The sequence below is a fragment of the Callospermophilus lateralis genome, chromosome 8 (genome assembly GCF_048772815.1).
Source record: "Callospermophilus lateralis isolate mCalLat2 chromosome 8, mCalLat2.hap1, whole genome shotgun sequence".
NCBI classification, from domain to species: Eukaryota; Metazoa; Chordata; class Mammalia; order Rodentia; family Sciuridae; genus Callospermophilus; species Callospermophilus lateralis.
The window spans coordinates 32365382-32431208 of NC_135312.1; the positions used below are offsets into that span (position 1 = coordinate 32365382).

Genomic DNA, 65827 nt, shown 5'->3' on the forward strand with positions numbered 1-65827 from the left:
ATATCATGAAATTCTTTTCCATTCTCCAGGAGATGCTCTCTTTTTTCCATGGATGTAGCACTAATTCAGGATTGGCAGGGAAGATACTTCCAAATACATAACTGCGTAGCAAGTGCTCTACTACTTTAGTTGGAAATTTGCTTCATTCAACTATTTGACTCTACATTTGCTACATAGAAGAGGAAAGTACTCAGTACTCCACTGTGCATACAAATTGTAGAAATAACGTTGACTTGACTATATGATATGTATGCCAATAGTTTTCACCAAATGTCGATTTAAAAACAGCAAGCAGAGGACCAGATTCTCTGTGAATTCTAAGGGTATTTACATGAATCCAAATATTCCTGCAGAATCTAGGTTTTTAAAAAAAAATTAAAAATCAGAATATTTTAGGACAAGTTCAGGATTGGGGGAGTCCGTCATTCAACACTCTCATCAGTTCATTGCATTTTGAGCTCATCAGATGATACCCAGTTTTATCAGAGATCTCAAAGTTTCCTTGAATTTTAACTTGCATAAGAATCAGGCACAGTAGTGCAGGCTATAATTCTAGTGACTCCAGAGGCTGAAGTAGGAGGATTGCAAGTTTCAAAGTCCAGTCTGAGCAATTTAGTGAGGCCATAAGTAACTTAAGAAGACCCTGTCTCAAAATAAAAAATTGAATGGACTGGGCTGGGTGGTGGCTCAGTGGTCGAGTGCTTGCCTGGCAAGCACTGGGTTCCATTCTCAGCACTGCATATAAATAAATAAAAGAAATGTCCATTGACAACTAAAAACAATTTAAAAATAAAGGACTGGGAATATAGTTCAGTGGTGAAGCACCTCTGGGTTCAATCCCCAGTACCAGTGATATCATGAAATTCTTTTCCGTTGAGGACGGAAGTGTAGCTGAGTGATAGAGCAGTTGCCTAGCCAGGCTAGGTTCAATTCCTAGAGCTGACAAGGGAAGAGAAAAGGGTGGGGAAAGAAGAATTGCCCGAATAGATGTTTCCTTATTAAAGATTCCCTCCCCTCAGAGGTTGTGTCCATTTTATCTGGGTTGGGGCCCAGGAGCCAGCATTTGGACATATATACTGGATGATTCTGCTGCAGGGGTCTGTGATAAACTCTTACAGAAATGTAATTTACAACTTTTTTTGAAACTTCAGATTGTCCTCATCTGCTAAAGTGCTTTAACTCATGTTGAGATCAATTCATCTTAAGGCTTTGATAAATGTTTATTTTTCTTTCACATATAACAACATAGTCATAAACAGTCCCTCCTTTGTCACATGGCTAGAAATGGTAAAGGAGATGCATTGTGGCAAAACCCTTCCTCAGTGATACATATCTTGAAACAACTCAAGTTCGAATTAACTTTCCCAGGTCTGGACATCTCTTTATCTTGCAATGATGAGAAAAATTACATGTGTTATTTCCCTCTTTACCCATGTTGTATATCGTTGCTACTCTAAGTATAGTCTATAGTCCAGTAACATATCAGCATCACCTGGGAATTCATTAGAAATGAATATAATGCCAGGTATAGTGGCACATACTTATAATCCCAGCTTCTTGGGAAGCTGAGGGAGGAGGACCAAAAGTTCAAGGCCACCCGGGCAACTTAATGAGACACCTCTCTCCACCTTTCACCACCAAAATAAAAAGAAAAAATGAAAATGGCATAGAATTTCAGTCTCAGGCCTCACTCTGACCTACTGAATCAGAATCTGCAGTTTGAACAAGACCTTGGGCATCCAGTGCATATGAAAGATGCCATTTTTTAAAAGGCTTAAATAAGTTGGTATGGGGTTCCTTGCAGAAAAATTAGGTACATTCTAAGTCATCACACTGAGCAAGTAAGTTCTCTGGACTCAGGTGGACACTTTCTTTTCCTTCCTAGATCAATTATTTGTCATTACTACCAAGAGTCTGGGCTCCATCACCAGCTTTTGCCCCAGAAGGGAAAGTCCTACAATTTGGATTGCCTCAGGATGCTTAGTGCTGTGATAGGATTTCACCACAATGTACCACTCTGCCTCTCCCAGTCTCCCCTTACCTGGGTCCTTCCAGATGCAAGATCGCACTTCAATAAACTTGAGAAGTCTCCAAGCAAGGCCCTGGGAGAGGGGCTGGCAGAGGCCAATGCTGATGAGAACTGAGAAGGACGTTGCCCTCCAGAGGATAATAACTATTACTATTGTCGGGTTGAGGAAGCACCAGGCCCCCTTATTAGCCCCTTACAAATATCAACGCAGCAGTCTTCACAGCAACCCTGTGGAGTTTGTAAAGTTGCTTGCTGGGCATCATGCAACTAGGAAGTCCATACAACTGGAAGGTTGGCTGCAGGGCCTGTACTCTGAACCCCCATTTCAAAAGGTAGCCAACCTGAAAGGGGACTCCTAGGGGGGAGGGGAGCACATTTTACTCTCACAAAATTTGCATCTCTATAAGGAAACTGACAATGTCTTATCTTTATGTCAATTGTGAGGCAAATAGCTCCAACTTCCAAGCTCCAGCCTACCTGACTCCTGCACTAACTCCTCCTCAGGGGGACCTGGAGTGTCCACCAAACATCAGATGTGTTTCCAGTCCACAACATTGCAAGGCAGAGAAGGGCTGTGGGAGGTGAAAGAAAAGAGCTCTGGATACACCGAGAGCCCAGAGGGAATTAGACTGGAATGACATTTATAGGATCAAGTATCAAATTATTTGTGAAATACAAATTAAAATTAAATTTTCATTCTCAACCCCAATATCGAAGAACATTAATATTGTGGATGATATTAATTATGCAAAGTAGGTAGAGGATGGAAGATCACAAACAAATTGACAATTTAGATAGAAACTTACTCACTCTGGAGCTGGGCGGGTAGCTCAGAGGCAGAGCGCTTGTTTGCCTAGTGTGTGTGAGGTCCTGGGTTACATCCTTAGCACAACCAGGAAAAAAAAAAAAACAACTATGGATGTCTGGCATGAAACCTCACTATGCTAAGTTATGTCTGAAGGAGTTGCTTGGAGGGAGAGCAGTAGAAAAGCACCCTCTCCTCAGAGCTGGTTTGTTTTACCGTGTTTTATAATTAAGAGAGCAAAAGGCTCAAGTCCATTCCAGCTCACATACTAGATCATCAAGGCACAGTGACCCAACTTCCAGTTTATTGAGGGAGGTAATTTTGCCATTTTATCTAAATCCCCTTCCTTGAGGGAGGCCCTTCCTACCCTGGAGCCTGCCCTGGTATCTGAAGATGTCACAGTCTCAGCCCTTTCTGCAGCCATTGCTGCACAGTGCTACACAGGCATCAGCGTAGGATCTGAGGAAAACCTGGGCAACAGAGAGTGGCAGATATGGCAGATACATGGGATTCAAAGAGCTGTCAGTGTCAGTGCTGGGGATCACACCGAGGGCCTCAAGCATGCCAGGCAAGGGCTGCTACCACTAAGCCACATCCCAGCTGGTCTGGTTTTAGCTCAAGAGTCCAGTAACATGTGGGTGGTAATGGTGATTCAAGTTGAGGTATCTGGGCCTAACCTGGTCACAATTGTGGCTTCATGGAATCAGTCCCAGAACATGATTCTGGCTGTGGAATCTCTAAGCCTTGTTGTCTGGGGGAGTTGTTCAATATTCTTTAATAAAATTCTTTTCTCCTTAGATCAGCCATATGTGGGTGGGAACCATGTCTCATACCTGTAATCCCAGTGACTCGGGTGGATGAGGCAGGAAGGTCCCAAATTCCAGGCCAGCCTGGGCTACTTAGGGATACCTTCTCTCCAAGTTTTAAAATGAGGGCTAGAGATGTAGCTCAGGGGTGGGGTACAGCTGGATTCAATCCCACCAGTACCTCAAACAAAACAAAGCAAAATCAGACTTGCAACTAAGATTCTGATATCTCTAGTATGTTGGAGAAATGAAAAAGAAAAAGTCCACAAGAATTCCACCACTGAGCCCTTTTCTTTATATAAAGATCACCACTGAGCCACATCCCCAGCCCTATTTTGTATTTTATTTAGAGACAGGGTGTCACTGAGTTGCTTAGCACCTCACTGTTGCTGAGGCTGGCTTTGAACTCACGATCCTCCTGTCTCAGCCTTCCGAGCTGCTGGGATTACAGACATGCGCCATCATGCCCAGCTTGTCTTGATTTCTTAAGTCATTTGGCAGTGGTGTTTGAACTGGTGGACAGTTTGGACTGAAAGTTTGGAAGCCTGCAGAACAACTGTAACAAGAAACATAAGGAAAATGAGGTGACCTGAGAAATGACCAAAATCTGATGTGTTTTCTCTAGTAGCTTTTTGTGGGACCCTAAAAGGGAGCAGAAGGATCCAAACTCTTCTATCATGTCTTAAAAAAACATTGATTTGGGGTGGGAGTACTCGGGATCAAACCCAGGGGTGCTTGACTACTGAACCATATCCGAAACTCTTTTTGTTTTTTGAGCCAGGGTCTTCCTAAATTGCTGAGGCTGGCCTTGAACCTGTAATCCTCCTGCCTCAGCCTCCTGAGTTTCTGGGATTCCAGGCATAGTCCCTGCGCCCAGAAAACATTGGTTGTTGAACTGTATTCATGTAATACATTTATGGACTCCAAAACTTATCTATGCAACATTAACAGAATAGTATACAGTGGTGTGAAGAGGGAGGCCCCTCAAAAAGCATATGTTTACATTTGCTATAGATGGAAAGGACTGAATGCAACTGAATTCTCAAGAACATCCATGGTTTTCTTTCTTTCTTTCTTTTTTGAGAGAGAGAATTTTTTTATTATTTTATTTTTTGCAGACACAACATCTTTATTTGTATGTGGTGCTGAGGATCGAACCCAGGCCGAACACACACCAGGCGAGTACGCTACCACTTGAGCCACATCTCCAGCCCCATGGTTTTCTTTCAAATTAAGCTGCCAAATAAAGCCCATTAACAGTATACACACTTTATTGATCTCAGAAGTGATCCCTCATAATGATCTCAGAAGAGTTAGACATTAAAATATAGTCCTAAGTTTACAAATTTGAGAAATGATCCATTTCACTTCTCCATATGATATAATCTATCAATTCAATCATGAAGGTTAAATCTTTAGGTAAGTTCTTAGAACATATCATAAAACAATACATATTTATTTCTGTTTCATTTGCCATAATGCAAGCTCCACAAAAGTTGGGCCTTTGGCCATTTTAATACTGCGTCCCAGTGGCTAAAAGGTGCCAGATCAAGCTTGCATGACAGGAGGAGATGACCATGCTTCCTCAGAATTATAAAGAAGAAAGAAAAAGAAAAAAAAAAAAAATATATATATATATATATATATAATTTTTTTTCTGTAAACTTCTTTTTTAATGTACTTAAAATGTTTTTCCAACAACTCTAAAGACTTTACACTTTCCTAAATAATTTTCAAGATTTAAACATGTACATATATATACATATGTAAATGACATAGTGTATATTTATATTTATATTTATTTATTTATACACACTGTTTACTATCCTGATCATACCTTTCCAGTATACTTTTTATCAGTGAACATTTTTAGGGGCAAAATAGATGACTGTCTAGTTCTATTACTTTTCATTACCAGATAAATGAATGCTAACCGTAAGTCTGATCTCAATTTAATCTTGCTTATTCTGCACATATCTTCTCCCTTGAGGACTTCCTGTTTTCAGAGAAGTTATTTATACACAAAGGATTTTGACTTGGGTATTCTTGGATTTTTCTATGAAAGTCATTGGAAGGTATGTTTTGTTTAATGATGTGACAGGGTGTAAAGACATGTTTAAATCTTGAAAACTATTTAGGAAAGTGTCAAGTCTTTAGAAACCTCTGTGATTCTTCAATAGCCTTCCTGTATCTGAAGCAGTGCTTCAGAGTGAGTATTTTCTATCTAAATTGTCAATTTATTTGTGAGTCTGTCATCCTCCACCTACTTTGCATAATTAATATTGCAAACAATATTAATAATGTTCTTTGATATTGGGGATAGAGAAGGAAATTTAATTTTAAATGTATTCCACAAATAATTTGATAGTTGATTCTGTAAATGTCATTTTTAACATACTTAAAATTGTTTTTCCAACAACTCCTCTGGCAATAAGCCATGCTATGCAGCAAACGCTTTCTTTATCTCCTTGGATTAAATAAAACAACATATTTGTCTTGTCGTTGTGTCTTACTTGCTATGTGACTCATTTTGCCAGCAAAGTGAATTTTAAAAACAAATAATAAATTTTGATGACCTTTTGATTTCTCACCATACATGAGAAAGGAGGAGGGAAAGGATAAATATAAACTGAAAATAAGAATTTGGAGTGCTCCTAATTATTTCCCTACCATCCCATTCCAGAAGATGAACAACGTATTAGTTTCCTAAGGCTGCTGTAATAAGGTACCACAAACTGGCTGGTTTAACACAACAGAAATTTGTTTTCTCAAAGTTCTGGAAGCAAGAAAACTGAAATCAAGGTAACAGATGGGTCATTCTCCCTCTGAAACCTGTAGTAAAATCCTTCTTGACCTCTTCCTGACTTCTGGTAGCTTGTCAGCAGTCTTTGGCATCAGGTTTGTAGAGGAATCACTTTAATCTTCTGTCTTCACATGGGACACTAGTCAAGTTGGATTAGGGGCCCAGACTACTCCACTATCACTTTGTGTGTGTGTGTGTGTGTGTGGTGGGTGGCGGGTATCAGAGATGGAACCCAGGAGTGTTCAGCCACTGAGCCACATATCCAACCCTTTTTAAAATATATATATTTTTAATTTGACACAGGATCTCACTATGTTGCCAAGGCTGGCCTTGAGCTTGCAATCCTCCACCTTAGCTAAGGAGCTGGGATTACAGGTGTGTGCCACCCAAGTCACCCTGCTCCCAGCTGACCTCAATTTAACATTTACATTGGCAAAGACCCAATTTACAAATAAAGACGCATTCTGAAATACCGGGATTTGGGACATATCTCTTTTGAGAGGACATGATTCAATTATTTTGCTACTGAAAATGAACAAAAATGTATGTAGTACAGTTAACTCCAATGATATTATTGAAAGTATTTCTTCTATCTAGTAATTTGAGAGGAAAGCTTGAATGTGGTTCAGTAAACTCCACAAAAGAGGCATGTTAATCAAGACATCGAGAAGAGCAGAAGAGCAGGGAGCAGTGACGCAGGCCTGTAATCCTAGCTATTCGAGAGGCTGAGGCAGGAGGATTGCAAGTTCAAAGTCAAACTCAGTCATTTAGCAAGGCCCTAAGCAACTTACTGAAACCCTGTCTCAAATTTTAAATTTTTTAAAATATGGGAACTGGAACAATAGCTCAATGGTAGATAACCTGGGTTCAATCCCCAGTACTGAAAAAAAGAAAACAGAAGAAAGAAGAGCAGAGGTGTAGAAGACACTTCTCTCCTTTTCTTTTTGTGACCCTGTCGTCGTCTACAAACATTTGGAAGAAAGAAACATCTGGTCATGTGGGTTTCATGATCACCATGGACTGAATTGTGTTCTCCAAAAACTCAAACGTTGAAATCCTAACCCTCAATGTAATGGCATTTGGGCTTTTGTAAGGTCCTCACGTTTAGATGGGACCCTGAGAGTGGGGTGCCCATGATGGGATTAATGCCCTAATAAGCAGGGACACTAAAGAGCTGCTTCTCTCTCTCCACCGTGTAAAGACACAACAATATGTGACCACCTGCACTACAGAAGAGAGGCCTTACCAGACCTTAACCATGCTGATACCCTAGTCTTGGACACCCAGTCTCTAGAATGGTGAGAAAATAAACTTCTCCTGTTTAAGTCACTCAGCTTCTAGTATTTTGTTATTGCATCCCAAAGTAAACAAGATGCTGATACAAAACCAGATTCACACAATAAAATCTTTTATCAAAATATTGTTTTCAGCCAGGTGCGATGCTGCACACCTGTATCCCAATGTCTCCGGAGGCTGAGGCAGGAGGATGCAAGTTCAAAACCAGTCTCTGCAACTTAGCAAGGCCCTCAGCAACTCAGTGAGACCCTGTCTAAATAAAATAGAAAAAAGGTCTGGGGCTGTGACTCAGTGGGTTGAGTGCCGCTGAGTTCAATCCCCAGTACAAAAAAAAAATGCTATTTTCAAATAACACAAGCAATGCAAATATCAGAGTCCAAGATCATCTCTATGTGAATGATAGTAAAGGAGAGAGATCTGTGGACTTGTTAGAGTTAGGGAGAACAGAGGACTTTGCTCAATGATCATGAATACAATGACTTGACAATACCTTTTCCCACCACCCAAAAGATTTGGAGCCAATCATTGGCAATCAATCCTTCTAGAGGATAACCTTGTAATGATAATGACAAATTTGTACTTAGCACTTACAGAAAACCAAGCACCGTTCTAAGGACTTCATAAATCTTAGCAACTCTAGGAAGTAGATGCTCTGATTCTTTCCATTTTGTAGATGAGGACACTGAGGCACCAAGACGTCAACTAATTTTCCCTGGTGGCAGTTAGGAAGTAACAATGCAAGTCCCTGCTTTTAATCACTTGGTTATGCTACCACAGAGTTTCATAATCAAGAATCGAACCATGATCACTAAGTGCCGCAGTCTCTGGCTGGGCACAAATCACGAGTCTCCACACAGCTTGTAGATTCAAACAGCAATTCTTTATTCCCGAACTCACACAGGCCGTCTACAAACACGCTCTGGGGGAATCCACGTTCTCTGCCCAAATCCACGTTCTCTGCCCAAATCCACCTCTGCCCAAATCCACCTCTGCCCAAATCCTCTACACTGGGCTTCTGTCTCCCGAAATATACTGTCTGACCCTAAGAACTCAAGAGGAACTCAGCAGCAGGATACGCCCTATTCTAAAGGGGGAACACCCTAATCTCCTATTATGCTAAACTGCCCTATTCTAAAGGGGGAACACCCTAATCTCCTATTATGCTAAACCGCTCTGGTCCTTGAGCAAGGTCACCTTTCAGAAGTCCTTCCACTAGACAGCATGGGAGTAAGCTGGCAAGGAGATTGTCATACCTACTTGGCTGATGGCTCCCAGCAACTAAGCAATGTTTTTCATTAGTAATATGATTCTCTTTTGGTAATAATGCTGATATTCCAGTGTGTTTTAGCTATAGCATTGTGTATCTATATCTGTGTATGTTTGTCAGAAGCACAAAGACCAAAAACACATATCATTAGAAATCATCATAATTTGAGGCTGGGGATATAGCTCAGTAGGTAGAGCACTTGCCTCTTGTGTACGAGGCCCTGGGTTCAATCCCCAGCACCACTGAGAAAGAAAAGAAATCATTGTAATTCAAATACTCTAAAACAGAACCAATTCATGTGGAATTGATTTTCTGAACTCTACCTCACATTATTGTTTGGACATCAATGTGATGTACATACACAGTTATGAACACACCCTCTTTCCCTTGTTGAAAAATTGTTAAGCTGGGCTGGAGTTGTGGCCCAGTGGTAGAGTGCTTGCCTAGCATATGTGAGGCACTGGGTTCAATCCTCAGCACCATATAAAAATAAAAAATATAGGGCTGGGGTTGTGGCTCAGCAGTAGAGCGCTCACCTAGGCGTGTGAGGCCCTGGGTTCGATCCTCAAGCATCACATAAAAATAAATAAATAAAGGTATTTAAAAAAAACTGTGAGAAATAATTTTAATAAATAAATAAGTATAGATAGATAGATAGATGATATAAAGGTAATGTGTCCATCTACAATTAAGAAAATATTTAAGTTGCTGGGTGTAGTTGTGCACACTTATAATCCCAGTGATTCCACAGGTTGAGGATCACAAGTTTGAGGCCAGCCTGAGCAACTTAGTGAGACCCTGTCTCCATACAAAAAATAAATAAAAAGCACTGGGGATATAGCTCAGTGATAAAGGGCTGGCCCTGTTGTTCAAGCCCCAATACCAAAAAAATTAAATTAAAAAAAATATATATATATATACATATACATATATATATCACTAACATTTGGCAGAAGATGATTCTGTAAATGTCTTTCAGTAAAAGTTCATGTTTTAAAAATATTTGTTTAATTTGTTTTTACTTGTTGATGGACCTTTATTTTAATTATTTATTTACATGCTGTGCTAAGAATCAAAACCAATGCCTCACATATTGCTAAGCAAGTGCTCTCCCACTGACCTACAACAGCCCTAAAAATATGTTTTGATTTTTCACATTAAACAAACATTTCAGGGCATATTGTTTTTTCCGTTATGTAACAGACTTAATGCTTATTATCACACAGTATAAAGTCTAAGAACTGACAACTGAACGTATCAGAAGCAAAGGGTGATAAATTTTTCACACTGAAATGTTGATAAGTAGAAAATTTGCCTTTATTTCTCTTTTCTGAATACATTTATGGTTGGTTATATTGTATGTAGGTATGTTATTATGTTATGTAGCTACTGATGATATCACTTTGTGAGACGATATATGTGTAAAGGTGTGTATATTTATAAATATGTATATATACAAATATGTATGTAAACACACATATATTTATGACAATTTATGTCCATTTTTGAAGAGCCCAAGTTGTACACACAGTTCCTGAACTCTTTGGATTATATTTAATTCAGTTCTTTGTAGTCTATTAATAACTGGTGACTCAAGAACAAGTGTGGGAAAAGAGTATTTGGTAATATCTTAATATGTCAGTTGTGTTTTAAGGATGTGTCCCATCATAGATCTAGGGTGTCCAGAGGGTGGAAGGGTTTTCTTGACAGTGAGCTAAAATGTCACCATCAGGTGGAAACATGAGACTGAAGGGACTCATCTTCCCTCATCCTTAATTTAGCCATTCATTAAAGGAAAGTGGTTGAGCTGGGATGTAGCTCAGTGGCAGACTTGCCTAACATACATGCAGCCCTGGGTTCAATCTCTAGCCTCACGAAAAGGGGGTTATTGAGCTAGATTACATTTGAGGACTTATTTCTAACATTCTGTGAGGTTTTTTATTTTGTTTTGTTGTTCGTTTGGTATTGGGAATTAAACCCAGGGGCACTTAACCACTGACTCACATCTTAGTCCTTTTTTGTATTTTATTTAAAGGCAGGGTCTCACTGAGTTGCTTAGGGCCTCACTAAGTTGCTGAGCTGGCTTTGAACTCACCATCCTCCTGCCTCAGCCTCTCAAGCACTGGGTTATAGGAATGTGCCACCAAGCCTGTCTCCTATGAGTTTTAAACATTTAACTCTTGTTACTGTTAATGAGTTAAATGTTCATGAGAGCAGGTAGTTGAAACTGAATTGCATTCTCTTCTGCATAATGTGTTTCAGCCTTCTGAGGTTTGGTATGAGACAAAAAATACAATACATACAGTGGTGGGGTAATTTGCATTTCTTTTGGAGGTTTACTAAAACATTTCACATCATTGGGCTGCTTCTGAAGGCATAGGTGTCTGCAAGGGATAGTGTTACAGTCACTTCTAAGTAAAGACCAGGCCAAGAGAAATGTCCTTTGAATCTATAAAATAATGCACATGGTATTTTAATATAAATATTTTTCAAACCTACTATGTTGACTATGAGTGGTTTCCTTATTACTACATAGTATCTGTTTTCAAATTTAGGATTCCTGAGATTCCTTTCAAGTCATCTCAGCGTTTGATATGAATGTTTGGGATTTTTGCTATTTGTGTTGAGAATCAGTCCCTTTGCCCAATCCAACTCCCCTTCTTTGTCCAGTGTCTGTTCTCCCTCTAACAGTTCTACATATCACAGATTTCCAGATGGTCAACTTTAATTCAACTTAGCAAGTATTTATGGACTACATAGTATGTATCCAGCTTTGTGGTTAGTATTAAAGATGTAAACATAAATAAAATAGGAACTTAGCATGAATTACTTACAAAGCTCTGCTATAAGTTACGTCAACAAACTGATCTGCTGTGAAGCTTCATTTAACATTGAACACTTAAAAATGAAAAAAAAGTCTTAGATCTTTGTTTTGTTCTTTTTGTTTTGTTTTTCATGAAAAAAACAAATCCAACAGTGTCTACAAGGAAAATCACTCCTATTTATTACATCAAGAAAGAAGGTAAAGCAGTCAGTTTCTGTTTCTGAAACAGAGCATTTGAGGCTAGATAATTTGTAAAGTAAGAGGTTTATGTAGCTCACAGTTTTGAGACAAACCATCCAAGCAGTATGGCACTGGCTTGGCAAAGGCCCCCCTGGCTACATTACATCATGGCAGATGTCCTCATGGAGGGAGTACATATGAAAGAGGATGATCACAGGGTAGGAGAGGAAGTCAGAGAGACATTGGGGAGAGTTTAGGTTTGTTCTTTTATAATAACACTCTCAGGAGAACTAAGCAGGGTCCAGAGATAACTCAATCCCTTCTGAAGGCAGTGTGTCCAGTGATATAACCACCCCTACTTGGCTCACCTCTTAAAGCTTCCACTGCCTCCTAACATCACCATACTGACGACGATGGTCAAGTTCCCAATGAATCAATCCTTTAGGGACAAACCACAGCAGAAAGTAAATACTTCCTGGCTTTCATCCAAAAGTGATACTGAAGCTTTAACATATACCTTAAGGAAAGTCATGCACATTGTTTATAGGCTCTGGCAGGATGCTGGTAAACTTCCTTGCTCTCTACCTTCAATTTGGATTTGGTTAATGTGGTTCCCTCATAAGAGATCCGGAAAAAGAATGTTGAGTTTTTCCCTATTTTCCTGGCTTCCTCCTTAAAGGGTTGTTGCAGAATGGCTGCCCTCCTGTGGAAGCCTACAACTGCTGCCAAGATAGTCTTTATAAGACTTCCTTTTCCTGAGTTTCCTTAAAACGTCCTCCTTTTAGAACATCAGACTTAGGGGTACTCATGTTCACATTAATTAGTTACCATGTGAGGACTAGTGCTCAGAAAGGAGCAGTACCTTCTCAATAACTCAGTGTAGGGTACTGAGTATCATCCTAACGGGCTTGAAATGATCCCCTAGACCCTGGAATATAAGCTCCAGGAGGACAGGACCCTTATCTATGGTATTAACTATCCTTTTACCAATATCTGGTACCCACCTAGAGCTCCTTCAATACTTAATGAATAAATGAAGGAATATTGAAAACCAAATCTGAATGAAGTGGAATGGAGCTTAAAATTGACTTCTATATGTTTTTATTACATGCTTACTGAAGAGAATCAAGACTACTTTTACAAGCTATTCTTAGTAAGCAGGTAGTAAGTAATAAGTATATGTTTATTATTGTAACTATGGATAATGATCATTTTGATGTGGAGAATGTCTAATAGTCTTTAAGGCTATCAGATGAATTCAATGCACAAATTTTCTAGTGACTTACAAAAATTGAATAAAAAATCTTTGAAACCACCATAATAGTTGAATTCCTATTGTATCCATAAAGGCAACACTATGTTATCAAAACCAGGGCTAAGCTCTTCACAGGGCACATGTTCAGAAAATAGTGGTATCAGCATGATCTGAGGGTGGAGTGTTTTGATCTTCTGACATCAAAGAAGTCACACATCGCACACCTGAACAGGCCTAAGTAAAGACTTGGCGATTTCAACAAAAGCAAACTTCAGATCCCTAAAAGGTAACTTAGGCAAAAGACATCACGAGTTACCCATCAGAGGTGTCATCTTCACAAAATTAGCAGGACACTAACTAGTTGCTCAGCTTGTGACCTCTAAAACTAGTGATTTTTGAAGTTAACTAAAAGAAGGTAACTAAAAACAAGTGCAATGAGTTAAGTCTAGAATGTTTATTCAGGTTTTCCTTTGATTTCAAATATGCAAATGTTACTTAAACTATGAAAAACCTAGCCAGTGAAATATTATGTAGCCAATAAAAATCTAACAATGCCATAAAATTTATTATATTTAGTGAAAAGCAAGTGGATGATTCTTACAATGTAAGATAAACACAACAAAATATGGGCATTAAACAAAACTAATGATTGTCTTTAGATGGTTGTACTATGAATGACTTTTTTCATCTTTTTAATCATATTTTTTAGATATACATGACAGTAGAGTGTATTTTGACATATACACACATGGAGTTTCACTGGTCATGCATTCATATGAACATAGAAAAGTTATGTCCTATCCATTCTACTATCTTTCCTAATCCCATCTCCCCTCCCTTTCCTTCATTCCCCTTTGTCTAAGGCAGTGAACTTCTATTCTTCCCTCCCCACCATATTGAGTGTTAGTAGTTACATAACAGAATGAATGACTTCTTTTTAAAATTTTTTCAAATTTTGTTTTTACATACTACTTGCATAATAAAAAATATCAAAACATAGTAAATCTATTATTTAAAAATACAAATAATTTGGGGCTGGGGCTGGGGCTTTGTGGTAGTGCACTTGCCTAGCATGTGTGAGGCACTGGTTTCGAGTCTCAGCACCAGATATAAATTTTTTTTTTTTTTAAAAAAGGCCTATCAACAACTATAAATAAAAATAAAAAAATTTTAAAAATACAAATAATTTTCTTCACTAAAAGAGAGAAAATATGTAGATTGTAGAAAAATAAGTATAAAAATGACTCGACTTTGATCAAAGTGTAAATATATTTAAATATAATTCAGCATCCCAAACTGACTTTTTTAAGCTTTTAAGAAATCTACAAATCCCATTATGTAGGGCTCATATTCTTCTTATTTAATTTTGCTTGGATTTTTTAGATAATTATTGGTTGTAATTAAAGCACAGCTAGACAGTGTGATCTTGATCAATAGAGTTATTGCCCAGATCATCCATGATAAAGTAACAAATTAAAAGGTTTTGAGATTAGCAATATTTAAGTGTTAAGTTCATTGTCTCCTACTTCCTTGTTGGTTCCACACTCCTGGAAATTTTCATCTATTTGGTGATTGAGTTTCAAAAGGTAGGGTAAAGTGTACAGTAAATTAGTCTGTCGGGTGAATTGAGGTATTTGAGGTGAAAGAGAATAGAGTTAGGGTAACTACTGTACATCAGAGTGGTGAACTCTCCATTGTGAGTTATTGGATACCTTATCTTTTCAAGCAGAAATGCTTAAAAATCTCCTTCAACTGGGTGTAGTGGTACAGTCCTGTAATCCCAGCTACTTGGGAAGCTGAGACAGAAATCACAATTTCAAGGCTCACCTCAGCAACTTAGCAAGGTCCTGAGCAACTTAGCAAGACCCTGTCTCAAAATAAAAAGTAAAAAGAGCTAGAGAGGAAGCTCAGTGGTAAAGCACTCCTGGGTTCAACCCCAGTATAAAAAATTTTTTTCCCCTTCAATCTAGCAAAACACCATATGCGAATCAATGATTGGAGGTAGTGTGGTAGCTTCTGGTCAGCTCTCTTTCATCAGTACTGGGGATTGAACCCATGACAATCTACCACTGAACAACATTGCTGGCTTTGAAGATGAAGAAATTGGTCTGAAAATCCAAGGAATAGGATGGCCTCTAAATAGCTGGAAAAGGCAAATCACCTAGAACCTCCAGAAAGGAATGGATCCCTGCCTGAACCTTGATCTCAGCCTATTGAGACCTGTATGGTACTTCTGACTTCCAGAACCATAAAACAATGAGTATGTGTTGTTTTAACCACCAAACTTGTGATAATTTATTGGAACACCAATAGAAAATTAACGTAATAGACAAGAACTAGTGACATTGCTATCAGTTATCCAGAGCTTAAATTAGCCTAGTCAAAGACAAAGTCCTTTAGCTCCAGAGTCTTCAGCATTCCATTGCATGTATGCTTATTCCAAAGTCATAATTTTTTTTTCCTTATGAGATAATAACAAAAGGACAAGCAGTCAGGGTAGATAGATGATCTGGTTGGGTCAGGAAGACAGGGGTTGGTTCAAAAGGAAACGGAATTCTAATACCTCCAGGACACTTCCGCCTCCTCTTCCTCCTTAGCTGGTGCCAAGGTCACCTGCCTCCAGAGAATTGTTCCTCCCAGCAAGGAGTTAATAATGAGGTACTCACTGGATGGCTCTCTTCTTGCCCTTTACCAAAAGGGGAGAGTGGGAAGAGGGTGCATGAGAAGAAAGGAAACCTGATATCTATAAAGGGGAAGGATGCCCCCACTCCTTCAGGCACCCGCTCTGGACCACCTCCTCTCTGGAAGAGTCTCTCTCTGTCCCATCCTTTAAATAAAATTTCTTTTTTGCACTCGCCTCTGAGTTTTCCGGGTGTTCAATCAACACGAGGGGATCGGACCAATCCTTACCAGTCTCACTTACACTACCAATTTTGAAAAGTGAAAATAAACTTTATTAAGACTGCAAACTCAAGAGCTACTCTACTGAACTTACAGAGCTTACTTTTTAGACAGCAAAGGAAAGTAGGAATGCAATCCTAATGAGATGAATGACTCAGCGCTTAGCAATTACAAAGATGCTCTATCCAACCACAGGATTATTAATCACTGCTGGAAGCAGAAATGAGCAAATTGATAACTTGATGGTTCAGGAGAATCCCACTTGGAAACTGGAGAGAGCCAAGTCATCAATAACTCAAGAATCAATTCTTGCTCCCTCAGCCAACCTCTAGCCAAAAGGAGTAATGGCTATCAACATCAAAAAGAAGGATCAAGGAAGGAAGAAGGAAAATACATAGGAAAAAAGAAAACAGGTGTCAATTGCTAAAAATACAAAAAAAAAAAAAAAGCAGAGGGAAATTGAGAATATCATCCAAATGTTACATATATTATCCATAAATACAACACAAACATAATACAACATTATTTGTGATGCTTTTGCAGAGGAAGAAATACTAGATATTACTTCATTCAATAGTTGAAACTAACCAGAGAAATCTCTTAACTTCTTGTAGAAGTATGCTTTATGTGGCCCCTAAATTGCCTGATACTGTACTGGAATTGACATCAGCATTTATAGTTTTATTTGAAGCTAAGACAATGACACAGAAATGGAGAATATTCTATCTGCATTTGAAATGCCTATGTGCCAGGAGGAGAATATAAAGGGAGAAAATGTAGCTATAACTAAAAGTGAGTGCCATATATAAGTATCATTTTAGTACAAGATGATACATTGTTATCTTGTTACCGCTGTTGACCAGTGATGAGTTCTTGCTTCCCCAATGTTGAAGAATAACACCAAAGAAGCACACCGAGGCAAGGTCAGAGTAGAAATTAGAAGTTTATTAAAGGGCAGCAGAAAAGACTTCTCCCAGAGGAAGAAGGGGACCCAAGAGGTGGAATCCGTGGAAGTGCGGATGTTTCCCCTTTTTATAGTTTTGGTGATGGAATGTAGGTTGGAAGGCCCGAGGGGTGGGACACAGGTGGGCCAAAGAAGTAGTCTGAGCAGGAAGGACTTCTGAGTTAGCACCTTCAAGTTTGCTGGGGGCTGTTTATTAACACTTCTTTGGGATGGGCTTTGGGCCTAGGGCTTTTCTCAGGACTTCATTAACATTCCATGAGTTGTTCTGTGTTTCCTGGAATCATTCTCAGCATGGCCTCCATTTTAAATTTCACTTGGTACTAGACCCGATTTATCTAACTACACTGACTACCTAACTTTGAATCTGGCTTCATTCCCCCCTCTAATTTGGGAACTCCTTATTGCTGTAAGGAAGAGGGGTGAAGAAGATCTTTCTGGCTTTTTCAGGCTGAAAAGGGACGGTATGGGGCAAGCAGTTTGGAGTCCCCCTTTAAAAATCGGGTCTATCGAGTGGTCCATGATAGAAGTCTGATTGAGAAATAATAGACTGGAAGGCCATTTGAGTGATGGGTGGTCTATGAGAGAAACAAGAATTCATTAGTACTGGAACCATATTGATGCAGCAATAAATCCCATAGCACAGGAATATGCCAATGAGTATGACAGCAAAGACAAAGACTAACAATGTTTTCCACCAGGAAGTACCAAGAACCAGGAGCTAAGATATTGTTTCCATGACAAAGTTGCTGAGGACATGGCTTCTATCTGAGCATGTAAATCTTTAAGGATATTTGTCACATTGCCAGAATTGTCAGGGATGTAAACACAACATTTAACTTAACTTTTAGGGTTACAAATGTCCTTTTCCTTAAGATATAGTTTAATAATTTAATGTCATCTGATCTTGCAAAATCCTTTTACTAGTATGACCTCTGTGTCTAATAGAGAAATATTTAATTCTGTTACTTAGGGCTGGATAACCATACTAGCAAACATTAAGCCTACCTGTGTTGGTTAGAAATAGCTGTAGGCTTTAAACTAAAAACTACTCTATCTAGCGGTTCTTTTTGATAGTTATCAGGCATTCCTACCTAAGAATCTCTTTTGTAGCCTCCAGTTTACTTATTTTTGGAGGTTACATTTAACTATTATTATCATTTAAAATGCCCAGAAATAGCTGTGTTTTGGCTTTGACTGTCTTTGCTAAGTGTTTAAGATGAAGCAAGTCAAACTGACTTTTGTTTCTATCTATTGTTAACAGTCAGCTGAGTTTCCCTGGGAGTCCTCAGGGAACTTACAGCAGCTTCTCAGTTCAGCCAGTGCCATTTGCGCTGCTAGTGCCATTTGCGCTAGGATGGGTCCAGGCCTTGCTTGACCATGTGGCTTCCCTCGGAAGCATCAGGGATGTCTCCCTTCTCTGATGACCCTCCTCTTCGCAGCAAATGCACTGATTGGCTTTCCGTCCTCCACTGGTCTCATTAATCTCCCTGATTGGGAAGTTATGTGGCCCAGAGTTGCAAAGCTCTTTGGAGAAATCCCCTATTCCCTGACTCAGACTGACTCAGAGGGCAAGAGCCAAATATTGGTTTTCTTGGCCCTTTTAATTTAACTAATTTTAAAACTTAATCTTAAACATCTAGCAAATAAATTTCAACAGCCTTATATTAAGAGTACTGGGCTTTAATGTCTATCTCTCTATCCTGTAGGTGATAACTCCTTATCTTAAATTAACCCAGGTTGTGTGTTTTTAAATCAGTACCTCTGAAAAACATTAACAGGCAATCTTAAATCATTTATAAGAAAACTACATGTAATGTTTTGAACAACCAACAATGAAAAAAACATTAACAAATGGTAATTATAACCTTATAAATAAAAATATAATCCTGTATGGAAAAAAAAAAGAAAACTACAAAATAAGATTATCAAGAGTAAAAACATTTAGTTCATATAATAGCTACCTTGAATTTTGGTGGAGTTATACAATATAATCCTCTGTTTGAGATCCTAGTAATCTTGACAAAAACCAACTTTTGGACACAACTTTAAAAGTACTGAAATCTAGCCTACTTCTTTCATAGTCACTTTCACATGTAGTGGGATGAGACCTAGAGCCTTATCTCAGGTAAGGCGTGGCTCTTCATAAATTTTAAGTACTGTAGTTCTGAAACTGATCTTTGCTTTTTAGACATCATTTTACAAAGCCTACATAAATTGTTGCTCAAGTTCACATGAATATTAGCTAACACAATATAATATCACACCTAAAACATGAATTAAAGGCTGAAAGCTTTTAACCTTTTGTAGAAAAGTAGCAAAGTACTTTTGTGTTTTGCAATAAACCTTTACACAGATTAGGCTCTCATTAACTTAAAAATACATTTAAGTTGTATCTCAGTGTAAAAAGTAACATGGAACTTTACATAACTTATTGATAACAAGTCCAGCTATAGAACACAAATGATATAAATAAATCTCCAACATGTTTTTCTTTTTTAAGCCTAAAATTACCATACAACTTTAGAACACAGCTTGATATAATGCTCTTTTTAAAGCTTCTACCTTACAGACTTGTATACCTGGAAGATATGAACACATTAATAGCACCAATTACATTGATGTTTTTATATTAACCAAGTTTAGCTTTTAAAAAATTAACATAGCACAATTCTCTAAAACAACAGCACTTGTTTAACCAGCTGTTTAATTTATTTAAGATTACTTACTCAAAAACTTACACTTATAACCAACTTACACAGACCTTCACTTACTTAAACCCTCTTAATTACTTAATCATATAGACTCTTATCCAGAAACACATTTTCCCTCTATGAAATCCATACCTAGAACCTTAGATTATTTTATAGACATCAACATTTTATTAGGTTTTATTTTTGAACACCTAGAAAAACTTATGTTTAATTTTAAAGACATCTTTTTTTATCTATTTACCAAATTTAAATTGAGCCATTTAAATTATGTGAATCAAAGATATTTGGATCCATTTTTAAAAAATTTTTCATGAGTGCTCATCTGTCAATTGTCATATCACTGCATGATATATGGACATACACACATACAGACATACCAACATACAACATGTAACACAAGTGTAACACAACACAATAGTAAAGGCCTTGTAGCTTTCTCAGGTGAAATCTCATTGCAATGTTTAAAAACTCCACAGTTGATCAAAAATAGAATTTATCAGAAAAACATTAACTTGTCTGTAGGATCAAAATCATGAGCTCAAAAAAAATACAGGATCTAAGAAAAAAGCAAAAGTCCTAGAAAAAGTTGACGGGCCAGTAATTAGTAAATGCCATACAATTTACTCTTTGGTTTAATCTAGTTTGAGTTCCCATAAAAAGACACTTTTACTCTTTTTTTTTCCTTAGGTCTCAGATCTGTCTCCTACTGAGTGCTCCAGGTTTCTTCTATTTGCATATCAATTTAAGTCCTGGCTGAGGTCTGGAAGGAACTGGGAAAACTGGAATTCTGAGCACAAACCTCATGCCTAAGGCATTTTAACCATAAGTCATAATTTCCAGGTTGGGATGTTGAAAATTATGATACAAGTTTAAGATACAATTTATAAAATTTTATACCTTTACATTTTCCTACACTAGAAAAACTTGCTCACACAAAACTGAAAATAGGATCTTATTTAATAGTATAAAAGCTATCATCAGAAGAAATTTCTTCAGGATCATTAAGCCACTTTCTTTGTTCTTAAGTTCCTAAAGTAGTATTAAGTTACATTAAATCGTCTGAAAAAATTTTAAAAGAGAACTACACACTACCATGTATATCCAAAATTAAGCTTTAAAAAATTTTTAAGACTGTTGCTATTTAATGTCATTTCAATAAGCCAGACCAACGTTCCAATTCAACATTTTTTTAATCTTACACATTGAGGGGAACAGATACCATATAATTTACTATCCTTGCCCAAATTAATGCACTGGTACACCTAGTGAAATTTTCTCAGGCTACCCAGTTCAAAATTGATGAAAAAATAAAACTGAATGATTGGGAGTTACTTGCCAACTTGGAAGTAGAGTTCTTTTAATTTTTTATCCTAAGTATTTAAGTTCTCTGGCATGAATTATCTGAAATCACAAACAAAACAATTACCTAACCCCAACTTTTAACTGCAAGATTGTGCAATGCTTCAAACTCATTTAGATACCAGATTGTTACAATAAAACATCATCTTTTAGACACACATTTAGCCAAGATCATCCCCAAGAAACAATCCATAATAACCTTTAAAACAGACCAGATAAGAAAAAATCTCTCCAGGTTTTGAACTTCCATTCAATTATGACTCCTATCAGTGGCACCTTAGATTTCCCATGAGTGGACCAGATGTTTTCACATAGGGGCAACTATAGGTGTAAAATCAAGGGTCTCAGTGTGACTGACTTTACTGCATTCAGGTGGAGTAATCCTTACAGTGCAGGGAAGGAATGAGGAATTTCCCCAAAGCGAAAATGGCTCTGGCAGCTGCTGGGAGTCCCTCATTCTCCCCTTTACTTATAGGATTAGCTCCTTTGGATAGATCCGATCCCAGGCAATCTGGCATATCTCCTAACTTTCCAGTAGAGTCAGTTTTTATCTGCCTTAGGTCTTGAAGGGGGAAGGAGGTATGTACTTTGATCGGCCCAAATTTTTCTCTTGATTCTTTTTCCTCAGTGAGTCCAAGATTTTTTCTCTTCATGGCAGATATCATAGCTAAGTCTACTTTACACTGTTGGCATAATTTAGGATTTTCCCTTAGAGCAAAGAAAATCTGAACATACAGCACCTCACACCATTTCCTTTTTTGGTAAATTTTATCAAACTGTAAAATTGTATTAAAATTGATATTTTCCTCTGGTGGCCAGGTTTCTCCATCAGAGAGTTTGTATTGAGGCCAGGCCAAGAAAATGAGGCACTTTTTCTTGAGCGTGTGAGGTTCAAATCTATCCCAATTTTTCAATGCGCAGGCTAGTGGTGCACCTGGTGTATTGGAGAGAGAGAAGCTCCCGTCTGAGTGAGAAGAAAACAGGATTCAGGCGCCCACGCTGCACCAGAGAAAACTGTTCTCATCAGGGACGTCTCCCTAAGTTTGAGCTTCCTAAACGGTCCAGAAAACCCGACTCTCACCTTGCTTTGCCAAGGGGTTTCTGGTCCCCTTTAGCAAAGTGCTAAGGTCTCAGTTTGCCCTGTGCCAGAGACCCTGGGAGGATTCAGACTTAAGGGCATTACTGCATCCTCCCAGCCACTAAAAACCCATTGTAAAAGAGAATCTGTGCTCTTTTGTTGTCTTTGCTCTGTAGACTAAAGGAGCCCCCTAAGGGTTAAGGGATATCTACTGGTTGTAAGGTAGCAGATTACCAGAGGAGTTGATTCTAAAAATGCCTCTCTAGCAGCTTGGAGAACACAGCTCATTTTAAACATTGGGCGGTAAAACGACTATTGAAAGTTACCTACGCATCTTAGGGAACCTGGGCAGATTTTACTAATTATCTTATGTCTTTCTCAGTCCTACAACCTGAATTGCTGACATTTCTGACCTACGAAGGAAGGGGAGCATCTAGGAGGAATGGATGCAAGGTTTGGAGTGTTGCATGGCCCATACGAAGGCAAATGTGATTGGGGCTTCCCCTCAGTGCCATTCATCTACCGATCACCCTAGATACCCCTGAGGGCTGTTGGGAGGGGGCTCAAGAGAAAGGAACCTTAGGAATCCTCTGAGAGTAGCCCAGACCGGAATTCCGCAGTTGTTCCAAACTCCTTCCTCCACCTCCACGCATCCGAGGCAGATCGGGATTTGGGACACTGTGTACTCACGCCAATTGCTCTCCGGGCCCAGACAGAAAAGTTGGAAGCGGCTTTGGCAGAACCCAACATGCCTGCTCTGTATTGAACAGGTGATTGAGAGCTGCGTAGGCCGGGAAACATCTCATCCGAGTCTTGAAGAGTGGTGGCTGCACTAATTGTGTTTAAGTGGCCGTTGGGTGCCCACCTTACCCTCCAGAAAGAAAGAGAGAGAAAGATGCACCTCAAACAGACATGGGGTACGTGCACTTACCTCGGTGTAGAATCTCGGTGGGACCTCCAATATATTACCGCTGTTGACCAGTGACGAGTTCTTGCTTCCCCAATGTTGAAGAATAACACCAAAGAAGCACACCGAGGCAAGGTCAGAGTAGAAATTAGAAGTTTATTAAAGGACAGCAGAAAAGACTTCTCCCAGAGGAAGAAGGGGACCCAAGAGGTGGAATCCGTGGAAGTGCGGATGTTTCCCCTTTTTATAGTTTTGGTGATGGAATGTAGGTTGGAAGGCCCGAGGGGTGGGACACAGGTGGGCCAAAGAAGTAGTCTGAGCAGGAAGGACTTCTGAGTTAGCACCTTCAAGTTTGCTGGGGGCTGTTCATTAACACTTCTTTGGGATGGGCTTTGGGCCTAGGGCTTTTCTCAGGACTTCATTAACATTCCATGAGTTGTCCTGTGTTTCCTGGAATCATTCTCAGCATGGCCTCCATTTTAAACTTCACTCGGTATTAGACCCGATTTATCTAACTACACTGACTACCTAACTTTGAATCTGGCTTCAATCTGACGCAGTCTGGCTGGGCACAAATAACCCAGCCACCACAAAGCCTTGTAGGTTAAAACAGCAACTCTTTATTCCCCATCTCTCACCGGCACTCTACACATACTTCCCGGGAACACACTCCCTCCACGGGGCTCCGTGCGCCAATTCTCCCAGAACCCCACGGGAACTCCAAAGTAGCAGGTGCTGGAGGCAGCAGGATCCGCCCTAATCCTGGAGCAGGGTCACCTTTCAATCATTCCCTCTGGCAAAATGCCAAGTGTCATTCAGACTAAACTGTGGCTCTCAACAGTCATCTCATTTTTAGTTGTTCAAAACAAATGATTTCTTCTTAAAAAGCTTTTGAGAATCTCCATTGGAGGTCCATATCTGTGATCCTTTTTATTCTATATTCAGCACATATGAGAATGCAGAAGCAGGGTGAAATCAAAAGACCTCAATTATTAGATTAATATGACTAAGTTGATTCAGTCAGCAAAACTAAGTCAACCTATTAAAAAGAGTTTTAATGGAAAGTATCATCTTTCATAAATTGGGCATAAAAACCATGAACCATTTGGAAAGCAACCTAGTTTGTGCCCTTTCTCATTTATCTTAATTTAATTGTTTCACAGAACCATGGCCTAGCCAGTTTCTGGCTCAGCTTGGGGTTTAAGGTCACAAGACAAACTGTTCCTTTTCCCTCTCTCTATATTCATTTAGTATTTTTATTCATCTTTGAAAGAAAGAAAACTTTTCAACTCGTGTAACAAAAGACTAGCGTCAAAACATAATTTTAACAACACACACACAAAAAATTGAACTCAACAATCAGTAATAGTGGAAAGACATCTCCATAGAAAAACAGGCAACAGAGAGACAACCTGAGTGACCAATAATGTTGGTCACCAATAAACTCATGAAAAGATGCCCAGCTTCCCTATCACTCAGGAAAACATAAATTGAATCAATAATAGCATATCATGTGCAAAAGATTGATGCTGTGATTCGGATGTGGTTGTCCCCCAAGGGATTCATGTGCTGGAGATTTGTATTCCAATGTGGTGTTTTAAGAGATGGTAGAACTTTTACTGAAGGGAGATTAGGTCAGGGGGGGCACTGCTCTCAAAAGGGATTAATGCTCTTCTTACAGAGTGAGTTAGTTCTCACTAGGTAGGTTGTTATAAAGTAAGACCACTGCCATGTGTTGGACTTCCTGTTTCCTTTCTCATTTCCCTGCCATGTTGTGACTTAGCCAAGGAGCCACCCAATGTGGACTTTCAGACTCCAAATCTGACTTCTAAATAAACTTGTTTTAGAAGTTCCAAGACTCCACTATTTTGTTGAAGCAATTGAAAATAGACTAACATAGTTAGTCTGAAATAAAAATAACAAATGTTGGCAGGAATTAGGGCTACTGGCAATTATTTAATATGCAAAGTTGAAGATACCCTATGACCTACCTATTCCGGTTCTAAACATTTACTCTATCCAGTTCTAAATATATTACTCTATTTAAGCTATCATGCATATCATTGTAGAATTGATTTTTTAAAAAATATTCATTTTGTAGTTATAGGTGGACACAATATCTTTATTTTATTTTTATGTGGTGCTGAGGATCAAACCCGGTACCTCATGCATGGTAGACGAGCGTTCTACCTCTGAGCCACAACCCCAGCCCCTGTAGAATTGATTTTTAAAGTGAAAAACTAAATGGTCTTCACTAAGACAATGAACAAATTCATTTTGGTAATTCATAAATAGAATATTTAGAATTAATATAAACCAAACCTATGCTTACAAATTTGGATACATCTTTAAATTACAATCTTTACTGAAAAACAGGTAGCCAGAGTATACATGAAGTATGATATATCCCTGAAGATGCAAAAGTTACCCTGGAGGCTGAAATAGATGCACTGCTTGAGTCCAGGGGTTTGAGGCTTACAAAATCATACCTTATGTTGTTTATTGTACATGTATTAAATATGTAATTGTTAGGTTGGTTTGAAGTGGCTGAGGAACAAAGCACCAAGCAACCCACATGTGCGAAAGAACCACCAATCAGGTGCCAACAGAATCACCTGTCAATCAGCAGGGTCTCCTGACCAATCCTGGATCTCAGCAAGCTCCCCTGACCAAACCCAGTAAGACAAGGGACTCTAAAAATCTCCCTTTCCTGTTCCAAGCCCTCCTTTTGCTGTCCCAAGCCCTCCCTTCCTGCCCTAAGCCTAGTAAAAATTCCAGTCCTGCTGAGCCCTACTTGATTCCCCCAGACCTGGGCCTGCTCTGTTGGACTCTCCTGGAGCGAATCTCAATAAAGCCTCCTCCAGCAGCTTTTAATCTGCCTTCTTTTGGTCACTGGTGCCTGACATTACATTAATAAAGTGGAAAAAAAAAAACATGAACAGAAAGAATACAATACACTCAATGAAGTAGCAACTCTAGATAATTGGGAAAATGGAATGGGGTGGTTTTAACTATATCTAAGTATTATTTAAAAAAAAAAAAAGCAGATATGGCAGAAGATTAACATCCGTGACATATATACCCTTGTAACCAAAAGGGTGGTTCTTGTCCCCAATGTTGATTCAAGCCAATTTAATAATGAGGACACGGCTTTTTTTTTTTTTTTTTTTTTTTTTTAAGAGAGAGAGAGAGAGAATTCTTTAATGTTTATTTTTTAGTTTTCGGCAGACACAACATCTTTGTTTGTATGTGGTGCTGAGAATCGAACCCGGGCCGCACGAATGGCAGGTGAGCGCGCTACCGCTTGAGCCACATCCCCAGCCCGAGGGTATGATTTTGAAAAAAAGGAAAAAGAAGTTTTATTGCTTTGCTAGCAAAGGAGAAAAACAGGGAACTCCTGTCCCCAAGCTGTGATTCTGCCCGTTAGAGAAAACAGAGAGCTTTTAAAGACAGTATTCAAAAGCTACATTCCAGGTGTCCCCCAACAGGGGGTCCCAGGGTACTCTGATGGTATGTTAGGATTCACTTCCTAGATCCTCTGGCAGACATCTCCTTCCTGTGGAGCACAGTAACTCAAGGTAATCTTGTTTCCCACCCCCAGGTTAGGGAGGGGGAGAGGGAGAAGAGGAAAAGAAAAACTTGTCCTTTTAAAAATAAGCCTCAGGGCTGGGGTTGTGGCTCAGTAATAGAGCGCTCACCTTAGGCCCTGGGTTCCATCTCCAGCACCACATAAAAATAAGATAAATAAAATAAAGGTATTATGTCCAACTACAATTAAATAAATATTTTTTTAAAAAAATAAGCCTCAGAGCAACTGAGGGCTATATTCACAAGGTAAACCACTGTGACCTTTCCCCACCATCAATTTCTATATTCCATGTCTATGAAAAAATGGACATCGACATCTCCAAGCTGCTTCCTGCTGAGAGAGGGCAAAGTTGGGAGAAAGTGACCCAAAGCCCTTGTTTATTGTCAGATGGGGCATGGGCAGTTAAGGGTATTCAGCATCACAGAAGTTTAGAGGTCCATGGTGGCAGCTGGCAGGTGAGGGGAAAAGGTATACAGAGGGCAAGGTTCATACTAGGACGACCAATAAACAAGACAGCAAAGTATTACTTTTTAAAACAATTAATATTTTAGCCAGTCTCTGGAAAGCAGGACAAGCTTGTGTCTCTAGACTCCTCTGTGATGGTTAAATATTCGGCAATCCCACAAGAACACTTCCTTGACAGCCTCCAGCTTTACTTACTTTTGGTAGGGCTGACACAGTGTGCATCTTAAGTTACATTAAATAATAATAATAATAAACATTGTTTCTCCTTTTAAATGTCCATGTAGGACTGTGCTCAGGCTATACTCTCCTGCCAGGTGTTTAAGACCAATTTGGTCAAAACTGACCTTGTTCCTATCTATTTTTAAGAGTCAGCTGAATTTATCTATAATGGGAGAGGGCATGGGAAAAATGGAGGAACTTTGATTGGGCAAAGGGGAGGGAGAAGAGTAGAGGGGGTATGGGGCCAGGAAAGATGGTGGAATGTGATGGACATCATTACCCTAGGGATACATGTATGCAGTCATACATGTACCTAGGGTAATGATGTCCATCACATTCCACCATCTTTCCATTGTACACATCGCATCACAACTTTTCATTTCTCTGATGGTACATGATGTACCATACATCATGCCACACCCCAATTCTCACCTCCTCCAGCCACATCCTGTTACTTCAATTACCACTCAATTAATCCCCATCAGGAGATTAATTCACTGATTAGGTTATGACTCTGATAACCTAATCATTTCTCCTCTGACCCTTCTTGCATTATCTCACACATGAGCTTTTGGGGGACATTTCACATACAAACTGTAACACTATCTGTCCTGTAGGTGATGGCTTAGATGGCTTATTTCAAATTAACCCAGATTTTATTTTTTAAAGAAGCATTACCTCTGTAAAACACTACCAGGCAACAGTTATAATGTTTATAAGGAAAATACAAAATGAAATTAATAGAGCAAAAACATATTTAGGAGTCTGGGGATATAGTTCAGTTGGTAGAGTGCTTGCCTCGCATGCACAAGGCCCTGGGTTCAATCCCCAACACCACAAACACACACACACAAACATTTAATTTGTGTAATAGCTATGGACTAAGAAAAATGACTTTTGTAATCTTAAACCTTTACTTAGTTATACATTACTTTATTTATTACTTTACTTATTAATTTTTATCTCTTACATACATGACAATAGTGGAATGCATTACAATCATAATTATCCATTCACAGCACAATTTTTCATAACTCTGTATATAAAGTATGTTCCCACCAAATTATGCCATTATACATGAGCTCTCTTATTTTTTTTACATTATAATTCTTAATAAACCTTTATACCACAATTCATCATATCTCTGTTTGTATATAAGGTATGTTGACACCAAATTCACATCTTCATACATGTATTTTGTATAATGACGAGAGTCTCCTTCCACCACCCATGCTATTCCTCTTCTCCCTCCCTTGTTATACATTATATTCCCTGTTTGAGATTACATTAATCTTTACAACAAAAATCAATCTTTTGAACACAACTTTAAATGAGCTAAAGTTTAGCCTATTTTGGAGCCATTTTAACATGGAGTAAGGTGGGAGGCAGAGATTTATCTTAGGTAAGGTGGGGCTGTTCACGAATAACACAATACAATATTACATCTAAAACATTAATCAAAGATAGGCTAAGAGAGCTTTTAACTTTCTTTTTGTGGAAAAAGTGGCAGAATACTTCTACGTTTCACAATATTAACCTTTAAACAGGTCAGAATTTATTATCTCTCAAAAATACATATAATTTTCCACCCCAATGTAAAAGGTAACACAAAATTTTACACACAACTCATTGATAACAGGTCCAGTTACAGAACATTAAATGATATAAATAAATCTCCATTATATATAAACTTATGGAAATGTTTTTTTAAATATTTATTTTTTAGTTGTAGGTGGACACAATATTTATATTTTATTTTTATGTGGTGCTGAGGTTTGAACCCAGTGCCTCACATGTGCTAGGCGAGCATTCTACCTCTGAGCCACGATCCCAACCCCTAGAAATGTTACTTCTGTAAGTTTGAAATACCGTTTCAGACAACTTTAATTTGGAAAACACCAGCTTGGTAAAGTGCTCTCCTAAGCTTTATATTTTAAAACTTGTATATTAGGAGAACATGAATATTTAATATACAAGGAAGAACTAATAGCTAGCATCACAATTATGCAGATGTCCTTATATTAACTAAGTTCAATTTTCATAGTAAAATACAGAATCCACAGATAGTATATGCTTGTAGAGTTTAGCAATACTAGCAAAAATCAAGAATAGCCTTAAGCGCTAGTGCAGTAGTGGATGCCTGTATAATCCTAGCAGCTTGGGAGGCTGAGACAGGAAGATCTTGAGTTCAAAGCCAGCCTCAGCAATGGTGAGGCACTAAGCAACTCAGTGAGACCCTATCTCTAAATAAAATACAAAATAGGGCAGGGGATGTGTTCAGTGTTTGAATGCCCTGTGTTAGATCTCCCCCCCCCCCCACCATAAGAGAATGGCCTTAAATCTCTTATTCATTTAGGAACAGTGTTAATGATCAGAACTAGACTTAGTTAAAGCAATAGATATAAGCCAGCTTTTCAAATGTCAATGTGGCCCTTTTATGTCAGATGCAATGTATAAAAGACAGCACTTATTGATTAAGACAAACATATATTTAGTTTCAGATGCATATATATCTCTAGTCTCATAAATTTAGGTTATGAAAATCAAGCCTGTTTAAAATTTTAAGGCATCTGTTTCTCTGGCAAAGAAAAATCCTAAAAGTAATGCACATCACACTTTGATATTTTATAGCTCTCAAGTGTAGTATAAATTGGTACTCATCAGTGAAGTTTTTTTTAACAGACAGAACAGGCAGAGTAGGATATCTGGCAAAGCTGACTCAATTCTCATTTTAAACAACTGTCCAAAGAGAATGAATGCCTCTTTTTTTAAGGGAGTATTATTTTCCCCCTTGGAGCAAGTTATTTCTTCCTAAAACAAAATCTTGGTTAAGATAACACTGATCACCTTTCTCAGGGTCCCTTGGATCTAGAATGCCTCACTCACTTCTAGTAGACCTCCAGCAGAGCAGGCTCTATTTTCTTTTCCTGGAAGGCACTTGCAAATGAAGTTGTTGCTTTTTGGGTGAGAATGTTACTCTACATTTAACTTACACAACAAATTTTACCCTGGGAGAGGAATCACACTCTGGCATATACTGAAAAAAAAAAAAAAGAAAAGAAAAGAAAAAAGAAAGTGCCTTAATATTTTTTTCCTTTCAGTTTGTACTCAAACGGTTGGAGCACAGGTTGTTTGACCAGTCTCCTTTATCATCATCATAATGCCATCAACTTTAGGTAAGTTCCCCACTGTCAATCGTACCCAGAGACCCTCTCTTTATATATCTATGTATCTAGGGCACTTTGTCCAGTGAAGGTCATATTGACCACACAGAGACTGTTAGGGACCTCTCTCTGCAGAAATCAGCAGGGCCAAGACACAAGCACTTGCATTCATGGAGACTTGGGGAGGCCCTTCTATTTTAGCTCTTGGGCAACTGGCAGGACTGCACCCAGAAGGGTCCTTTGACTAAATAGGGCATCCTGTCAGATCTTCAAAAGGGGAGACCATTTTGTTCCCAGGTTATTATTTAATAGTGCTGGAGCCTATTGCCACATTCCTTGTGACTGGCAGCTTTCATTTTCCACCACCATTAAGATAGCTAGTTAATCATCAGACAATGTGTGTAATGAACACCAGATAAGGTTTTTTGAATGTAAAGGCAACCTATGAGGTTATGCATTTCAGCCCACTCCTTTGTCCTAGAGTGGTGAGAAAAATGGAAATGGGAGTGGACTCAGAAAATTCAGACTTAAGGACTAAAAGCCAAATATGAAGTCATGGGCCAAGCCAACAGCCTTGGTACCTTCCCAACATCTGTACAGCATAGATTCCAACAATTAGCCCAATGCTTTTAATGTCTGTGTAGCCTGGACTCTGACCCTGTCTTTACCCAGAAGCCTAAGTCCCCAGACTAGTATACTCTCAAAAAGCTTTCCGCCAGTTTCCCCCCTCACATCATGGGGAGTTCCACCTTTTTTTCTCATTCAAAACTAATTTTATTTCTTTTATTTTTGTCCTCTGCCACCATCCATGGATTTCATTTTTTGAATCCAGAAAGAAAATCAGTGAGGCCTACAGCCTACATAGATTTCATTTGTCTGCAGAAGCAACAAACCGAAAACTTGTTCTCAAACTCCAATTTTATTGCCATGGGCAAAGAGTGGCTGGAAAGCAGAGTAGAGGCCGGGCCCTCTTTGCCCATTTCTCTATAGACCAGGTACTTTCCTGAGTTTTTCTTTTTTCTTTTTCTTCATTCCAGGACTGGAGTGCCTGACTCTCTGCAGGATGATTTGCAGCTGCCTGGGGCTAAACTGCAAAAAAGTGCTGGCGGGGGCGGGGCTTTAATAATTACTTGGAGGTGGATTGTCTTTGAATGCAAGCATATATATTTGGTTACACCAAGCGTCAGATACAGTTAACTCAATTCACATTAATTAAACACAGCAAATACATCATACAATCCCAGGACAACCATGAGCCCCAAAGTACCTCTGATGCCACTTGACTTCTCTTAGAAGCGGACATCGATGTTGTCTGATGGTTTACTCCAGCCGATGGGTGGATGTCAGAGAATGGTGGAGAGGATCCAGGGATGGACAGCAAGGCAGTCAGTCTCATTGATGTCTTCAGAGTGAAGATCTCCGATGTGGCAGGACAAGCAGTTTAAATATAGTTCCAAGTTTATGCTCATTGGCATCACCCTCAAGCATTGCTCTGTCTTTAGATGATGGTCCTTATCAATTGCGACCAGACATTGCTAAACATTCCTGTGGCTGATGTTCTTACAGCTGCTCAGCACTGGGTTAAAGGGATTAAAAAAAATTAATTCCTCTTTTGGTGTCCTGCAATACTCACACATTAGAGGCAGCACCTCTTCGTATTCAACTTAGTTTTTGACTGTTTAGACTCCTTATTATGTACTCACAGAATCTTTTACTTATTCTGTCTCTGACAGGCCAACTCACAACCACAAAATTGTACAATAATTCAGAAAAACATTCCAAAGTCCAGGTTGTTACAAGTAAAACATCATCTTTTTTTTTTGGACAGGTTTATATCTATAGGTGGCCCATTTGGCCAAGATCTTTCCCAAGAAACAATCTATAGGATCAACCCAGTATTGCCCAAATCTTAAAGGGTCACAAACAGATACAAACAAAAAACAGAGACAGACAAACAGAGAGGATTCCCAAACCATGGCTGACAGAAACCTTTAAAATAGAACAGATAGGGGGAAATCCCCCTAAGTTCCCAACTCATACTAAACCATGACTTTTACATCAGCAATGCTACAGATAGATGTTCCTATGAAGAGGGACCAGATGTTCCCTCAAAGGGGAACCAGACATGTGGAATCAAGGGTCTCCTTGTGCACACCAGGGGAGCTTACCCGATGGCCAATGTGTCGCAATTTCACTGGGCTCAGTTTCCTTTTTCTCAAAGTAGACCAAGATGGAGCAATTTGTAAAGTTCAGGGAAGGAAAGTGGGAGTTCCCCCAAAGCAAAAAGGGCAGCTGCTGGGAGTTTCTAAGTCCCTCCCTTTACTCCCAGGGATATAGCTCTTCTAGTTCCACCTGAGGCACACTCGCCCATCTCCTGACTTTCCAGCAGTGAGCTTTCAAAAAGTTCACTGTTCATCCTCAGCATAGAAGTGCAGTTGCTTGGAGTGCCAGGTCTGCCCAAGAAAGCCAGAGCAAGGACTGTTCTCTGGTCCCACTTGGGGTGCCAAATTTATAATCAAAATCTCAGTCCTTGTCCCCAATGCCAGTTCATGTCAATTTAATAATGAGGACATGGTTTAGAGAAAAAGGAAAAAGAAGTTTTATTTCTTTGCTAACAAAGGAGAAATACAGGGGACTCCTGTCCCTGAGGCTGTGATTCTGCCCATCAGGAGGAACAGGGGGCTTTTAAAGAAACTCTACTAGGTGTGCTCTGGTAGGGGGGCCCAGGGTACCTTGATGGTGTGTTAGGATTCACTTGTTAATTTGGGACATACTTACTTCCTAGATTCTTTGGCAGACATCTCCTTCCTGTGTAGCACAGATAACACAAGGTAATCTTGTTCCCTGCTCTAAGTTAGGGAAGGGGACAGGGAGAAGAGGAAAAGAAAAACATGTCTCTTTTAAAATAAGCAGCAAGGGCTAAAATTAAAAGGTAAAGTGGACCATTGTTACATTACTACATCTTATTATCTATGTTCTTGAGATTATTTGTGCCTATGATAGCTGTATGATGGAAATATGTATTGGTATATTATGCCCATACCTTCCTACTGCCAACATTCAGAAACATTATGTTGGTAGTTTTAAGAAGATCTTGGTAGTATTTATACCAAGAAAATATCAGCCAACACTACAAATCAGAGCTTGATTAGTTGTTTTGTTGGTCGTCTACACTTTAAATAAAAAGTGATGCAGAAAATGTTAATAGTATGGATTAAATTTATAAGTGTGCTATGTCAGTAGCTGTTACATTGTGAGTAGCACAAAAAATGAGTTAATGTTCATCTGATAGTAAAAAGTTAAGAGTTCAATCTAGCAAATATGTTAATCACATTATTATCAAAGGAATAAAGTTTTAATAAATGTGTTGTTTCACTTTCATCTTATTCGTTAAAAATATCAAGCAGCATTCACGGAATTATACTCATTCGTTATAATCTTTTATTGCTATCTATGCAAAAGCTCAGCAAAATTTTTAAAAAGGATTCTATGACAATCTCCTTGCTATATGGAATTTATAATAAGGAACATTTAATATGTTAATATTTTAATAATAGAATTTTAAAAATCAGTAACAGTCACTCTGGCAGGTAGACAATTATAAGAAGTATTAGGAAGTAACAAGTACTATAAAACATGTAATATTTATCTGGGGAGTACAGAGGAAGTAACATTTTAGCTCAGAGGGAGGACAGGTAATCCAGGCTACAGATCCTAAGGGCTGAACTTGGGCAATGGCCTTAGAAAAAGAGAAGTTTACTCTATTTTGAGAGACACCATTTGATTTCTGGGTTGCAACTGAGTAGCACCAGGACTGCCCCATGGGTCCTGAGGATAAGTATACATCTGAGGGAGCAGGAGCATGACAGGTCCAGGGGCAGGAGTATATTAACTGTCCTATAGTCTCTGGTCAGTTCCTTCTCTCCACTCCTTTAATGCTCGATTCTCAATCCACTGCTCATCTACTGCATTCTTCCCTACACTTCTCTAGATCTCAGCAGATGACCTTCCCTCTCCCGTACACCTATACCCAGTCAGTCACCAAGTCTTGGAAGCAGCCTCTAAGTCATCTTTCCTCTTCTCTTCCCCCACTACAGTGCCTCAATCTAGAATCTCATCTCTTCTCTCCTAGATGTATGTAATGGGCCTCCCAGCTAATCTTCTAGCTTCCCCTTATTGTCTTCACACTACTGCCAAAGTAATGGCTTAACCCCAGGGCTGTAAAGGCCCCAGTATAATATATTACAATCCCCCCCAAAAGAACTTGGAGGACTCAGCAGAGAATGTTTGGACATTTTACTATTCAGGTAAACCTTGGTACCACAGTTTGGAATAAACTGGGGGCTACACCATGCCTACAGGCAAAGGGGAACAAGACACAGGACAGATTGCACATCAACTACACATAAAGGTTTCTTCAAAGGTTTGATGAGAACATGACTTTACTTCACAACTGAATTTGTTCTGCTTTGATACCTACAAAAATACTGGAGATAAGGGAAGTGGATAGTTTCCTTCTTCCTTATGTTCCCTAGCACATTCTTTGGAGTCCTTTTTAGTTCACTTTCAAAAATAACAAGACTTCTAAGCACTGACTTGTTTACCCCAGCAATGATTTTTCTAAATCTTATGCTGTCACACTTCTGCTTAAAATAATACCATGGGTCTCTGGTTTTCAGGATCAAGTTTAGATCCTCTCATGAGCACATCCCTGCCTGCCTCTCTAGCCCAAAAGTTTCACAATCCCCTTCATTCTGCTCAGTTTGAACTTGTCCTCTGACTCTCCTGTAATTTCATGCACTTTCTGTTCCTCTGTTTGTAATCCCCTTTGACCCAACTTCTTCTTCTTCTCCCGGCCCTCTTCAAGATTTAGGATCAGAATTACCATTTGCAGGAAACCTCCCAGTCCCCTTCTGATTTAGGCACCCTTCTCTGTGCTCTTTGAGATTAACTCAGTTTCTGCCCATATTATACAAGTTTATGCTGTGATTTCGACTTATTTGTCTGGGTCTCCTGCAGACCGTGGCATAATCATCTGTTTATCATTCGAGCCAAGCATGGAACCTGTCATACAGCAGACCTCTTTGAGAATTACTGAAATAATTTTAGAAGTTGAACCATAGAGTGAGCTCCTTGAGGGAGAGATCAAAGATGTATCTAACATCTCTATATTAAGTAGGAGAGAGATACTGTGGTTTGGACATGATCAGAGCAGGGAGAATGAGGCAAGATTTGATAGCTCTGTCTCGCCCTACTTGAGTGAAAGACAGGTGGAGTCGAAACGAAGACAAAAAACTACACTTCCCGTCATGCTCCGGGCCACCTCCGAGGTGCTTTCGTCTTCACGCCTCGACCTTGCGGAAATGAAAAGAGTACTTCCGGGTCCGGAGATAACCGGGCGCCGGCAGCATTGGTTCGGCCCTTTAGGGCCTTGCTCCGAAGCTCCGCCTTCGTTTCGGTCTTTCTGGAAACCCGCTTTGATCTCGGCGGTGCGGGACAGGTATTTCCCCGTGGCTGTGGGTTCTTCTGGGACCGTCTACTGCAACGGGGCGGGCAAGACTCTTTTCCTCGGGAGGCTGGAAAGCTCGGAGCGGAGCAGGGCACGGCGGGCCTCTGGAGGGAAGCAGGTTACCTGGGTCGTGGTCCCGACATTGACGTTTTGTTTCTTGTTTCTTCTCTCCGCGATTGCAGCGTCCCGAGTGCCTGTGTGTCTCCCATGGCGGATACGACCCCAAACGGCCCCCAAGGGGCGGGCGCTGTGGTAAGTGAGCCGGCAGGGTCGCGTTGGTTGATTTGCCAGAGTTAGGAAGGAGCAGGAAGTACTGCGAGGACCCGGAGCGTTCCAGAAGCGCAGAGATTTCTGGACTAGGATGAGTGAGTGGGTACGGGTGCGGAGAGGAGAGAACCGAAGGGAAGCTACAGAGGGAGCTACAAGTTTGCTTCTGAAACCACAACTGGCTGTCTTGGAGCAGGTGGCCGTCACCTGCGTGTCCTGGAAATTGGTCCTTCTTGCCTTTCCTCACACCTCAGTCTCTAATTGTCCTAGGCCCCAAGGTTGAAGATGCCGTGTAAGGGTATGCCGTGACACTAGCCTCATGGCGCACTTGCGTGGGGACTGGAAACCTATGTGTCAACTTTATGCCATTGTATAGAAATGACGCACAGAACCATCTGCTGTTTTCCTTCTTCACATTGTTCTTACTTCTTTACAAAGCGAAGTACCAAGCTTTTGTAATTTTTTTTTTAAGATGCCAGTCAGCAACTTCCTAGTTATTTGCATCCGAAGCATTATTATCCTCTAACTTTTCCACCCTAAGTGTGTGAATTGGGCGAATTACTTTTTGAAAACATTTTGCAAGTATTTCTACATAAACACTTTAAAATTTTGCTGGCTCATTTAAAAGTCTTTGTTAACCCACAAATATTTCGGTATTCTTTCACATGACCACGTTAAGTTATCACATGTGGGAAATTTAACATTGATAGGTGGTATAAACTGATATGCAATTCATGTTCAAGTTTCCTTAATTGTCTTTTAAAGCTGCTTCCTTTTCCTCAGGGGTTCTGCCAGAAAGCATGCATTATGTTTACTGGTCATATATCTGCTTCCCTCCCGTTTTTGTCTTTCAAGATTGGTAATTTTTTTTTTTTGGCCAGGGAGATTGAACCTAGGGGCCTTGTGCTTTGTGCATGCTAGGCAAGTACTCTACCAACTGAACTACATCCCCAGCCCTAAGATTGTTAATTTTCTAGAGCCCAGACCTGTTCTGTAGAATGCTTCTCAAACTGGAATCACATGAATGATTATTTTGTTCTTCTCTGTGCATTATAAAAAAAGAAACATTTCTTTTATTAATTAATGATGGACCTTTATTTACTTATTTGCTTATATGTGGTGCTAAGAATCCAACCTAGTGCCTCACATATGCACGGAGCCACAACCCCAATCCCATATCAGGAAGCATTTCATGTTCATTTATCCCATTGTTGGGGATTTTAAGTTTGATTCTTTAATTAAGATAGTGTCCACTGGATTCTACATTATAAAGATGCCTTTTTTTCCCTTTAATTAAGAAGTTGTTTTTGAAGCTCTGTATCTTGTTCCTCAGTCGTTTTTTTACCTGAAGATTCATTAATATTTTTTGTCTGTACTATTTACTGCTAGTTGGTGGTTGGCCAGGTTACTCTTTTTTGTTTTGTTTTGAAATGTGGTCTCACTTGTTGCCTAGGCTGGTCTTGAACTCTTGATGGGCCCAAGTGATCCTTCCTGTCTCAGTCTCCCAAGCAGCTAAGACTATAGATGTGTGCTACCAATGCTAGTCACTCTCAAAAGTCTAAACCAAAATATGCCCTTTTGACTTTTCTTTTATTGTATGATAAAATGAAATGCATAGCTCAACAATTTATGGTAAAATGAACACCCTACACAGTGGATTTTAAAGAAAATATCCCCAAATTAAATTTCAGATTGTGATGTAGAGCTTGGACATTTGTGGAGGAACTGAGCACAGAAAGCTAGATTTAGCCTTCTGTTTGACCATTCCTGATCATTTAAATTTAGGGGAGAAATAGTATGGTAGGTAGGATACAATCAACAAGAGGCGTATGTCATATTTCTGACATTACCTACATATGATTTAAGAAGGAATGCAGTAAAATGTATTTGAATTTTTAAATGTTCGTGCATTTTTACTTAAAAAGCTTTTTTTTTTTTTTTTTTTTACACTTTTTCCCCCAAAGATAATGAAGTTAAATTGCTTAAAAGCAGTGTTCTGAAACTTCAAATAGACCCATTAGTGAGTTTCAAAATTAGCTCTGTGGAAGCCTTTTTTTTTTTTTAAATAAAGTAAGAATAAGTATTATTTGTGAAACTTTGTTATCCTTCATATACCCATGTATGTTTGTATTAGATCTCAGTGTTAACAGTATTTGTGGTACTGTAGTTGAAAAATGTAAAAATTCTCTTTAGAATATGAATATAAAATATATCTTAATGATAAAGCATATTTTTACGTTTTTTAGTGCTAATGAACACGTACTGGAGAAAGAAAAGCAGCAAAGGAAAAGAATAAGAAAAAATGAAGAAATATGCATGTGGAAGTTTAATATAGTGTCACTGAAACTTATAGGGACAAATAAAGCACAAATCCCATCTTAAAACTTGTAGGGGAGCCTTAAGGGGATGCAGAAAGTCATAATCAGAGAAGTAGGTGATATTTAAAAGCTGATAGTTGTATGTTGAGCACCTCCACTATGTTAGGCAGATTATCCACTGAGTAATGAGTTCAACTGTAACTGACTGATGATTGTGGTTTTTACTTTGTCCTTTCAAAAGTTTATTTAATTCAAACTGGGTTTGTGTGTTGCCTTTTTATTCAGTTCTGAGACCTACCTATTTGGGTTTGAGATTTTGCTAAGAATAGGCATTTGGTTCTCTTGAGAGCAATTAGTTCTTATTTAATGTTCTTTTTAAATAGATGAAGCCAATATTACAAGTGTTGAAAGAATACAGACAATTGTAGTTAAATTTCTGTCCAGGTTCCTGTGCTTTCCAAATCAACACTATAGAATTTTTTAACTTGTCATTGAGCATTTATGTGAAACAGTTAATTGCCTTGAGATGATTTAAAAACAAATGTTATAAGGTTGTTGAAATATTTTGACTATGAATAAAACTATATATTCTTAACATAATTTGCAGGCTTAATTTACTACCATATTTTTCTTTTTAAATACAGCAATTCATGATGACCAATAAACTGGACACGGCAATGTGGCTTTCTCGATTGTTCACAGTGTACTGCTCTGCTTTGTTTGTTCTGCCTCTTCTTGGGTATGTACTACACATAATTCTGGCTTTGATAATTGTTCTGTTTTTTTTATGAAATACTTTTTAGGTGTAAGAGTTGTTAAATTGTAAAAGGTTCAGGGTCAGATAAAAATACAAGTCCTTAGTAATATAATCAGTTGGAAGGATTTATGATTTGTGAAACTAAGCATGGTGAAAATCTGAGCGAAAATGTAGGTGCAGGGTTAAGACAAGTTCATGATTTTTGCATTTTTGACCTTTTTATCTTGATGTGAAGAATTACTGCTTTATAAAATTTAGTTGGACATATGTATATGAAATGATGCTTCTAAGAAAGTAGAACAAGTTCAAGTAATTTTTTTCTATTGATAGTTAAATGAGTTAGGTGTTGTGCAATTATGATGCAATTCACAAGGGAGGAAGAGACATGGTAGTTGTTTATGTCTCATGATAACTTCTCCTCTGGTAATTTACAGGTTGCATGAAGCAGCAAGCTTTTACCAACGTGCTTTGCTGGCAAATGCTCTTACCAGTGCTCTGAGGCTACATCAAAGATTGCCGCACTTTCAGTTAAGCAGAGCATTTCTGGCCCAAGCTTTATTAGAGGACAGCTGCCACTACCTGTTGTATTCACTCATCTTTGTCAATTCCTATCCTGTTACAAGTATCCTTTTCTACTTTTTTGATAGTGAAATGACCAACTAAATATGTAGGGGATCTGTTGATTATTTTTTGCTATAGGAAAGATTAGTAACAAGGGCATTCAATAAAAGTTGAAGTTTTTGCTTTTTGGCACTTCATTTATATGAAAAAGGTATGCTTATTTTAAAAATTTCAGACGCTAAAGCTTGAAATGTAAACTTTGAAGAGCTGATTTGGGATTTTTAAACTTTGTCTATTAATGTTCTTCTCTTTCATAACTTTCTTGATTAGCAAGGGGTATTTTAAAGTTCAGATTCAATGTATAAGCTTATATAGGATTTGTGAATACTTAAAATTTTCTTTCATTTAACTGGGCATATGTGGTGGTACAGTCCTTTAATCCCAATAACGCAAGAGGCTGATGCAGGAAGATCCCAAATTCGAGGTCAGTCTTACATACTTAGCAAAGCCCTGAGTAACTTAGTGAGATACTGTCTCTGAGTAAATTAATTTATAAATAAATAGGGCTGGAGATGTAGCTCAGGTGTAAAGAAGCCCTGAGATCAAGCCCTCGTACCCCCCCCCCCCAAATATTTTTCTTTCATTTAATTTATAGCTTCTTTGAGAAAGTATCTAGATGTCTTCCTTTTAAAAAGGTAGATCATCACCTATTTCCTTTTTTTTTGTAGTTGTAGTTGGACATATTAACTTTATTTGTTTATTTTATGTGGTGCTGAGGATTGAACCCAGGGCCTTGCACATGTGAGGCGAGTGCTCTACCACTGAGCCACAACCCCAGCCCACCTGTTTCCTTTTTTAACTTTCAGTGACCTAGGAACAAATGAAAATTTATCAAGAAATGATTAGTAAATTTAAAATAATATTTACTGTATATAATGTAGCAACATGGATAACATGTATGGAAACAACATATAGATACATATGGATAATCCATGTAGCTATTGAGAATTAATAACTCACTTGGAATATGTATGCTTTCACAATTTCAAAAGTATTGCCGGATGATAATGGGTATTATTCCAAAAAGGAGAGAAGTTCTACAATTCATTGTGTTTGGGAAGCACCAAGTTAAAGATTTTGAAATAGGATTCTTTATTACAGGACCTTTGTGCATTGTGAGATTAATGTTTCTTAATTTTTTTTGTATAGATCACCCATTAGGAAGTTACTTAGTGTTTTAAGAAGTACTGATGTAAGAGTTTGGGGGTTTTTGTTTCTTTGTTTTGTTTTGTTTTGTTTTTTGGTGCCAGAGATTGAACCCAGGTGTGTGTAGCCACTGAGCCACATTACCAGTCCTTTTTTGTATTTTGAGATAGGGTCTCACTAAATTGCTTAGGGCCTGGCTGAGTTGTTGAAGCTGATATTGAATTTGTAATCCTCCCGCCTCAGCCTCCCAAGCTGCTGGGATTACACGTGTGCACCACTAACCCAGCTTAAGAGCTTTTGAATATTTCTGATACAACTATATATAGTGGAAAACATAAAAAAAAAAATTATCTAAGACTAAATGTCCACTTAGATGATACCTATATTGTGAATTATCATTTTTAAATAGTTTTTGTTTTTGTCATTCTGGGGATTGAACCCAGGACCTTCTATATGCCAGGCACACACTCTACCTATAGGTCATGACCTTTGTGATGTTTACTCAGTTACCCCAAGCTAGGGAGATGAGTCAGATTAGAAATATTAAAGGTATGAGAAATTTAAGAAATAATACACAAAAATAAGTGAAAAGCAGGATCCGATGGAGACCAGCTCTGATGGAGATTGGGTCTGTCTCTCCTAAATTGAGTCCCCAGGCTTTATTTAAATGAGTAGGAACACCAGTGGGATTCAGGGTAAAGAACTTCCTGAGGAAACAGGAAGAAGGTGGCAGAAACAACTTGGTTGAAGCTTAGCAGGTTGTACCCACCTTCGTCTGCATTTGTACCTAGGTCTTTGAGCTAAGGCAAGATGTCAGCATAATCTAGGCATTCTTGAAGTTCTCAGAAAAGTAACCTCCCTGCCTTGTGATGGCTCATACAAACCCATAATCAAACATGGCCTACACAGCCTCCAACACCTAAATACTGGCAAAATAAATTTCCATTTCCTCACTACTTATAAAGGGATGGAAGTGAAGTATAGCTCAGTGTCTGGCACAGATCAGGTGCTTACTTAAGTTTTGTTGAGTGAGTCATGAGGTCATGCCAAATGAGACCCATGACTGGGAAGACAACCTGTCTTGTATATGCAGTTGGTTATTCACTAACCCATTTCTCACAGGAATGTTGAAGTTTAAGGATTTCTTCTTCCTTAAATTTTTATGGGAGGGGAAAGGGAGCAGTGAGAATAACAAACTAGTAATTGTCAAGGAATACTAATCTGATTCCTAAGAAAGTTAGACATTATGGTAATAAGGTGGCCAAAATATTATCATAAACATTCTGATCTTTTTTTTTAATATCTTTATTTGTGTTTATTTATTTTTTTTATGTGGTGCTGAGGACTGAACCCAGGGCCTCACACATGAAGGGCAAGCACTGTACCACTGAGCCACAGCTCCAGCCCTGATCTTTGTTCTTATAAAGGTGATACATTGCCCTTGCTCTATCAATGACAAGTACTTAAGAGTTAAAATTGTAAACTTTTCACCCCTTATCTTTTCTAAATAATTTAAAAGTGACATTGAGAGCTAAGATTATGAATATGTTATTAACAGTTTGTTCCCAAGCTTTGTGCTACATGTCTATTATCCCAGCTAGTTGGAAGGATAAGACAGAGAATTAAAAGTTAGAGGTCAGCCTGGGCAATTTAGTGAGACCCTGTCTATAAGTAAAAAGTTAAGGTAGTGTACACCTCGGTTCAATCCCCAGTACTAGGAAAAAATGATTTATGAACTCTAGAACATGGCGATAAAAGAATCATTAGAAATCTCTGGCTTTGATTTCTTGTTGTTTGACAGAGGATAAGGAAAATGAGGTTTGTGATAGAGCCAGGACTGGAAGGCAGGTGTCTTGATCCCAATTCAGGGTTCTGTTGTTTGACAGAGGATAAGGAAAATGAGGTTTGTGATAGAGCCAGGACTGGAAGGCAGGTGTCTTGATCCCAATTCAGGGTTCTGTTTTCATTACCTGATACTACTACTTATTGAATCGATCTTCAAGTCTGGATACATGTCAGAGTTTAAATTGTATTATTTAAGCCAAAACAGTTTCACAGGGGGCCTTAAAGAAGAGAGGATTATACCTTTTATCAGTTTCAAAGGATTTATGATTCATTAAAAAGTTTAAAATTGTGCATGCATGTGTGTGTGTGTGTGTGTGTGTGTGTGTGTGTGAGAGAGAGAGAGAGAGAGAGAGAGAGAGAGAGAGAGATCTCTGTTTGGGTAATTGACATTTTAATTCTTGTGAGTGGCAAGAAAGAATTGGTCAGGGTATTAATTTGGAGAACTACTGTATTAACACAATTTGGTTCTTTTAATACTATATGAAGGTGCTTACCAATTGGAAATTGGAACCTTTGGGTCCTAACAGAGAATGTAATAAATTTGAGTCTTAGATTGTTAGAGCATCACGACTTCCCATTCATGTCAAGCCTTCAGCAAGTATAGAAAAACAATGATTCATTTCTTAGAAACTGCTTATATTTTTAGGGCCAGTATTTTTACCAGTCACGATTGACTAATAGTCTCTATCATTTCTTGGAAATGACAATTTTTGTGTTTTTTTTTGTTGTTGTTGTTGTTTGTTTGTTTGTTTTTATTATAAGGCTGGCAAAAATTTGGGGTGGAGAATGGAATTTTCTGAGAAATTTCTGTTTTACAAAATGTTGCATGAAAAGTGTATATTTACCCTGGGGCATTAAGCCAAATCAATGATTTTAAATACAGAGATTCTCTGTTTATGTCTGTAATTAAACTGATGAGACTTTTCAGTAGATTGTATACCACCCCAGATATATACTATCTTTTTTATTTTTACTAATTGAGAGGATAATTATATCAGCTTTATAGGTATGTTTTCTTAAAATATAATGGGATCTTTGTAGGAAAGAAATAATAAAACATCTTCAACTGAGAAAAATTTGGGAATTGTTCCTTAAACCATTGCCTCAAACTCTCTTCATTCTCTTAATGAGACCCTGTCTATAAGTAAAAAGTTAAATGTGCTGGGGTTGTAGTTCCATGGTAGTTTATACCTGGGGTGAGATCTGTGAAAGCACTGAAAAGACTATCTCTGTGTTTGAAGATTAACTTAAGTGGCCAGAATGGCCATTGTGGGGTTAAAAAAACGCATGCATAGAAAAAAACTAAGTAGCCTGGATTTTAATTTAGCAAATATTTACAATGTTTTATTACCTCAAAAACTTTGAGGTAGCCTAGATTTTAATTTAATTTAGCAAATATTTGCAATGTTTTATTAACCAACCAATAAAAAATAAATGAAAAAAACTTTTCACTATTAATTTTCTTCATAAAAATAATGGTGTTTTAGAAAGTGAAATAGTTTACTTTCTTTTTTATAAAAAACAAAAACTTCATTTAATTCAAAATATATTAGTAAACCAATAGCCATTTCACTGAACTCATTTTGCAGGTGGTGTTTCAGATTTGTATATTTGAACTTAATACATGGCTTGTTTTGCAAAGTACTTGATAATTTTGTGTTTTCCTTAATTGTTTTCTTCAGTGAGTATTTTCCCAGTCTTGTTATTCTCTTTGCTTCACGCTGCCACATACACGAAAAAGGTCCTTGATGTAAGTAAAATAATGCTGTTTCTTTGATTCCTGGGAGTTTAAGTTCTAAGACACTCTTGCATTTGTCACAAGGAAGTTCCTCTGTTCTCTTACACACTTGTTATGAATTATTTAGTGATTTAGTAGTTTTGAGTTTAGAAGTTTTTATTGAGGTGTCACAAATAGTATATTTTGGGGCTGGGGATATAGCTCAGTTGGTAGAGTGCTTGCCTTGCATGCACAAGGCCCTGAGTTCGATCCCCAGCACCACAAAAACAAAACAAATATAGTACATTTTGTAGATAAAGGATTGCACTTAAAATTATTCCCTGGTTCTCAGAGGAATTTCCATTTTTTAATTTTTTTTTTTTTTAACTTTTTAAGTTTGATAGTTGCTAGGTGCAGTGGCACATGCCTGTTATTCCAGTGGCTCAGGAAGCTGAGGCAGGAATAATACAAGTTCAAAGGCAGCCTCAGCAACTTAGTCAGGCGCTGTCTTAAAATTAAAAAAAAAGGACTAGGGATGTAGCTCAGTGGTAAAGCACCCCTGGGTTTAATCCTCAGTACAAAAAAAAAAAGATTTGATGAGTTGTCGGAGGTTTCTTATTTAGTCACTGTATAATTCCAACATACCAGATAGACTATATCAAATCTCTTTTACACTAATATTAAGAACTGCTGTCTTCCTGAAATTATTTCATTGCTGGATTGGAACATTAAGCCTAACATAAGTGTGCCAGGTGGATTTACTGCATATACACTGAAATTTTAATTAAAATATCCAAATTTGTGCCTTGAATCAGACTTCATTGGATTCTATAATTTCTTTCTTTCTTTTTTTTTTTTTAGTCGTAGATGGACACAATACCTTTATTTAATTTATTTATTTATTTATTATATGTGGTGCTGAGGATCGAACCCAGTGCTTCATGTGTGCTAGGCAAGCACTCTACCACTGAACTACAATCACAGCCCAGGACTTCATAATTTCTATCATTTATTGGCTAAGGAATCACAGAAATTTTAACTGTATTACTGAATAGGCAGATTTTGTTAAGATTGGAGAGAAATAATAACATTTTTTGGTAAAATCTTTTTTTAAAGAAACAAAAGCATCTAAGAATGAAAAATATTTTCATTAATGTTTTTGACTTCAAATACACAAAGCAAGAAAATACATTGTTCATTTTTAAATAGTTTGTAAACTTTCAGTCATTTTTGTATCACTAACTTCTGGTTCTATTGCCTGTTGGATGTGCTATTTATCTATAAAGAAAGAAAATTTAGTCAGCTCTTAGTTATCCCTTGGTTCTGCATCTGTGGATTTAACTGATGCAGATAAGAAATATTTGCAAAAATAAGTTTGTGTCTATAGTAAACAGGTTTAGACTTTTTTTCCCTAAATGATACAATATTAGCAACTATATATATAGCGTTTACATGGTATTAGGAATTATAAGCAATCTAGAGAAGATTTAAGGTATAAGAGAGGATGTTTTTAGGTTATATGCAAATACTGTACTATTTTAAATAAGCATCTTGAGTATCTGCAGATTTTGGAATCTGAGTGGTATCCTGAAACCAATCCTCCATGTTTCCTGAAGGGTGACTGTAATTGAGTTATCAAAAATACTTCATTATCGCTAATGTATATTTTCTTTTGTTTTAGGCAAAGGGTTCAAATAGTTTACCTTTGTTGAGATCTGTCTTGGATAAATTAAATGGTAATCAACAAAATATTCTGAAATTCATTGCTTGTAATGAAATTTTCTTGATGCCTGCTACAGTTTTTATGCTTTTTAGGTAAGAATAAAAATACATTTGTTTTGGAAAGCTAATGACTAAATGAATAAATAAAAATATTAAGTTTCATGTTGCTTGAAATTATGGTCTTGTAGTAATAGTTATCTATGATTGCCTCCTTATTTTGTTTGTACCCTTGGTATGGAAAGTAATTTATGAATAAAGAAAGCTTTCCTTTTGAAAGTTAGAACATTAAAATATCATTGATCTCTCTGTTGATATCTTGCATTTAAGTTTTAAAACAGGGTATATGTCTACCTGGATGATTCTTTTTTTAATTTTTAGTTTTCTAAGGAACAAGATATTATAGATAAAAGTTAAAATATTATTTGATTATAGGTCTTAGTTACAGTTTTTTTAATCTTTTATTGTCGATGGACCTTTATTTTATTTATTTATATGAAGTGCTGAGAATCAAACCCAGTGTTTCACACATGCGAGGCGAGCGCTCTACCACTGAGCCACAACCCCAACCCTTAGTTGCAGTTTTGTTTTCTCTTTCTTATAGGTGTAAGAGTTTTGATATGTACATATAAAAGAATCCTTTAATAATATACAAGTGTGTAGTAAATACATAAGTATCATAATTTATTGTCTCTCCCATGCTTTTTCCTACTTGAATGTTTTCATAACCTGTTTATACTAGTATACAGTCATGGTTTGTTTCATTTAATGGTTGTCATTAAATGATAGTGTCATATCAGATGAGTGTGCTGTTTTATTACCCATTTCTTTATTGGTGGACATTTTGTTTCCATGGTTTTTTTGTTTCCAAATACTGATGTAGTATACATCTTTTTCCGCTTACACTTAAGTGTCAGTGTTTTCTTTAACATATCAGGCTTCATTTTGCCATATTATAAGCTAAATTCATTTTGTGTTTAATAGAAATACCAAAATGTCCTGTAAAATGTCTACATATCTTGTTTTTCCTAATCTTGTTGATTTGTAATAAACTATTATTGATTATAAATTTATATTTTATAATTTCATATTCATTGCCTTGAAAAACTAATGATGTTTGTGTATACCTGATAATTACATCTTTCTTTAGCAGTCTCTCTAAACATTTTGTAGATTTCCTTAAATGTAAATGCATTTTTTCCTATCTTTTAACTAATGCTTTCCTCTAAAAACTATGGTCACCACATATTGCTTAAGTTTTGGGTCCAACTAGATAATATACTTAAGTTCTAGATTGATGCAAATGAAAGATTTTTATTTATTTATTTATTTTATTGTAGTTGTAGATGGACACAATACTTCATTTTATTTATTATTTTTATGTGGTGCTGAGAGTCAAACCCAGTGCCTCACACGTGCTGGGCAAGTGCGTATTACCTAGCATGTGTGAGATTCTGGCACTGCATAAAAAAAAAAAAAATAATTGAAATAGATAATGTTGAAAATTCTTCCATCTGCAAGGAAGCTGAATATAGAATTTGATGCATCTTTAAAACTTTCATCCCAAATTTTAGTTAAGTTTTATCTTAAAAACTGAAGTTACATAAAGGGTTAATGTAATCTAAGTCAAAGGAAAAAAAGAGGGATAAAATAAAAATTTCAGTATTTTCCCCTTGATGTATAGGTCTAATTTTCATTACTTTCTTGTATTATCTTGATCATTTAAACACTTTAATTAGTAAAAGGAACTTTTTACCTCCTTACTTTCTTACTCATTTTTCTTGGGTTATATAATCCTGGTCTTGAGGAATACCAGGTTCTGCCATTTGTTTCCTGTAAGTAGCTAAAAGTAAAAATAGTAGGTAACTTTTTTTATTATATATATGGATATGGATGTAATTGATGTCTACATTTTGAAACCTCCAAATTCTGTTTAATAAGTAAAATTATTTTGTTCCTCTCAATTAGCTTAAGGATCTGGGGTTGCAACTCAGTGGTAGTGTGTTTGTCTAGCGTTTGTGAGGCCCTGGTTCCAATCCTTAGCAACACACACACACACACACACACACACACACACAAAATGACTAAAATAATTTTAATGAAATGCAATGCAACTTAGAGAAATACCTCATTTTTCTTGGTAGATTAATTAAATTGTGCTCCTTAAAGATTTCATTTAAACACTATGTACACATACATCTTAGTTTTCACATTATTGTAAAGGAGATATGAATTTACCAGAAATATTTAAAGAGTAAATAGCTTTATTGTTTTCTTTACTCTTAACTTACTCTTATAGTGAAACTGTATTTTGGTGTCTGTTGTCCAACTTCCCTGTATTCCCCTTCCCTTTTCCCTTCCTTACCTCTAGTAATCATTATTTTACTGTCTTCTTTGATATCAATTTTTTAAGCTTATACATATGAGTGAGAACATACAATTTTTGCCTTTCTGCGCTGGGCTTATTACTTTATGATGTCCTCCAGTTCCTTCCATTTTTGCCATGGATGACGATATATTTTTTTGTGTGTGGCTAAATAATTATTATGTGTATGTACTTGGATATGTATGCCACATTTTCTCTATTCATTCTTCTGCTGATGGATTCCTCAGTTGATTTTCATATCTTGGCTATTGTGAATAGTGATGCAACAAACACAGGAGTGTAGGTATCCCTTTGATATGTTGATTTCATTTACTTTAGCTATATACTCAAAGTGGGATATAGCTGTATCATACTGTAGTTCTGTTTTTTTTTTTTTTAATTTTATTTAGTTTTCTGAGGAAACTCCATACTTTTCTCCGAAATGGCTGTTCTAATTTACATCCTCACCCACTGAATTTAAGAGTTGCTTTTTTTCTGCATCTTCACTAAGCATGTTATTTTTTTATTTTTTTCATTGTAGCCATTCTGATGAGTGAAATGATATCTCATTGTGGTTTTTGATTTGCATTTCCTGGATGGCTAGTAGTGTTGAGCACTTTTTCTTGTTGTTCATTTGTATACTTTCTTTTGAAAAACACCTATTCAGATTATATGTCCATTTGTTTAAGTTTTTTGAACTCCTTATGTATGTGTATCATGTATATTAAATCTCTTGTCAGTTGAATAGTTTGCAATTATTTTCTCCCAGGTTGCCTTTTCATTGTTGATGTTTTCTTTGCTGTGCAAAAACTTCTTAGTTTTATATATCCCATTTGTCCATTTTTGCTTTTATTGATTGCCTTTAGGGTCTTATGTAGAAAAGTAATTTGCTTATTCCAGTGTTTTGAAATGTTCCTCTTATGATTTATTCTAGTACTTTGATAGTTTCAAGTCTTTCATTTAGGTCTTTGACTATTTCGAGTTGACTTTAGTATATGGTGAGAGAGAGAGAGATATAATTCCATTTTGCCTGTAGATATCCAGTTTTTTTCAGCACCATCATAGAGGCTATCCTTTTTCAAGTGTGTGTTTTTGTTTTCCTGTGTATTGACACTTTGTTGAAAATTAGTTGGCTATATTTATTTGTAGGCTCTCTTCTGTTCTCTTGGTCTGTGTTGGTTTTTATGCAAGTATCACGTTGTCTTAGTTACTGTGTTCCTTTATGTGTAAGAACAGGTAGTGTGATGCTTCCAGTTTTGTTCTTAATTTTTTGCTCATAATTTTTTTGATTTTTCTAGTCTTGTTCCATATGAATTTTAGGGTTTTTTTTTTAGTTTTTTTTTTTCCTATTTCTGTGAAGTTGGTGTTTTGATAGTGATTGCGTTGAATCTGTATATCATTTTGGGTATGGACATTTTAACAATATAAATATTCTTTAGCTATAGCTGAGGATTGAACCCAGGGGTGCTCCACCACTGGCTTATGTCACTGCCCTCTTTATTTTCTATTTTTGAGTCAGTCTTACTAAATTACCCAGGCTGGCCTCAAACTTGCAGTCCTCCTGCCTTGGTCTCCTGAGTTGCTGGGATTACAGGCATGCACTGCCATACCTAGCAACCATAGTCTTTTAGTTCATGAACAAGGAAGGTCTTTCTGGGTTTTGTTCTTTTTTCGTTGTTTTGTGGTTTTTTATTACTTTATTTTAAAGAATTAAAATTTGTTTATGAAGTTATATTCCATTTCTTTTGTTTGTTTTGTTTTGCATTGCCTGGGGATCGAATCCAAGGTATTGCATATACTAGACAAGGGTTGTACCACTGAGTTACATCCCAAGGCCTCCATTTCTAAAAAGAAAAGCTACTTATGCTTTTAAATATGTAACTTTGAATGTACCCAAGCTAACATTTAAAGCAATCATAAATAATGACTATTCTTTGTGTGCTACCTTTCATGGTAGACATAGTCTAATATTAGAAAACTATATTTATAAATGACTTCTTATAATTTGAGTTGTCTTACACATACATATACATGCATGCAAAGATGGGTAAATGGATGATCATTATAATTTTATTCCTAACTGTGAACTGGAGCTATCCTAAATATTCATTACTAGGGAGCTTGTTACATAATGGTACAAGTAAGAATAAGAAGGAGTAATTGAACCTATAAAAAGAACAAGGTAATTTCTGTATTGTCACATGGGGTGCTTTCCAAGGTATAATATGTTAGTTAACAGTAGTATGGGGGTGTTACCATGTGTGCACTGTTATTATTAGCCATTTTGTATACTTGTGTACATAAATAGAAGTATATTTGAGATTGTGCTAAAACTTTGAGAAAGGGCTAATTTGGATGAGGGGAAACTTGTTTTTCAGTGAGTATTTTCTATGTACATTTTCTGTATTGTTTGCATTATTTCTTCAATTTATGTATTTATTTTTAAAAAATATTTTTGGTTATAGATGGACAGAATATCTTTATTTCATTTATTTTATGTGGTGCTGAGGATCAAACCCAGTGCCTCACCCATATGAGGCAAGTGTTCTGCCATTGAGCCACAACCCCAGCCCCTGTTTGTTTGTTTTAATATTTTTTAGTTGTTGATGGACCTTTATTTATTTGTATGTTGTGCTGAGAATCGAACCCAGTGCCTCACACGTGCTAGGGAAGCACACTACCACTGAGCCACGACTCCAGCCCCCCTGTTTGTTTTTTTGATTTTTAATTTTTTAATTTTAGTTGTCAGTGAATTTTTATTTTATTTATTTTTTATATGCGATGCTGTGAATTGAACTCGGTGCCTCACACATGCTAGGCAAGTGCTCTACCACTGATCTACAACCCTAGTCCTACTTTTTCAATTTAAAAAGTTAATTTGTCAAATTGTTGGAGAAAATGGATGTAACATTTAATTTAGTGATGTTTTTAAGTTTGTACTTTTGCTATAAAAGTAATATCATGCATTGGGTGCAGTGGCACATGCCTGTAATCCCAGCAGCTTGGGAGGCTGAGGCAGGAGGATCACGAGGTCAAAGCCAGCTTCAGCAACAGCAAGGTGCTAAGCAACTCAGTGAGACCCTGTCTCTAAATAAAATACAGAATAGGACTGGAGATGTGTCTCAGTGGTCAAGTACCCCTGAGTTTGATTCAACATCCCCTCCCCCCGAAAATAATATCATGCAATTTGAAAGACTAAAAAATTAGCATAAGAAACTACCTTTAGTGTCTTAATGTATTTTCTCCAAATTAAGTTTCAAGATACAGTTGTAATAGTACGTATAGATTTATGTTCTGCTGTTTTCAAAGTTGTTATATAGTTTTTATAACAAAGATTATAAGTAGTTGCATACTATATCCATCACATAAACATAATGATGTTATATAAATTTATGTCACCCTACTACTTTTCTGTCCACTGTAGATTTGTGTTATGTTTTTTCTTTCTTTTTGGTGATAGTACGAATTGAACCCAGGGTCTCTTACATGCTTAGGGAAGTACTCTAACACTGAGCTACATCTCTGGCCCTTTTTAATTTTATTTTGAGACAGAGTCTTGTCTAGGATGACCTAACTTGTGATCCTCCTGTTTCAGGAGTAGCTGGAATAATAGGCATGTCCCACCACACCCAACTTATTTTTTCTTTATTTACTTTTGTAGTACTAGGCATTGAACCCAGGATCTTGCACATGTCAGGCAAGTACTGTAGCAGTGAGCCACATCCTCAGCCCCATTGCTATGTTTTATTAGTTATTTCCATGAAAGTTTTAATCCAGATGGAGTTTTCTAGGAAGAATTCCAGACTTGGAGTTTCAAAAACATATCTATAGATAGATAGACATAACATATATTTATGTATACATATCTTTCTTGAGGTATTTAATTATGCTTTTTAACCAAGAATACTAATTAGTATAGGCTGTGTAAATTTGCTAGTGAGCCAGTATAATTTTTTTTTATATTTATTTTTTAGTTTTCGGCGGACACAACATCTTTGTTTGTATGTGGTGCTGAGGATCGAACCCAGGCCACACGCATGTCAGGCGAGCGCGCTACCGCTTGAGCCATATCCCCAGCCCATAATTTTTTTTTTAATATTTTGTTTTTAGTTGTAGATGGACACAGTATCTTTATTTATTTATTTATGTGGTGCTGTGGATTAAACCCAGTGCCTCACACTTATCAGGCAAGTGCTCTACCACTGAGCCACAACTCCAGCACTGCCAGTATAGTTTTGAGTTTTTGTTTGTTTATATAAAATAAAGTACTTTTTATTTGAATATGTGTTAAGTCTTAAAATTTAATTTCATCAATGGTAATTATGGAAATGCTTTTATGTAACTTACTGATTTATTTAGTATGTTATAATTTCAGCTGAGCACTGTGTCCCACACTTGAAATCCCAGCTACTTAGGATGCTGAAACAGTAGGATTTGAGGCCAACCTCCGCAATTTAGTAAGACCATATCTCAAAGTAAAAAGAGCTGGGAGTATTGCTCAGTGGTAGAGTAACCCTGGGTTCAATCCCCAGCATTGAAAAATAAATAAAAAATTCAAAAGTAATGCATGGCCAGGTGTGATGGTGCACGCCTTTAAGTCTAGCATTTTTGGGAAGCTGAGACAGGAGGATCATAAGTTTGAAGTTAGCCTGAGCAACTTAGCAAGACCCTGTCTGATAATGAAAAGCACTGGGGCTGTAGTTCGGAAACAGAGCACCTCTGGGTTCAATCCCTATTACCACCAAAACAAAATAGGTAATATTTATAGATTATGTTTATAAAAGTTTAAGCAATAACATTTTACTCTTTACCATCATCTATATTCTTTTATTTCCTTTTTAAAAATAACTTGAGTTTAGATATATTTCATTTAAATGAAGACATACATTCTCCATTTGAATTGACTATTGCCTTTTGAAAGTATATGTATGAATTGGTAATGTATGTTATTACTCTGTATTTGTTTATTTCAGTGGTCAAGGAAGTTTGCTCCAGCCTTTTATTTACTATAGATTTCTGACTCTTCGATATTCCTCCAGAAGAAATCCATATTGTCGGTAAGCTGATGATAAGTTTAAGTATGTTCTGTTTTTTAGAGAATTGTCGAAATATAGTATTTTTAACTTGTAAAAGTAATTTGAGTAACAGTTTAGAACTTGGAAGAGACGTTTTTTGCAGCTCTGTTTGTTTTTTATTTAGAGACAGCATTTCACTGAGTTGCTTAGTGCCTAGCTTTTGCTGAGGCTGGCTTTGAACTTATGATCCTCCTATCTCAGCATCCCAAGCTGCTGGGATTACAGGCAGGCATCACCATGCTGCTGGTGGTATAAATTTAAGTTCTATGTGTTAGAACTAGCCAGGGTTATTGAGGTAGTTGTACAGATGCTGTTTGACTTATGATAGCGTTATATCATTATGAATTCATTGTAAGTTGAAAATGTTGTGAAGTCAAGAATGCATTTAATACACCTGCCCTATCAAACATCACAGCTTAGCAATCAGTACACTATGTCAGTTGTTCACTGTCATGATTAAATAGCTAACTGGGCTTGCAGCTTTCTGCTGTTGCACACTCTCACAATTAAGAGTATTCAGCATATTTCTATGCCGCAGTCCGGCTGCAGCAAAATAACCGGGGGGCAACGAACTACTTGTGTAGATTGATGCAGCAGGAATGGAAGCCGTTTATTGTAGGATCTGAGCGATATTTATACATTTTACACAGCTTATCTAATTAGCATAAAATAGATACAGCAGTCAACCAATAAGGAATCTCCACACTTAATGGCTCGCTTTTGTTACTTCACAAACCACTCCCTCTGGCATTTGGCCAGGCGCCATCCAGATTTGTTTACAGACTTTAACATTTCTCTGGCAAAATACCAGGTGCCAGTCTGACTTGTTTACAGACCTTAACATTTCTAGTCGTGGAAAATATGGTTTCTGTTGAATGTGTCACTATTCCACCATCATAAAATTGAAAAACTGGAATTTCTTAGTCTGGAAACATCTGTATTTCTTTTTAGAAATTACAACTGGGGTTATCTTGACCACCTTTAAAATACTACTATGGTTAGGTAATTTAAAGATGTGTAAGACAAAAAAATCCCATTCTCTGGGAGCTTTCCTAGTTGAAACAAAAACATGTCCTGAATACTAATAAGCAATAGTTGAGGATAAAATATTCACAAATCAATATATAGTCCCCTTCATCCACAGTTTTACTTTTTCTTATTTCAGTTACATGTCATCCAAAAGTGGAGAATTCCATAAATAAATAATTCACAAGTTTTAAATTGTGCATAGGTCTGAATAGAATAATGAAATCTTGTGCTGTCCTGCTCCTTCCCATCTGGGATGTGAACATCCCTTTGTCTAGCATATCCGTGATATATAATGCCTAATTTATAAATAAAGGTTTATCATAGGTATATATGTATGGAAAAAAAAAAAAAACAGCCCCAATGGAGGCTCCTGGAACATGTCTCCCTTGGATAAGGCAGGGATCACATATAGTGAATTGCCATATGGTTGCTTTTTTCTATCCGTATTATCTATAGTCCACAGAAGTGGGAGTGGTCATTGGGCCAGAAGATAGACAAGCCTAGGAAAATTTCCCAAATTAGAGATTTAAATTTGATCTGGAAGGATTAAAACATTAAAGCATTTTAGGTAGGCAGGTAGGTATTAGGAACATGAGTTCAGAGGAAAAAAAAGTGCAGGCCATGTTTGAAAGGGCATTGAGTAAAGGAGTTTGACTCCAGTGCAAATTCAGAATGATAAATTGCTGAAGCAGATTAAGAAGGTGTATTGGAGTCATGTCAAAAACTTCTTGAGTTTCAATATCAAAAATTTAAAATCTGTTAGATGTGTGGGAATGATGATTTTAACATGCTCAGAATATTCTGATATTCTTGTACAGAATGGGTTGGATGAGAATAATGGGGAAGCAGAGAAGTATTTTAGGAAATTAGTAGTTTTCAGGAATGGAAGTTTAGTATACACTGTATTATATATTCTGTTCTCAAAGTGAAGTAGAAATAAAATGAATAACTGCATTTAGTAGATTTTAAAATGTAATTTGGTAATGTTAACACAGCTTTTATTTTCATGTTTAAAATAATGTAGTAGAATTCAGCCGGAAATTCAATCAGTGTGTTATGATTAACTCTATAATACCATCACAAGTACACTTAAAAGAGCTGAATTTGAATGCTGACCCATCATTTACCAGGTGTGTGACTGTAGGCAAGTTATTTAAATTTAAATTTCTTCATTGGTAGAGGGGGAAACCTCCTCCTGAGGGTGAAATGAACCATATTTTGAAAGTACTTAGACTATTCAGACATGTGCCTCTAGTCTCTGCTATTATGTAGGCTGGTGAGGTAATAGGATTCCATGATTCCAAGAATTCAGGCCAGCATGGGTAACCTATTGAGACTTTTTCTTTAAAAAGTAAGTACTTAGACTCTCGTTATTTTTTAGGTTTTAAATAAATATCTTCCTTATTCTATGAGCTGATTTTTCTTTCTGGGGGCTTTTTATGCTTTTTTTAGACAATGTCTTTTTATGATATTTTCTGAAGTAGAGCTTATTTGTTTTAGACATACAATCCTAATGAGTTCCTTAATAAAATAAGTTTCATTTTTATTGATTCCACGAGTCTTTTCCTTTTCTTTCTGGTCCATGCATTCATTTCAGGTATTATCTTCTAGTTCCCTGACCTGACCTTCATTTTTCATTAGCAGATTATACCCTGTTTTTTTCATATACCCTTAAGTCACATTAGTACATCTAGAAATTTAGAATGTTTCAGTAAATAAAAATGAAAAGATAGCAGTGGGTCAAGCTACCACAAATATGTGCTAATAAATGTCTTCAAAGATTGCTTATAAGTATACATTTTAATCATAACAGTGGAAAGGTAATGGAAAATATCAATAAAAAATGCAATAAAACTACATCTTCTGAACTACACTATTTTTTGTTAAGGGTTTTGAGGCTGTCTGTACTGACAGTTAATACCATTTTTACCTGTTATGATATTTATTGTTTATAAAATTTTAAACTCAGCTCCTGAGTCACAATAAACTCATTTAGGTACTTAAAAACCATATGTCACTGGTGGCCACTGTATTGGACAGCCCAGATACCTGGTATTTTCATCATCACTGAAGATTCTGCTGAACACCATGACTCTTTTCTTTCTTTTTTATTACCACAGTGTTTTTTAGGGTACTTTCTAGCTTTATTCATTTGACTGAATTATTCAGAAAACATTGATAATGTATGATTATAACAGGAGCATGTAAAATTAAATATCTGCTTTGTGGGACTTACTGACAAGTTAATTAGACTCCTAAGTCAGTAGGATGACAAGGTGCTGTGAAAGCATAGAGAATAGGAGATAAGTGAGAATTCACTGAGGAAGTGGGATTGTAAACCAAGTCTTTTTTTTTTTTTAATATTTATTTTTTTTTTTAGTTCTCGGCGGACATAACATCTTTGTTTGTATGTGGTGCTGAGGATCGAACCCAGGCCGCACGCATGCCAGGCGAGCGCGCTACTGCTTGAGCCACATCCCCAGCCCTAAACCAAGTCTTTTAAAGAATGAACCTGAGTCCTGGCACAAGGTTGCCTGAAAGTACTTGTCATACCAACATTTGTTGTCTGAGCTCAGGAGATACATAGGGAAGTGGTAAAGGTCTTTGCCCAGAACGATAGATGGTAGAAAGGACTAGATCATGAAAGAGTGTGGATTTTATTTAGAGGTTGGGGAGCCTTTGAGGTTTGTACATGGAAGGATTGGGAACACCTGTTTGATCTGATTTTTACTATATATATCTACATATATGTATATGTAGTTGTAGTTTAATTAGATGGACAGCATGCCTTTCTTTTACTTGCCTATTTTTTGTGGTGCTAATGATTGAACCAAGTGCCTCACATATGCTAGGCAAGCACTCTGCCACTGAGCCACAGTCCCAGCCCCTGATTTAGAGTTATTTCAGAAGATGTATTACAAGCTTATCAAGAAGAGAAGATGACCTGTGCAAACCCATTAGAGTAGGACAGAGCCTGCACTAGTGGAAAAGCTAAAATGTTAGAAAGATACTTAGGATGTAGCATCTTAGGGTGTGGGAAGAAGAATGAGATAGAATGCCTCCATCTCCAGGTTTTGGGTCTGGTAGCTAAAGACACTGTGAATAATGGTGCTGTAACAAGGAAAATACTGGCCTTTGGTTGTATGTGCATCTTTGCAAATTGTATTCCTGTCTTTGTGTGAGAGCGTATTAAATACTTAAAAAAAAAAGTTCAAACCATAGATGTCACAAAACAGATACAGAAAAGTAAAACAAGAGTTGCATCTTCATGCAGGATGAGTCAGCATATAAGGTCAAACTCACGAATAGTAAAATACTCTTGCTCTTTCAAATCACTTACAAATTTTACAGTACAATATATGTGATTTTGGATATACCTGCCAAATAGTATACATGTAACATGTACCATGTGTAATAAAGAGTACTTTGTAGGCAGTGAGTACAGTTGGGGCAAAGGTAAAGTCCACACTGTGTTTGAAGCATATCTATGCAACATAATTCAATTAGAAATTGTGGTGGGAGATGAGTAGTTAGATTGAGATAAGATCATATAGTGTATTGTATGGGCTTTAGTCTAAATATAAAGAGCCAGTTCTATCAATAGAAAGAAGCTCTGGGAAGTAAATTCTATTGACCATCTTTGTTGTCTCATTTAAACTTCATTACAACTCTGTTAAGTACATGCTTTTAATTTACAGAAGAGGAAAACTCTGAGAGAATATGTTATTAAATTACCCATAATTTTTTTTTTTTTTGCTCTTTTTAAGAACAAGTTGAGGGCTGGGGATGTGGCTCAAGCGGTAGCGCGCTCGCCTGGCATGCTTGCGGCCCAGGTTCAATCCTCAGCACCACATTCAAACAAAGATGTTGTGTCTGCCAAAAACTAAAAAATAAATATTAACCCCCCCCCTTTAAAGAAAAAAGAACAAGTTGAATTTGCCCAAGTTAAATGTGAATATTACCTGATTCTACTAAAGAAAAGAATGAGTGTTTCCTAATCTCAGTCCTCAGAGATAGTTTCTATTTTGGTGGTGCTGGGGCTTGAATCCAGGGCCTTGTGCGTGCAAGGGAAGCACTCTACCAACTGAGCTATATCCCCAGCCCAAGATAACTATTTTTTAGAATGCGTTTGTTATTTGAACTTTTTCACTGAAAAAAGATATGGGTGCAGATTTTGAGAATTTCATTGTGGATATATATGTTTTTTGGTTTTTTTTTTTTTGTGGATGTGTTTGTTATTTTGAGATGGGTCTCATTATGTTACCACCACTGGTCTTGAATTCCTTGGTTCTAGCAGTCCTCCTTGAGTGCTGGGACAACAGTTACATGCCACCCTGGTGATGTATATATTTGTGTGTTCCTTATGATTAATCATTCCTCAAATTCTTTGTTGACTGGGTAACATCTTCATCAGCATTTTGTAACACTATATTGCTTTTTTCTTGTGTTTTTGAAAAAAAACTATTTTATCTTGCAGGAACTTGTTTAACGAACTGAGAATTGTTGTTGAACACATAATAATGAAGCCTGCTTGTCCACTGTTCGTGAGAAGACTTTGTCTCCAAAGCATTGCCTTTATAAGCAGACTGGCACCAACAGTTGCGTAGTTTAACATCTAGTTAAGCTATGTATATAATATAAGCATTATTAGCAGCTGGTACTTCTACTAGGGTATACTAAATTCCAGGTGTTAATACTGACCTCAATTCAACTTACATAATTTACATAGTAAATGCATCTCAATGGAAAAATAGTCATTTTCCTGGCATGTTAAATCAAGCCTTTTCAAAAGTTGATGAGAAAAATTTTACTGTGCTCTGTTGCTAATGGTTAAGGAAGTTTGTATCTAGTGATAAATGTATCAATTTTTTTAGATGCTGTTGTCCCTGTTTCATGAAGTACATTTATTTTTTGAAAAAATAGTTCTGAAATTTGTTTCTACCTAATTTGTAACCTAATCTGGCATGAATTCATTATGGTAATAACATGTGAATTTAGTATATTTTAAGACAGTATTCTTTTGCCATTCTGTAATTTTGGTTGATGATTTTAACAGAAGCACTGTAATTCTATTTCAAATTGTTATTGATTTTGTGCTACTTTGCTAGGACAGATTTATTTTGGATGTATCATTATAAGAGGCAGTTTATGTCTTATGCTAGGAGCTTTTGAATTTTTATTTCCATAAGAATTCTGTGGCTTTGATTTTTTTTTTTTTTTTTTTTAACTCAACTGTAAGCCTGTTAGTCAATTGGATAAATATTTGGGGTCACATAACCACTTTATATCAGAAAGTAGTAGTGACACAACTTTGCTTTCAAAGACCCATTGAGAAATATTTCTTAAATAGGAAATCCTTTTACAAATGTGGTCAGATAGGTTTATTAGTATTATAGTTTGTAAAATTACCTAGTTCAGGTTCTTGACTTCAGTTTTCTTGGTTTCTTAGGCTTGAATTTTCCTAGAAAATTGCAGCAGTCAGATGCCTTTTGAAAGGAATGTAACTGAAGATTGAGCATATGGCTATACTCATGTCTGAAATAATAATGAAGAATATCCTGTAGATTACATATTTATCCATCAAATCTGATTTGAAAGGTTAAGTGGAAAGTTTTTTAGGTAAGGTAATATGTAATGGGCCTGGGAGAGGAATCGGGAATAGTATGCATTTCAGTCTTGTAATGCATAGATATATTTGAAGAAATTGGCTGTATTATGCAACTGTGATTTGAGTTGTATAATGTGTTAAATCCTGTTCATTGAACTCCCATCAACTACTTTATAAAATTCATTCTGATCCTTATTATTGTTGCATGATTGGGAATGTTCAAAAACGTAGCACAATTTTAGTATAGAATAATACAATTGTTTTTGTATCCTGTTTTCTTCTGTCTGCATGTAATATGGATTTCTCAAATACATTCATTAGTGATTTATCAGTAATATCAATTTTCCTTTTGTTCAACTTTCTAATCTATAGAAAGATGAAATTCTTAGGCTAGATTGCCAGAAAAATTCTACTTTGATAGCTTAATTGTAACCAGCTATTTTTGTATTTTTGTAATATTTATCCACTATGTTGGAGAAGCAACCTCATAATATACAGTTGATTTTGTGTGTGTGCAACTAGCCTCATCACTGTATGTGTAATCTGATGGTTTTGAAAACTAACTTTCTAGAGCAATAAAGTGACTATAATGTTAAGTAAACACACTGATTTCTAATGTGTTTTAAAATATTATTATATCAAGAAATTTTGGCAGCTGAAGGCATAATTTATTTGAAAAAAATTTTCCTTGTTTTTTTTTTAATTGTTAGAATTTGAGAAGTAGTGCTGTGAGAGTTCATTTATACCTATTACTTAGCTTCCTCTTATGTCAGCATCTTATATAACTAGTAGAATATTTATCCAGATAAGAAATTAATCCTGAACCATTGTTAACTAAAGTTTAAAACTTATTTCAATGGCATCGGTTTTTCCATTTGTTATGTGCTTGCATTCTATTTTTAACCTTGATTGCCTTTTACTTTTAAATGTCTATAAGTATTAATTTTGAATTTTTCTTCTTTATTTTAAAAATCAACAATGGTCAAAAAGATGTCCCTAAAGGAAGTAATCCACAGTGGTTTTAAAAAATTTTTAAACTTAAAACTTCTGTAATTTCAGATACTTGTGCTTTAAATCAAGGCTTTTAAATCACATAGTAGGATTATAATATTTCTGATATGCTCATGTTTGAATGGAAAGAATAGATTTATTTCTTGAAGACTTAATATATAAATAATAGTCAAATTTATGAGAAACTTAATTTTACAGTTTGAGTATTACCAGATATTTGATTTGCTTGAAATTATTTGTACAAGTATAGCTTATTTGGTATCTGAAATTATAGTGTTACGTGTACACCTCTAAAATAAAGAAAATCTAAAAACAGTATATAGAATGAATGCAGTAGGAAAATTAACTCTTACTGCGTAACTGAACTAATTTTTTCTTACAGGTGTAAAAGAAGTTGATTTAACATCCAGAATATCTCATTGTTTAGGAAATTGTATAGTGCCATTATTTATTAGAACCTCTTGGACAGGTGGACACCTCATACAAAATACATTATTCTAGCAAGCATTCTATATTACATTTGTTTTGTATATTTGGTTTCTCATTAATTTAAAAAGTCTCAGGTATAGTTTATATTTAAATTTTCTTGGAATAAAATTCACCAAGATTAGTGCTTCTAGGAGGAAGCAAGAAAGCAAGCTAACATCATCATCATCATCATCATCATTATTATTATTATGAAGTTTGTGTATTTAAGAATGTTCCTTACAGAGAACATGAGGCCAAGCTTATAATAAACCAGAAGTTATGAAAAATTAATACATTCTGTCATCTAAGTAGGAATTGAAAAACTATTAGTACTTTACTTGGTAAGAATCAGGATGAAAAATTCAGATTAGGATTTATAAATTTAGGGTATGGATATTATTTATTCTGGAAAGGAAAATGAATATGTAATGAGACAAATGGAACTGAGAGATCCCGTTTTTAAAGCATTCAGATGACAGTGAGTAAATTAATTTTAAGGGATTGTGATAAATATCCTCAACAGCTATTAATACAGCTATTCTAAAGCCTCAGAGCTGTCACTTAGTTTTGATAGAATGAAAACCTCAAGGGAGAAAATAGCCACAGACAGTTATGTTTATAACAGTAGATGTCACTCTTTCCTAAATTTGCTTCCCATTTTCACATGTTATATTGGAAGGTTAAATGCCACTGGAACAGTGCTGAGTCGGCCATAAAACTAAGGATCTGAATTCCATGACCCTTTTTAATGTGTATTAATTCAATATTGAACAAATATTTAGTGAGCATGAGTACTTTAAGTGCTGGTTTAAGTGCTGGTTCTTAAACCCGGAGCCTCATGTTCTATCATTGAGCCTATGTGAACATTTTAAAAATCCCGAAATGTCAGAAGTACCCTGTCAAACATGTAATTTTTAGGAAAATAGGCCACAATTGAAGTCGAATACAAATCATTGTCTCTCTTTTTTTTCTTTTCCATTCAAAGTGCCTAAATCACCTAAATACATCAGTTATAAAATTGTTCTTCATTTTCAGATGTGTAGAAATATGCAGCTTAAAAATTTTCATCACCATTTTGTAGGTACACTTAGATACAGCCAGATTAACCTCTTAAAATTTAGACTTTTCATTGTAATATAAAAACATATTGAACTTCTGGGATGTTATATCAGGAGTGGTACCTATATTTGAAAATTAAGTCTGAGTTGTAGAGACACTACTAGTTTTTTGTAGCACTTCACTGAAATTCTAATCCTAGAGAATTCTAGTGAGACTATATGATAGTATAGTTCAACAGATAGCATACCAAAGGCATTCCTTTAAAAATCCAGGAGTTATTACTAGAGACTGTTTTAGTGAGCACTCCTCTTTTATATTCTAGTGGGAAGTTATTAGATCTGGTATTAAAGATGAAAAAAGGAGCTGCTTAGTTTGAGAGGCTTTTTGGTAGAAATTAATCTACAAAATTTTTATAATAGGAGGAACATGTTCCCATGTGAGGTATTTTATCTATAGTCTTTTCCCTCTTGTGAAGTTCATATAAGAAATTGATCTGCACTGAGTTTGAGTTGATATGACGAGAAAGAAAAGTACAGTATTTTTTAATATAAAGCTAATTGTTTTTCTTTGAAAACAATAAGAAAAGTTACAGATTGACGTTTTTGCTGGAATTATCTCATGTCTTAGGAAAAAGAAGGGCCCATGAATCATTTTACTTATTTTATAGCCATTTACAGACACCTTTTGATATGTTTATCACTTTGGAACTAACCTTTTTTTTTTTCTTTTTTTTGTTTATGATAGCTTAATTCTAAATTGTTACTATTTTTCCGTTGTAACTTTAAGATAGAACAATTCCTTTTGACATTAATTTTTACCTACATGTGTTTATAAGTTGGAGACCAAATGAGCAAAGTCTTGGACAGGTAACATTTATGATGTGTTTATATTGGAACAAATATGAAAGGGTCACGAAAGTTAGAAACAGAGTCATAAAAAACTGCTTGATTTATAAATGCATTACTTTTGGTGCTCTATATAATGGGATATATTGAATTAAAATTTTGTATATATAGTATGTCAGCATTTCTTAGTAACTTCTTGAATCTATTTTTAATATCTAATATTGTACAGGTTGGGGAGTTAAGCTCTTCAGGTCAATACTATCCACACTGTAGAAATTTATAAAATAAATTGAAAAATTCATCATTCCCCTGTATTCAGGACCAAAACACATAATGCTAATGTAGGGCTCAGAGGGGAAATATAGGTCTCCTGCATATTTGAGAAAATGTGAAGTTCTTTCAAGAAAATCTAATAAACATAATAATCATAGCCTGCTGACACTAAGGAAAAAGGACCTCATTCACTCTTTCTTTTATGCAGCGATTTACTGGTCCCTACTGATTTCCAAATTGGATCACTGTAGTAAATTATCCATGCTGGTACCTGTGAAAGTAAGCCCTGGGATCCATATTTGTTTTGTGTTCTGCTTAAATCAGCAAGAATGATAAATTTGATGGTGTGAAATTGGAAGTATCAAGGGCTTTCTTTGGTGATTGAGCAAAGTAATGTCTCTACTTGTAATTTATTGTGACCCTTTTTCACTGTGTGTGCTTTGTATGTCCAATATTTATTTCAGTACAAATTAAATTGTTTCTTCACCTATATTGTTATATCTAAGATTTTATTGATGTAAAAATCAAATTGTATAATAAAAATCTCTCTGGATTTAAGCAGATTTTAAAATGTTATGTTGCAAAAATACATTTACAGTTAGAATTCAGCTTTCCTTTGAGCCTAATTGCCTTATTGTTAGAGCACTTTTATCCTCAGTCCATTACAAATAATATAAACGCTGTGATTTTGAGGTCTAACAAGAAACTGGAAAAATAAGGTGTGAAACAAAACTGGAGGGAAAAAAATTCATTCTCATCCCCATTCACTTTCCCTTCTCCTGGTTTAAAGCATTTCACATTTTACATTGCTAATCAGTAAAATTCTCTTCTGTGTCTCTAAAAGAGAAGGATCCTTTTTAAGATCAGTATAAAAAATTAATAAACAATCAACATGCCTTTTAGATTTTAGGTTAAAAGACTAGAAGTGATTAAGAGTAATATCCTTATAGAAGGCTTATGTGACTTTATAATAATAAGTATATTAGGATGGGAAGAGAAAATAATAATTAGGAGGACTTCTTCACCTATATTGCTAGCCTCAGAGGAGGACACAGACCAATAGTTGTACCCTCTTGGGAAAGTGGTAGGGAAATTCTGTTTTTCCATTTTAATACCTTTTATTTTGATACCAGAGATTGAACCTGTGGTTTCTTTACACTGAGCCACATCCCTAGCCCTTTTTATTTTGAGATAGGGTCCTGCCACGTTGCTTAGAGTCTTGTTAAATTGCTGAGTCTAGCTTTGAACTTGGGATACTCCTGCCTCAGTCTCCTGAGTTGCTGTAATTATAGGCGTGCACCACTGTGCCAGACCCATTTTGATTCTAAAGGAGATAGGATATCCAGTTATTTTTCTTTGAAAACGTGAATGTGGAACTTTGATTGGCAGTCTCACTAAAAATAGAATAAGGAGCAGGTCAGTTCTGCAAAAGGAAGGGAGTGCCGCTAACCAAACAAGGGGGTAATTTGGGGCTCTGACACTGAATTAAGAATTTAGTATTAGAAGCATTATTCTTACTAAATTAAATTGCCTTTAAAACAAATATTTTCAAATTATTAGATCGTAGAATTTA

The 65827-nt window shown here is 36.7% G+C and overlaps 1 protein-coding gene across 2 annotated transcripts; it reads left to right on the plus strand.

Moving 5' to 3' along the window:
- The first annotated feature begins 36013 nt into the window (after positions 1-36013).
- Tmem33 (transmembrane protein 33) lies at positions 36014-60530 on the plus strand. Of its 2 annotated transcripts, XM_076864447.2 has the most exons (9): positions 36037-36122; positions 36314-36383; positions 39361-39455; positions 39908-40095; positions 44768-44835; positions 46484-46617; positions 53860-53943; positions 59468-59588; positions 60440-60530. In XM_076864447.2, exons 2-9 carry the CDS (start codon positions 36339-36341, stop codon positions 60443-60445), a joined length of 741 nt encoding a protein of 246 aa, XP_076720562.2. In that variant the 5' UTR covers positions 36037-36122; positions 36314-36338; the 3' UTR covers positions 60446-60530. The 2 variants fall into 2 exon arrangements, with proteins under 2 accessions (XP_076720563.2, XP_076720562.2); XM_076864448.2 differs by lacking the exon at positions 60440-60530 and having other exon boundaries at positions 36014-36122; positions 59468-59681.
- The last annotated feature ends 5297 nt before the right edge of the window (positions 60531-65827 follow it).

Excerpts from the sequence above, each read along its gene's own strand:
- Tmem33 (XM_076864448.2), top strand. The coding sequence starts at position 36,339 with ATGGCGGATACGACCCCAAACGGCCCCCAAGGGGCGGGCGCTGTG. Across the intron at positions 36,384-39,360 it reads CCCAAGGGGCGGGCGCTGTG|CAATTCATGATGACCAATAA; the intron begins GTAAGTGAGCCG and ends TTTTAAATACAG. Across the intron at positions 40,096-44,767 it reads CAATTCCTATCCTGTTACAA|TGAGTATTTTCCCAGTCTTG; the intron begins GTATCCTTTTCT and ends TGTTTTCTTCAG.